Raw genomic sequence first — 72,089 nt, 5'->3', positions numbered from 1 at the left:
TAAACTCTTACTGGTTTTCTTATATCAGAAATACCTAAACTTTACTTCGTTCCAAAATCATAACATGGGTAAATCAAAAGAGGTTTCCTATTTTGTATCTTATGATCACAAATTCCTTGCTGGAAAGAACTACTTATTAATAATCCAAGAGCAGTCTGTAACCACATCAGAACTTAAGAAAAGGAATAATTAAACACTATTTTAATGATGCTAGTATCTCCTTAGAATTTTTAATATGATGGAAAACTCGGTGCCCTGAGTTTATCATGACAGCTTAGATTAAAAGCCCAGCCATCTTTACAGTGTAGACCCACTGTAAAATAAGAAACATATATAAATATTATATATATATATATGTATATATATATATTGGTTTCTGTCACCAGTGCCTGACACAGAGCTCCTGAAATGCTTGTAGATAAGGATGCTATCATTACTCTTTGACCCCAGTTCCTAACACAGAGCTCCTAAGACCTTTGAAATTTACTGAGTGATAGGACCATCTGACACAGAGCTCCTAACTCCTTTGCAATTTCCTGGGTGACAGGAACATCTTTTTGTTCTAATGAGATTACTCTTGGTGGGCTCCTGGATGGGGGCTGGTCATCAGAAAGACCAAGCTGTGAGTAGAAGTTTGGAACTTTTAGTCCCATCTCCCATTCTCCAGAGTATACCAAGCTCAGGGGTTAGCACAAGAGTCAGGTTTTTTTTTTTATTTTTAGTTTCCAAAGCACGTTAACATCCCTTATGCTGTTTGAATTACCCTAAGAGCGTTTTCTAGTGGCTGTGTAAGGGAAGGGACATTATGAACACCCTGTTTTATTTGTGAATGTACACATACAGGCATACCTCATTTTACTGTGCTTAGTTTATCATGCTTCACAGATAATGTGGTTTTTACAAATTGAAGGTTTGTGGCAACCCTGTGTTGTCAAATAATGTTTAGCATTTTTTTAGCAATAAAGTATTTTAAATTAAGGTATGTACACTGTTTTTTAAGTCATAATGCTATTGCACACTAAATAGACTGTAGTGTAAACATAACTTTTATATGCACTCAAAAACCAAAAAGTTCATGTGACTCACTTTATCATATTTGCTTTACTGCAGTGGTCTGGAACTGAACCCACAATATCTCTGAGGTATGACTGCATATGAATACACTGAAACCCTAAAAGTCTAAGTCTAAGGGAAGAGGACTCCTCTTTGAGAATTATTAGTATATCATATTGGTGTTTTTGAAACATGTGAGCAATGCCTTGTAATATTTTTTCCAGCCTAATCATTTAATTTGTAAATGCTTTAGAGTGTGCCCAAATGTCTAAGGTCAGTAAATAAACAAACAATATATTCTAAAAAGAAATGGCACTGAGACAACTGCTTGCCAATTTGTTTTCTATCATTGATATTTATTTGACACGCATTATGCCAATGATCTATTGACACATAATATGCTAATAGTTAAGTTAGCGATATAATGTCATTTTAAGTCTGTATTCTTATACTCTCAAACATGGATATAAGTAGACATTTTATTCACACAAATGGAATCTTTTTAACTTTCAAACTTGAAGTAATCGTACCTGTAATAGTGAGAAATCTACAATTTAATTAATTACAACACAATTCATTTAAAACCTTTTTTTGAGAAAACCCAACTTTTGAAATGTTAGTGTGAAAGTGATATAAACTAGGTACGCCTCTCTTGTAGAATTGTGGCCTGGAGTTTTTAAATAATTATTTCAGGAAATATGGTAAACGGAAGAAATTATAACCATATTTCACAGAACTCCATATATATATATATACATATGACATTACAGTATATCAAATTACAAAACTATTCTGCAGCAATAAGCAATAGTCTTATGATTCAAGATATGCTTACTGGTCATTTCTGATAAACTATGTAATATTAGTATTTTGATCACATGAACGGTATAGGACCATCTCTGTCTCTCTCTTACAATGGAAAATAAAACAAGCTATTATGCATGCCTCTTTCCTATTTCTGTATAATGCTTCCTCTGCATGTATTGTGGAGCCAAAACCTGACATGAAAGTTTATGACAGAGTGAGATTGTAAAAATGTATTTTTTATTTGAGACAATTTTGTTATAAAAGCACATTTTGGTCCTTTAAAGTAACAGTGGATGAGATTTACTGTATAACATGTAAGTTTCACACCTCAATCAGTGGTAGATTTCAAACAAATCCCAGCAGCTGAGCTGAAATTGGCTTTGAAAATTTTTAAGTTAGTTTGCTCCCAGATGAACGTCATTTTTTTAACTTGAAAAATCACACATCATGCAGCCTGCAAATTCTTTGGTTTCCATTTATCCATTTTATTATCTTTTTATTATTGACTGAGACAGGAGTCAAGTCAGTGCTACATTAATCCAGAAGCCAAAAATAAGTAGACAATATTGTGAATATTAATGCAAGGTGGCAGCTCTCATTTTTCCTCATCCCAACCTATTTTTCATTTGAACCAATTTGTATAAAATGTATTTAAAAATCAGAAACTTAAAGACAACCAATTTCCACCTCATTGACCTACAAATTTGTCTTTGATTGCAGTGCACTTCTGCTGTAGCAGGGAGATTAGGAGTGGGTGCTTGAAATTGCAGATTCCTTGGGGAGGGTGCAATCACATGCTGACAATGCACCCGAGCCATTTAATGTCCTGGATAGAAACTGGAGGACATCTAGCCGGTTTATGAGTCCCAAGAGAGGGGGGAAATGGATGTCAATAACCGTAACACCTCACTCTGTAGGGAGCCTGTCTCCTTCTTGGCAAGAATTTCAAGCTTAATGTTTCCTGGATAGCTTTCTCTTCTTTCTCTTTCACTCTCTTGTTGTAAAATAACAGTAGACTTAAGAGTGCGTTCACACACACAAAAAAGAGATAGAAAAAAGAAAATTAAATGAGGAAAATCTCAACAGATTTGACATTAGATTTGTTTTAGCTCTCATGAATACTTGGCCTTAAAATCCACTTGCTTTGCAAATTTATCCCTAATAAGGACCAATATTTGTGTATTGTTTTTCAGATTACCAAGCGCCTTTACATATACAGCATTCACATAACAGAAAATTTTTGAAGCAGGAATATAACTCCATCATATATATTGCAAAGGTGAGTCTTGAAGATGTTGTTTAAACAAAGTCCCCAAGACAGAAATTAAAATCCAGTTTTCCAGAATTCTAAGTCCAATGCTCTTTTGTCTATAGTAAGTTGATGTTTTCATCTTTGAAATGTTTATTAGTTTTCGTATGTTTTATGTAAAAAAGAAATTTAAAATTAGGCTTCTTACATTTAGCATATTCAAAAAGGTAAACCTATACAGAGTATCCAAGTAATAAAGATAGTAAAACAGACACTTTAGGATCAGATAGAAGATAGATACCAAATGTCCACTGGTAGCTTCCTTTCCTTTAAGAATAGGTCTACTGAAATGTGAAGGGACATTAAAAGGATCATACACCATGATCAAGTGGGATTTAACCCAGGGATGCAAGGATTCTTCAATATATGCAAATCAATCAATGTAATACACCATATTAACAAATTGGAAGAATAAAAACCATATGATCATCTCAATAGATGCAGAAAAAGATTCTGACAAAATTCAACACCCATTTATGATAAAAACTGTCCAGAAAGTGGGCATAGAGGGAACCTGCCTCAAGATAATAAAGGCCATATACAACAAACCCACAGCAAACATCATTCTCAATGGTGAAAAACTGAAAACATTTCCTCTATGATCAGGAACAAGACAAGGGTGTCCACTCTCACCACTACTATTCAACATAGCTTTGGAAGTTTTAGCTACAGCAATCAGAGAAGAAAAAGAAATAAAAGGAATCCAAATCAGAAAAGGAGTAAAGCTCTCACTGTTTGCAGAAGACATGACGCTATACATAGAGAATCCAAAGATGCTACCAGAAAACTACTAGAGCTAATCAATGAATTTGGTAAAGTAGCAGGATACAAAATTCATGCACAGAAATCTCTTGCATTCCTATACAATAATGATGAAAAAACTGAAAGTGAAATTAAGAAAACACTCCCATTTACCACTGCAAGAAAAAGAATAAAATACCTAGGAATAAACCTACTTAAGGAGACAAAAGACCTGTATGCAGAAAAACTATAAGACACTGATGAAAGAAATTAAAGATGATACAAACAGATGGAGAGATATACCATGTTCTTGGATTGGAAGAATCAACACTGTGAAAATGACTCTACTACCCAAAGCAATCTACAGATTCAATGCAATCCCTATCAATCTACCACTGGCATTTTTCACAGAACTACAACAAAAAATTTCACAATTTGTATGGGAACACAAAAGACCTCAAACAGCCAAAGAAATCTTGAGAAAGAAAAATGGAGCTGGAGGAATCAGGCTCCCTGACTTCGGACTATACTACAAAGCTACAGTAACCAAGACAGTATAGTAGTGGCACAAAATCAGAAATATACATCATGGAACAGGATAGAAAGCCCAGAGATAAACCCACGCACATTTGGTCACCTTATTTTTGATAAAGGAGGCAAGAATATACAATGGAGAAAAAGACAGCCTCTTCAGTAAGTTGTGCTGGGAAAACTGGACAGCTACCTGTAAAAGAATGAAATTAGAACACTCCCTAACACCGTACACAAAAATACATTCAAAATGGATTAAAGACCTAAATGTAAGGCCAGACACTATAAAACTCTTAGAGGAAAACATAGGTAGAACACTGTATGACATAAATCACAACCAGATCCCTTTTGACCTACCTCCTAGAGAAATGGAAATAAAATAAAAAATAAACAAATGGGACCTAATGAAACTTAAAAACTTTTGCACAGCAAAGGAAACCATAAACAAGATGAAAAGACAACCCTCAGACTGGGACAAAATATTTTCAAATAAAGCAACTGACAAAGGATTAATCTCCAAAATTTACAAGCAGCTCATGCAGCTCAATATCAAAAAAACAAACAACCCAATCCAAAAATGGACAGAAGACCTAAATAGACATTTCTCCAAAGAAGATATACAGATTGCCAACAAACACATGAAAGAATGCTCAACATCACTAATTAGAGAAATTCAAAGCAAATCTACAATGAGGTATCACCTCACACCAGTCAGAATGGCCATCATCAAAAAATCTACAAACAACAAATGCTGGAGAGGGTGTGGAGAAAAGGGAACCCTCTTGTACTGTTGGTGAGAATGTAAATTGATACAGTCACTATGGAGAACAGTATGGAGGTTCCTTAAAAAACTAAAAATTAAACTACCATATGACTCAGCAATCTGACTACTGGGCATATACCCCGAGAAAACCATAATTCAAAAACAGTGATGTACCGCAATGTTCATTGCAGCACTATTTACAATAGCCAGGACATGGAAGCAACCTAAGTATCCACTGACAGCTGAATGGATAAAGAAGATATGGCACATATATACTGGAATATTAGTCAGCCATAAAAAGAAACAAAATTGAGTTATTTGTAGTGAGGTGGATGGACCTAGAGTCTGTCATACAGAGTGAAATAAGTCAGAAAGAGAAAAACAAATACTGCATGCTAACACATATATATATATATATAGAATCTAAAAAAAATGGTTCTGAAGAACCATCTTTATTGGTTCTTTATTGGTTCTTTATTCCAATAAAGAACAGACATAGAATAAAGATGCAGACATAGAGAATGGGCTTGAGGACACGGGGAAGGGTAAGCTGGGATGAAGTGAGAGAGTGGCGTGGACATATATATACTACAAATGTAAAATAGATAGCTAGTGGGAAGCAGCCACATGGCACAGGGAGATCAGCTGGTTGCTTTGTGACCACCTAGAGAGGTGGGATAGGGAGGGTGGGAGGGAGATGCAAGAAGTAGGAGATATGGGGATATATGTATATGTATAGCTGATTCACTTTGTTATAAAGCAGAAACTAATACACCATTGTAAAGCAATTATACTCCAATAAAGATGTTTTAAAAAAGAAAGAAAAATGTGGGACTCAAAACTGCCTCTCGGGCTTCCCTGGTGGCGCAGTGGTTGAGAGTCCGCCTGCCGATGCAGGGGACACGGGTTCGTGCCCCGGTCTGGGAGGATCCCACATGCCGCGGAGCGGCTGGGCCCGTGGGCCGTGGCTGCTGGGCCTGCGCATCCGGAGCCTGTGCTCTGCAAGGGGAGAGGCCACAACAGTGAGAGGCCCACCTACCGCAAAAAAAAAAAAAAAAAAAAAAAACTGCCTCTGATTATTTTTAAGAGTCCCAAAGTGAAAACTACCACATGCCCATGAGCAGCAGAATGGATTAATAGATTGTGATTTTTACAAACAAGAAGATAACACACAGCAATGAAAAAGTATCATCTTCAACTACACACAACAATGTGAATGAATTTCTTAAATATAATATGTAGCAAAAAAGCCAGACACAAAAGAATGCATACTATATCGTCAAATTTATATAAAATGGAATGCAGTCAAACTAGTCTTTAGGTTAAAAGTCAGAGGCTGGAAATGGTCACACTCGAAGGGAATTAGTAGCTGGGAGTATAGACGACTATGTCTTTATCTGCATGCTGGGTACCTAGTTGTGCTTAATTTGTGATAATCTTTGAAGTGAAACATTTATATTTGTACTTCCCTGTACATATAATATACTTCAATAAAACCTTTGAAGGGAGAATGCAGCTGGACCTTAAGATTGCATCTGTATCCATCATGGATACCTTGGAGCAACTAACTCTAGGCTTTTTCAGGCAGAAGAGCATTGGAAAAGTGTGGGCTTTTGATCCATTTGCCTGAGTTGGAAGTCTTCACTGCACTGTGACATTCATTCGCACTGAGTCCTAAGGGAAGTTTCCTAAGCCTGTTTCTCCAGTAAATTTTTTATGGATTTGTGTCCCTCAACTACTTGATAGGGTTTTGTAAAGCACAAATGCAAACCCTGTAAACTGAGAGACCACAAACAAATTTATGGCATTATTCTTCAACAGCTCTTAAATATCTTTAGTACTATCATTGGCAAAAAAAAGTCAAATTCTGTATTAGGAAGGTTAAGTAATATTTCAGTACGGCCAGCAATTCTCCATAATTCAGTGGCTTCACACAATAAATAATATTTCTGAATCCTGTAAAGTCCAGTTGGGGTTTCCTGGTTTAATGGCCTTCAGGAATCCTGTCCTTGGCTAGGTCTTTGAGATCCTCTCATTTTTTATTTGGAAAAAGAGACCACAGGAAAGGTACATCTATTTCCTAACTGCTTTGTCCCTGAAGATATATGCATTATTCTCACTTCACATTCATTTGCGGGGGAAGTGGCCACATGGTCCCAACTCGTCGCAAACAACCTCAGGAAAGTATGAAACTTTATTAGGCCATTAGTCGCCACGTTGCCCTTATGTTCTCCTGCACAAACCACAGATAATTTTTGAGGCTCTATCAGGTAAGCATTTCACACCAAATTCATAAAAATATGAAGATCATTTGATCTACAAACTTATGTAACTCTCTGGAATATATCCTCCAAGTGGTTGACTGTAAACTCAATCTGAATACCATGGATTTGCTCACACTTCTGTGAGAGAGCTTACATTCATGAACAAACATTAGTTATGCCTAAGTCGCAATTCCTAGGTGTCAGTTCGTATAAATCTGAATTTAACACACTTTACTCTTTTGATCTTTAAGGTGAGAGATATCTTGGTGTAGGAGAAAGCACCCAGCACTGATAACTGGGGTCACGGTCCACCTTCTAAATTTGTCATCAAATGTCAATACTTCAAACTAGAGAAAATTCTTATATAGGACTTATTTAACCTTCATAAACTTAATTTACCAAAACCCATTGTTAAATATTGTTCTCTAAAACTTTGGAAATGAAAGCTTTACTTTTACAATAGAAGGCTTACATAAGATATGGGACTTATTCCAAATCACAAATTGGAACCAAACTTGAGGCTCTGTATTACCAGTCTGATACATCATTTACTTCTCAGTATAGCAGGAAAATGTCAAAAATAAAAATGTAATAATGTTTGCATGTAGGATACTCTAATGAGCAAGTTTAAGAAAAGATTTGATAAATCTGGTAGACTGTTTTACTGGTAAAATTCTCTCTGCTCCTTGATAAATGACCTAAGTAGTACCAGGAACTTTAATTATATCAATAATCACCATAAATAGTATTTATTCCTCATTTTTCGATCTTTTTTGTACTTGCAGACTTAGGATCACAAAACATAAGGCAAAAAGTATCACTCTGGAGAGTTTTCATCATACAGACTTTTGCTCCCAGGAAGTGGTTATTTCATTTTAATAGTCCTGTATCTATCTATCTATATATATATATATGTAGGTCTCTCATGCCTGAAATGAATTTTTCAAGACTCAATGTCTTTATGCTAAGTATTCAGCACTCCAAAAACTACTGCTTCTGAAAATATGTATAGGCCAGGAATGAAGTGTTCTATTTTTACAATGAGATGCAGATTTCCTATTAAAAAGCAAAGCTTTCATTTTTAAGGTTATAAAGGACAGTATTTGAGTTTTGGTGAATTAATTTAGGAGGCTAAAGAAGTCCTACACAAGAATTTTCTCTAGTCTAAGTATTTACCTTGATTATAAATTTGAACATTATTATTAGTGTCCAGCCCTTGACTCTGAATATTTGGGTCAAATAAATATCGGTAGCTGGCACTTATTCACTTTCTGTTGCACTATTTTCAGTTAAATTTCATCTCAAAGCTATTTACACAGTCTCAGGCATCAATTATCAAAATGTATTGATATTATTTTTTCATTTGTCTCTATGTCTCAGAAATACTTTTTTTAGTTCCCCTTCTTCCTTAAAGCAAAAAGCAGGAGGGACACGTAAGAAAATGAGGAGATATTTCAGGGTTGAGGTAAGATGTAAAAGAATTGTTCCTCTCTTTCCTCCAGTTTTAAAGTGTTTCAAACTCTATTTATCAAGTAAGAATAGATGACTGTTATGCAATGTAGGGCATTATGGGCCTGGAGTCTTCAAGATTTCTCTGATCAGTCTGTAGATTCCATGGTCACAAGTAAGTACAGGTAGATAGTAAGCTCCATGCACCATCTTCACTAACCCTACACACCTATCAACCAGCACAACGCCTAGCACATAATACTTGATTAAATATTAATGACATATGGTTGGTAGCAGTTCCCCTACCTCTTGGCCAGTTCTGACCTGTAACATCGTACACACTTCTCTCAATGTTATAGGTAAGCCAAGTAGACTATCACCCTGAAAGTTCTTTAAATGGTCAAGAAAACTCCTAATGTCCCAAACTATACTCTGTCACCTGAAATTCCACTTTTGAGTTTCATTCATTTAGCTAAAAATGTCATTCTTGTTATAATGCAAAACAAAGAAATATAAAACTGGAGAGTTAATAACATTTGAATCCATTTTAAATTATTTACACATGACAAATGAGTATCAGATTTTTTCCCCAGTGCCATTTGGTTGGAGGAGGGAGTCATTCTGTGGTCTTAGAAGTAGGTTGAGAAAAACCCAAGTCAGTAAGATGAGTTTAGAAGATGAGTTAGAATCAAGAAAACCTCTCCTTATCTCACACTCTTGTCTATGGATGACATAATGCTAAAAGCATAGAGATCATCTGGTTATCACCAGTACTTGTATTATACATAATGAAAATGAGATACACAGATGTGAACTGGTTAAATAGCTAATCACTGGTAGAGCCAAGCTTAGTTTTTAAGAGAACTGACTTTTAGTTTGGTGCTCCTCCTTTCAGAACTTTGATTTCTTATTTACAAAAGCTAATCCTACTTCAAAGTAAACTAAATCTTATAAAATATTTTAGAAATTCAGAAGAACCTTAAAGGAATATCAACTAATTTCCTATCTCTGTAATTTTGTACAGTATACATAAATAACTACTTATGCTCCTTTAGAGTCATTTAATTTTCCAAACATGTAAACTGATTAAGTGTGAAGATTTATGTAGTTAGAAAAGCTGAGTTTAAAAAACTATTCTCCATCATTTTCATCAATACTAAATCAGCTCATTGAAATAATCATTGGGATCTATGGCTATGGTGAAAAAACTTGTATTGCTGTACATATAAAGAAACTATCTTTGGGATTTCCCTGGCAGTCTAGTGGTTAAGACTTCACCTTAGAACCAAAGAACCAAAACAGAAAACAGAAGCAATACTGTAACAAATTCAATAAAGACTAAAAATGGTCCACATCAAAAAAAATCTTAAAAAAAAAGAAAATATCTTTCCTATTTCAAAAATGTATTCAATAAAGAAATTATGGTTATGCAAAAAATATGTATACCATGTGCAGTAGTGGAGTGTTGAGGTTAATAGTCAAAACTAAGTATATCAGGCAGTATATTAGAGTTCTCCAGAGAAGTAGGACCGATAGGATATGTATATATGTGTGTATATACAGATATATGTATATATTTATATATAAAGATATTCATTACAGGGAATTAGCTCACACGATTATAGAGGTGCAGAAGTCCCAATATCTACAGGATGAGTAAGCAAGCTGAAGACTCAAGACTCAAGTCTGAGCCCCAAATCCTGAGAATCAGGAAAGCCAATGATGTTCCATTATAAAAACCAGCAGGCTTGAGATCCAGGACGAGCAAATGTTTTAGTTTGAGTCCAAAGGCAGGAGAAAAGTCAATGTCCCAGTTCAAAGGACATCAGGTGGCAGAATTCCCTCTTATTCAGGGGAAGGTCAGCTTTTCTGTTCTATTCAGACCTTCAGCTGATTAGATGAGGCCTACCCACATTACAGGGGGCTGATTTACTCAATATACAGATTTAAATTTTAATCTCATCCAAAAACACCCTTAAGAGAAATAGTGTCTTAATCCATTTGGGCTGCTATAAGAAAATACTATACATTGGGCAACTTAACAAACAACAGAAATTTCTCACAGTTCTGGAGGCTGTACATCAAAAGGTCAGAGTGCCAACATGTTCGGATGCAGACTTTTCTGGACTGCAGACTTCTTGTTTTATCTTCAAGTAGCATAAGGGACAAGGGATCTCTGTGGGGTCTCTCTTATAAGAACACTAATCTCATTCATAAGGGTTCTAGTCTCATGACGCTTTGGTCACCTTCCAAGGCCCCTAACTCCTAATACTATCACTCTTGGGGCATTAGAATTTCAACATATGAACTTTGGGGAGACACAAGCATTCAGACTGTAGAACCCAGAATAATGTTTAACCAAACATCTGGGCACTCCATGGCCCAGTCAAGTTAACACATAAGATTAACCTTCACAGGCAGGCAGGTCTCATTAACTCATCTCAGGCAGGCTACTCTTTCCAAATATCTTTCTGTATCACATTCTTTAATAAAACACAAGAATTTCTTGGAAGAAAGGTTGAAACAATTCTACAATTGGGATTAAGACATATGTAGGCATATATGGCAACTGAATATTCTGGGACAGATGATAGAATCAGACTTTAAAGGTGTTAGAGCTGCTAAGAAAGACATATCCTAAATGTAGACCAAGTCAAGCAACAACATTATTATCAGAGAGAAGTGGCTTACCAGATACAGATTAGAGACTATTTTACAAAATGGCCTGGGCCCAGCCACCCTAGCATCTAGTCCCACAGAACAGAAGAACTATATGTGAAACTAAAGCAGTTGTTCCGTTCAATCTATGCTATTCCAGAGCTAGGCAACTTGGCTCTAGGACATCTTTTACAGAGCACAATAGAGAGAAAAGAGCTAACTCTGAAGATGATCCCCAAGGCCCATAGAATTGAAAAAGCTTTGGATAGCAGCAGAATTGGAGGGTACCAGAGGATGGTGGGAGCGAAGCTTGCTATGTCACAGAAAGGGCAGCTGTGTCAATGGTAGCTGCCATCTACATTAACTAGAGAGCACTGTAAGTGAGCCCTCTGTGATATCCTGAAACAGTTGGGTGGGAAGGGAACATTTTTCATAGTGGGGTGACTTACTGAAAATTTTATGTAGCCAAATACTCTACCGATAAATTTTCATTTTGTGTTTTACTGCTCTAGACTCATAAAAACATATAAAAATGAGCTTCCCAACAATCCTCCATCCCCAACTCTCTTCCCTCCAGAAACATAGTCAGTCTCAAAAGTGTAGTTCTCAGCTCTACATATATCAAGGGGCATAGTAAACAGGCTTCTTTTTGCATTTCTTTGAAAGAAGACATACCCTGGACTGTGGGCCATGATGACGCCAACCCTAAATGGCTCTTTGTGTTTGGAGGTTGAGGCAACTCAGAGAATCTAAGAAGAGAAGGACAAAAATAGTGTGCTACATATAGCTCATACTCTCTTGCAAGAACGAGGTTTTTTTTTTTCCTCAGGAATTTTGTGTTGTTAAACATAGCCATTTTTAAAATTTAGTTTATATAAACTTACTGTGAAATCAATTTTATTAAAAACAATGTGAATGAATACTCAAAACTCATCACTTCCTAATTATTTTACATTTTGTTATTATCTATGCTCTTTCTTGAGGTTGTTTACCTGTTTTGAATTTGTATGGTGGAAATGACAAAAAATCTCTTCCCAACTCTGCCTTCAGTGACATCATGTTGGTAACCTGAAATTGGCCATGGTGGGAGCATTCACACCACAGAAATTGGCCAACACTACAATTGTGACTTCAGTTTTACAGTGAGCCAGTTAGGAAACATTCACTGGCACATCAGTGGGTTGACAATGTGAGTGTCAAGGTCCAATAATGCTGATCTGATCCTCAGTTATTGTGAGGTCACTGAGGATGAAGAGGAGGAATGTGGTTACAACTTCAGTATGGCACACATGCATAGCAGGATTTCTAAATGTGCTGTGTCTGTGGAGAGTGGATTCTAAATCATGATATTCTGGAATGCCTCCTACCTTTGAAAGGATCATTCCTTTCTGATCAAAGAATATTGGCAGAGATGACCTTTGCCAATGAGGACCAAGTCTCTCTCCACTTTTTCTGCTGTAGTAGAAGCCTCAGATTTCTTCTACAAAATAATGGAAGGGTTTTCCACTATTGGATGGTATTGTACATCTGCCAAATTTGGTGGTTTGTGTCTGGATCCAAAATACATTTTATTTATATGAAAAAAAAATCTTGAAATCTATGATATTACTGGTACCCCTAGTATTGTGTAATGATTCATCCTTGTTATATCATGGGGAAAAATGCCTTTTTAGTAAAAACTGAATGTGGTAGTAGCATATCTCATAGGGATGATGATTATGAACTGTGTTACCAGGTTCCATATAGACCATACATTTGAAATATTTATATTGTCATAGAACAAACAGTAGTGTGATTGATGGTTTAAATGTATGCATCTAATTCCAGAAACTATGTCCCATAGTTACAATCCCTCTCCATGTCTCAGATTTTGTGAGGTTAAAAAATGATTTTACATGTGACATTGGGAGGAGAATTTATGGAGTTGGTAGAGAGGTCATATGACCCCTCTCAAGATCCCCCAAATCATGCTACCTTAGAGTTACTCTAAGGATGGCTGAGATATTACAGTCAATGCAGCTAATAATCTAGTAAAATTAGGGTATTAATGTTACTGGGGAGAGGACTGGGGCTGGCAGCAGGAAGAGAGCCTGAAGGGGTTAGTGCACCACGGCTAGCCCGGAGGGAGTCCGGGGAAAGGGTCTGGAGCTGCCGAAGAGGCAAGAGACTTTTTCTTCCCTTTTGTTTCCTGGTGCGCGAGGAGAGGGCATTAAGAGGGCTGCTTGGGGAAGCGCCGGAGACAGGCGCGAGCCGCGGGTAAGGCGGGACCTCGGAGACGGGCGTGGGACGCTGGGGCTGCTGCCGCCGCCGCCGCGGGGCCTGTGAGCGAGCGCGGGTCACTGTCCGCCCCGCCTTCCGGGGGGCCTGTGCACCCCGCCACTGCCGGGGTCCCGGGACCCGGGGACGGCTTTCCCGGGAAAGCGCACGGAGCGTCTCGGTCTGGTGCAACGCCACGCCGGCCTCTGCCGCCGCAGGCCCGCCCCACACTGCGCGCCCCTCCCTCCCCTCTGCCTGAGTGAGCCAGAGCCCCCGAATCAGCGGCTCCTTTAAACCCGTCCTGTCTGAGCGAAGAACGGACGCCCTCCGGCGACCTATGCGCAGAGGCGGGGCCAGGTCCAAGGCTGAGACCCGGGAGCTGTGAGAGCAGAGAAGAGACAGGGAAATCTCTCTGTGCAGCCTCGGAGGCAGCGGATTAAAGCTCCACGGTCCACTTGATGTGCCCTGCGTCTGTGGAGTGCATGAATGGACAGCGAATCATCCTAAATTGAGGAAGTGGACTCTGAGGACAAGATTTAAGACTTTCCCCCCTTTTCCTCTTTTTACAACGAACTATCCCAAATTAAGGAGGTGGACTTAGAGAGCAAGATTTCAGACTTCTCGCCCTTTTCCTCTTTTTACAACGAATTATCCCAAATTGAGGAGGTGGACTTGGAGAGCAAGATTTTTGATTTTTTCCCCCTGCTCTCTTTTTGTGAATGTGTATGTGTATTCTTCTGTGTAAGATTCTCTCTGTATAGCTTTGCTTCCACCATACGTCCCAGGGTTCTACCTGTCCGTTTTTTTTTCAATAATTACTTTTTAATTTTAATAATGCTACTATATTTCATACTTTATTCTATTTTACTTTACCTACTCTTTCTTTTTTTCCTACCTTCCCTTCCTCCCTCCCTCCCTCCGCCCCTCCTTTCCTTCTTTCTCTTTCTTTCCTTCCTCCCTCCCTCCTGTCTTTCTTTCCTTCCTCCCTCCCTCCCACCCTTCTTCCTTTCACTTTCTTTTTCTTTCCTTCCTCCCTCCCTCCCTCCTGTCTTTCTTTCCTTCCTCCCTCCCTCCCTCCCTTCTTCCATTCACTCTTCCTTTTTCTTTCATTCCTCCCTCCCTCCTTTCTTTCTTTCTTTCCATCCTTCCTCACTCCCTCCCTCCTTTCTTCCTTCCTTTCTTTCTTTCCTTCTTCCTTTCTTTCTCTCTCTCTTTCTTTCTTCTACTAATTCTATCTTTCTACTTTTTCCTCCCTTTTATTCTGAGCCGGGTAGATGAAAGGCTCTTGGTGCTGCAGCCAGGAGTCAGTGCTGTGCCTCTGAAGTGGGAGAGCCAACTTCAGGACACTGGTCCACAAGAGACCTCCCAGCTCCACATAATATCAAGCAGCGAAAATCTCCCAGAGATCTCCATCTCAACACCAGCACCCAGCTGCAGTCAACGACCAGCAAGCTACAGTGCTGGTCACCCTATGCCAAGCAACTGGCAAGGCAGGAACACAACCCCACCCATTAGCAGAGAGGCTGCCTAAAAACATAATAAGGCCACAGGCACCCCAAAACACACCACCAGACATGGACCTGTCCACCAGAAAGACAAGATCGAGCCTCAACCACCAGAACACAGGCACTAGTCCCCCCCACCAGGAAGCCTACACAACCTACTGAAACAACCTTAGCCACTGGGGACAGACACCAAAAACAACGGGAACTACGAATCTGCAGCCTGCAAAAAGGAGACCCCAAACACAGTAACATAAGCAAAATGAGAAGACAGAAAAACACACAGCAGGTGAAGGAGCAAGATAAAAACCTACCAGACCTAACAAATGAAGAGGTAATAGGCAGTCTACCTGAAAAAGAATTCAGAATAATGATACTAAAGCTGATCCAAGATTCTATTTCCAAGATCCAAAATCTTGGAAACAGAATAGACAAAATGCAAGAAACAGTTAACAAGGACCTAGAAGAACTAAAGATGAATCAAGCATCGATTAAAAACACAATAAATGAAATGAAAAATACTCTAGATGGGATCAATAGCAGAATAACTGAGGCAGAAGAACGGATAAGTGAGGTGGAAGATAAAATAGTGGAAATAACTGCTGCAGAGCAAAATAAAGAAAAAAGAATGAAAAGAACAGAGGACAGTCTCAGAGACCTCTGGGACAACATTAAACACACCAACATTCGAATTATAGGGGTTCCAGAAGAAGAAGAGAAAAAGAAAGGGACTGAGAAAATATTTGAAGAGATTATATTTGAAAACTTCCCTAATATAGGAAAGGAAATAGTTAATCAAGTCCAGCAGGCACAGAGAGTCCCATACAGAATAAATCCAAGGAGAAATACACCAAGACACATATTAATCAAACTGTCAAAAATTAAACACAAAGAAATCATATTAAAAGCAGCAAGGGAAAAACAACAAATAACACACAAGGGAATCCCCATCAGGTTAACAGCTGATCTCTCAGCAGAAACTCTACAAGCCAGAAGGGAGTGGCAGGACATAATTAAAGTGATGAAGGAGAGAAACCTGCAACCAAGATTACTCTACCCAGCAAGGATCTCATTCAGATTTGATGGAGAAATTAAAACCTTTACAGACAAGCAAAAGCTGAGAGTTCAGCACCACCAAACCAGCTTTACAACAAATGCTAAAGGAACTTCTCTAGGCAAGAAACACAAAAGAAGGAATATACCTACAATAACGAACCCAAAGCAATTAAGGAAATGGGAATAGGAACATACATATCAATAATTACCTTAAATGTAAATGGACTAAATGCTCCCACCAAAAGACACAGAGTGGCTGAATGGATACAAAAACAAGACCCATATATATGCTGTCTACAAGAGACCCATTTCAGACCTAGAGACACATACAGATTGAAAGTAAGGGGATGGAAAAAGATATTCCATGCAAATGGAAATCAAAAGAAAGCTGGAGTAGCAATTTTATATCAGACAAAATAGACTTTAAAATAAAGACTATTAGAGGGCTTCCCTGGTGGCGCAGCGGTTTGGGGTCCGCCTGCCGGTGCGGGGCGCGCGGGTTCGTGCCCCGGTCTGGGAGGATCCCGCGTGCCGTGGGGCGGCTGGGCCTGTGGGCCGTGGCCGCTGAGCCTGCGCGTCCGGAGCCTATGCGTCCAGAGACTGTGCTCCGCGAGGGGAGAGGCCGCGGCGGTGAGAGGCCCGCGTACCACAAAAAAAAAATAAAAATAAAAAAAAAAAATAAAGACTATTAGAAAAGACAAAGAAGGACACTACATAATGATAAAGGGATCGATCCAAGAAGAAGATATAACAATTGTAAATATTTATGCACCCAACATAGGAGCACCTCAATACATAAGGCAAATACTAACAGCCATAAAAGGGGAAATCGACAGTAACACAATCATAGTAGGGGACTTTAACACCCCACCTTCACCAATGGACAGATCATCCAAAATGAAAATAAATAAGGAAACACAAGCTTTAAATGATACATTAAACAAGATGGACTTCGTTGATATTTATAGGACATTCCATCCAAAAACAACAGAATACACATTTTTCTCAAGTGCTCGTGGAACATTCTCCAGGATAGATCATATCTTGGGTCACAAATCAAGCCTTGGTAAATTTAAGAAAATTGAAATTGTATCAAGTATCTTTTCCGACCACAATGCTATGAGACTAGACATCAATTACAGGAAAAGAACTGTAAAAAAATACAAACACATGGAGGCTAAACAATACACTACTTAATAACGAAATGATCACTGAAGAAATCAAAGAGGAAATTAAAAAATACCTAGAAACAAATGACAATGGAGACACGACGACCCAAAACCTATGGGACGCAGCAAAAGCAGTTCTAAGGGGGAAGTTTATAGCAATACAATCCCACCTTAAGAAACAGGAAACATCTCGAGCAAACAACCTGACCCTGCACCTAAAGCAATTAGAGAAAGAAGAACAAAAAACCCCCAAAGTTAGCAGAAGGAAAAAAATCATAAAGATCAGAGCAGAAATAAATGAAAAAGAAATGAAGGAAACGATAGCAAAGATCAACCAAACTAAAAGCTGGTTCTCTGAGAAGATAAACAAAATTGACAAACCATTAGCCAGACTCATCAAGAAAAGAAGGGAGAAGACTCAAATCAATAGAATTAGAAATGAAAAAGGAGAAGTAACAACTGACACTGCAGAAATACAAAAGATCATGAGAGATTACTACAAGCAACTCTATGCCAATAAAATGGACAACCTGGAAGAAATGGACAAATTCTTAGAAATGCACAACCTGCCAAGACTGAATCAGGAAGAAATAGAAAATATGAATAGACCAATCACAAGCACTGAAATTGAAACTGTGATTAAAAATCTTCCAACAAACAAAAGCGCAGGACCAGATGGCTTCACAGGCGAATTCTATCAAACATTTAGAGAAGAGCTAACACCCATCCTTCTCAAACTCTTCCAAACAATTTCAGAGGAAGGAACACTCCCAAACTCATTCTATGAGGCCACCATCACCTTGATACCAAAACCAGGCAAGGATGTCACAAAGAAAGAAAACTACAGGCCAATATCACTGATGAACATAGATGCAAAAATCCTCAACAAAATACTAGCAAACAGAATCCAACAGCACATTAAAAGGATCATACACCATGATCAAGTGGGATTTATCCCAGGGATGCAAGGATTCTTCAATATACGCAAATCAATCAATGTGATACACCATATTAACAAGTTGAAGGAGAAAAACCATATGATCATCTCAATAGATGCAGAGAAAGCTTTCGACAAAATTCAACACCCATTTATGATAAAAACCCTGCAGAAAGTAGGCATAGAGGGAACTTTCCTCAACATAATAAAGGCCATATATGACAAACCCACAGCCAACATTGTCCTCAATGGTGAAAAACTGAAACCATTTCCACTAAGATCAGGAACAAGACAAGGCTGCCCACTCTCACCACTCTTATTCAACCTAGTTTTGGAAGTTTTAGCCACAGCAATCAGAGAAGAAAAGGAAATAAAAGGAATCCAAATTGGAAAAGAAGAAGTAAAGCTGTCACTGTTTGCAGATGACATGATACTATACATAGAGAATCCTAAAGATGCTACCAGAAAACTACTAGAGCTAATCAATGAATTTGGTAAAGTAGCAGGATACAAAATTAATGCACAGAAATCTCTGGCATTCCTGTACATTAATGATGAAAAATCTGAAAATGAAATCAAGAAAACACTCCCATTTACCAGTGCAACAAAAAGAATAAAATATCTAGGAATAAACCTACCTAAGGAGACAAAAGACCTGTATGCAGAAAATTATAAGACACTGATGAAAGAAATTAAAGATGATACAAATAGATGGAGAGATATACCATGCTCCTGGATTGGAAGAATCAATATTGTGAAAATGACTCTACTACCCAAAGCAATCTACAGATTCAATGCAATCCCTATCAAACTACCACTGGCATTTTTCACAGAACTAGAACAAAATATTTCAAAATTTGTTTGGAAAAACAAAAGACCCCGAATAGCCAAAGCAATCTTGAGAACGAAAAATGGAGCTGGAGGAATCAGGCTCCCTGACTTCAGACTATACTACAAAGCTACAGTAATCAAGACAGTGTGGTACTGGCACAAAAACAGAAAGATAGATCAATGGAACAGGATAGAAAGCCCAGAGATAAACCCACGCACATATGGTCACCTTATCTTTGATAAAGGAGTCAGGAATGTACAGTGGAGAAAGGACAGCCTCTTCAATAAGTGGTGCTGGGAAAACTGGACAGGGACATGCAAAAGTATGAGATTAGATCATTCCCTAACACCATACACAAAAATAAGCTCAAAATGGATTAAAGACCTAAATGTAAGGCCAGAAACTATCAAACTCTTAGAGGAAAACATAGGCAGAACACTCTATGACATAAATCACAGCAAGATCCTTTTGGACCCACCTTCTAGAGAAATGGAAATAAAAACAAAGATAAACAAATGGGACCTAATGAAACTTCAAAGCTTTTGCACAGCAAAGGAAACCATAAACAAGACCAAAAGACAACCCTCAGAATGGGAGAAAATATTTGCAAATGAAGCAACTGACAAAGGATTAATCTCCAAAATTTATAAACAGCTCATGCAGCTCAATAGCAAAAAAACAAACAACCCAATCCAAAAATGGGCAGAAGACTTAAATAGACATTTCTCCAAAGAAGATATACAGACTGCCAACAAACACATGAAAGAATGCTCAACATCATTAATCATTAGAGAAATGCAAATCAAAACTACAATGAGATATCATCTCACACCAGTCAGAATGGCCATCATCAAGAAATCTAGAAACAATAAATGCTAGAGAGGGTGTGGAGAAAAGGGAACACTCTTGCACTGCTGGTGGGAATGTGAATTGGTACAGCCACTATGGAGAATAGTATGGAGGTTCCTTAAAAAACTAAAAATAGAACTACCATATGACCCAGCAATCCCACTACTAGGCATATACCCTGAGAAAACCATTACTCAAAAAGAGACATGCACCAAAATGTTCATTGCAGCTCTATTCACAATAGCCCGGAGCTGGAAACAACCTAAGTGTCCATCATCGGATGAATGGATAAAGAAGATGTGGCACATATATACAATGGAATATTACTCAGCCATAAAAAGAAATGAAACTGAGCTATTTGTAATGAGGTGGATAGACCTAGAGTCTGTCATACAGAGTGAAGTAAGTCAGAAAGAGAAAGACAAATACCGTATGCTAACACATATATATGGAATTAAAAAAAAAAAGTCATGAAGAACCTAGGGGTAAAACGGGAATAAAGACACAGACCTACTTGAGAATGGACTTGAGGATATGGGGAGGGGGAAGGGTAAGCTGTGACAAAGCAAAAGAGAGGCATGGACATATATACACTACCAAACGTAAGGTAGATAGATAGTGGGAAGCAGCCGCAGAGGACAGGGAGATCAGCTCGGTGCTTGGTGACTGCCTGGAGGGGTGGGATGGGGAGGGTGGGAGGGAGGGAGATGCATGAGGGAAGGGATGTGGGAACAGATGTATATGTATGACTGACTCACTTTGTTATAAAGCAGAAAGTAATAAAAAAAAATGTTACTGGGCATTTGTTGATATTCACTGATTAGTGAGTTAGTCATGAGAAAAACTGCCCTATCCATTGTATCCCAGGATCTAACCAGGGAAACAAAACCATTGTACAAGCAAGAATAAAGGGAATTTAGTACAGGGGATTGGTTACACAGGTCATGGGAGAGCCATGAGACCAAACAAGGGATGTGAGACAATCCAGAGATTATCACCAACAGAAGACTGCTACTCTCGTAGGCTGGAGGGCCAAAGGAAGCAGGCGATATCACAAAAGTCCAGACAACATCCAGGTTCACCTGTCTGACAGGCTTGTTAGGACCTGGAGCCCCGTAGTTGAAGACACTGCTGCCAGAGATGCCATCAAGATAGAGAGGTAGACAGAAAAATACTCTGGTTTCTCCCTTCCTCCTGCTCTGCAATCTCACACCAGGGACTCTCATTAAACCTAACCATGTTAACAGTGGGCCATTGTATATGTAGCTTATAGGGGTCAGCAGAGAAAGAAAAGGACAAGGAATAGATTTGAGGGAAAACAGGTAGAGGACTAATAAATCTACAAAATCCAAAATATGTATCTATATCTGGATGGATAGATAGATAAAGACAAATTCCCCCCAATGTCCATTAATGTTATGACAAGGGAAAAAAAAGAATTTTTTTCTTGCCCGGGTATATTATCTGAATGAGCATTTAATTAATTACTGAATTAGAAGTTTACACACTTCTAATTATTTACACTATTCAACTGTCATTTAGCTTCCTAAATGAGCACAAGATTGCCCAAATATCAAGAGCCTATTACTGATCCAAGAGACTCTTCCATTATTCTAAAGCTCTCTATCTATACTCATACTGTGAGAGATATCACAAAATGGAAAACTAGATTGACTTGACAGTTAACCCACTCTTTTTCACCTTGCCTTCTTCTCAGATATGCTGAGAAACATAAAATGGACAAAAGGCAACAAGAAGGAGGAGGAAAAGTACAAGAATACTCCGCAAACTGAGTGATGGATGATTGAGAGCTGACTCCCTTTGCCAAGTGCTTTTATTATCCCACATGTTATCCCTGCATCCCAGGAAACAACTTGAAGTAACATGTCAATATTATTATGGCTACTTCTTTGCCATATCCTCTTTCCACCACCAAAAAAAATAAGCCCATCAGAAAATACATAATATTAGCCAAGACTTGGTTTTTCCTTCCTAGAGTTACTTCTGTTTTATGCAGATCCTCTCTACAAAGCTATTCTTAAAGTCCTTTTTGGTATCATAAACTGAAACTAAGGAAAACTACCTGTCCTTCCTTCCTGACACATTATTTCATGAGGAGTGTGTGCTGTTACTTACATAGACAGGCAGAGTTTTTTCAAAGCAGAAAAGCCATCTATTTTGCTTGCTTTCCATGTGCTATCTATATACTACAATTAAGCACTTTAAGCACACAAATTTGTTCTAGAAAACAGGCAACTCAAAAATGCAAACAAGCCTTATAAGAGTATTCAAGTAACCCTTAAACTATTTGAAAAATAATCTTGCTTTAAAAGTTAAAGTGTGGAAAAGAAGAAGTAAAGCTGTCACTGTTTGCAGATGCCATGATACTATACACAGAGAATCCTAAAGATGCTACTAGAAAATTACTAGAGCTAATCAATGAATTTGGTAAAGTAGCAGGATACAAAATTCATGCACAGAAATCTCTTGCATTCCTATACAATAATGATGAAAAATGTGAAAGAGAAATTAAGGAAACACTCCCATTTACATTGCAACAAAAAGAATAAATACCTAGGAATAAACCTATCTAAGGAGACAAAAGACCTGTATGCAGAAAACTATAAGACACTGATGAAAGAAATTAAAGATGATACAAATAGATGGAGAGATATACCATGTTCTTGGATGGGAAGAATCAACATTGTGAAAATGACTATACTACCCAAAGCAATCTACAGATTCAATGCAATCCATAACAAACTACCAATGGCATTTTTCACAGAACTAGAATAAAAAATTTCACAATTTGTATGGAAACACAAAAGACCTCAAACAGCCAAAGCAATCTTGAGAAAGAAAAACAGAGCTGGAGGAATCAGGCTCCCGGACTTCAGACTATACCAGAAAGTTACAGTAATCAAGACAGTATGGTACTGGTACAAAAACAGAAATAGAGATCAATGGAACAAGATAGAAAGCCCAGAGATAAACCCACGCACATATGGTCACCTTATCTTTGATAAAGGAGGCAAGAATATACAATGTAGAAAAGACAGCCTCTTCAATAACTGGTGCTGGGAAAACTGGATAGCTACCTGTAAAAGAATGAAATTAGAACACTCCCTAACACCGTACACAAAAATACACTCAAAATGGATTAAAGACATAATGTAAGGCCAGACACTATAAAACTCTTAGAGGAAAACAGGCAGAACAATCTATGACATAAATCACAGCAAGATCCCTTTTGACCCACCTCCTAGAGTAATGGAAATAAAAACAAAAATAAACAAATGGGACCTAATGAAACTTCAAAACTTTTGCACAGCAAAGGAAACCATAAAAAAGATGAAAAGACAACCCTCAGAATGGAAGAAAATATTTACAAATAAAGCAACTGACAAAGGATTAATCTCCAAAATTTACAAGCAGCTCATGCAGCTCAATATCAAAAAGACAAACAACCCAATCCAAAAATGGGCAGAAGACCTAAATAGACATTTCTCCAAAGAAGATATACAGATTGCCAACAAACACATGAAAGAATGCTCAACATCATTAATCATTAGAGAAATGCAAGTCAAAACTACAATGAGATATCATCTCACACTAGTCAGAATGGCCATCATCAAAGTATCTACAAACAATAAATTCTGGAGAGGGTGTGGAGAAAAGGGAACCCTCTTGAACTGTTAGTGGGAATATAAATTGATACAGCCACTATGGAGAACAGTATGGAGGTTCCTTAAAAAAGTAAAAACAGAACTACCATACGACCCAGAAATCCCACTACTGGGCATACACCCTGAGAAAACCATAATTCAAAAAGAGTCATGTACCACAGTGTTCACTGCAGCTTTATTTACAATAGCCAGGCCATGGAAGCAATCTAAGTGTCCTTCGACAGATAAATGGATAAAGAAGATGTGGCACATATATACAATGGAATATTACTCAGCCATAAAAAGAAATGAAATTGAGTTATTTGTAGTGAGGTGGGTGGACCTAGAGCCTGTCATACAGAGTGAAGTAAGTCAGAAAGAGAAAAACAAATATCGTATGCTAGCACATATATATGGAATCTAAAAAAAAAAAGGTCAAGAAGAACTTAGGGGCAAGATGGGAATAAAGATGCAGACCTACTAGAGAATGGACTTGAGGACACGGGGAGAGGGAAGGGTAAGCTGGGACAAAGTGAGAGAGTGGCATGGACATACATACACTACCAAATGTAAAACTGATGGCTAGTGGGAAGCAGCCACATAGCACAGGGATATCAGCTCGGTGCTTTGTGACCACCTAGAGGGCTGGGATAGGGAGGGTGGGAGGGAAACGCAAGAGGGAAGAGATATGGGGACATATGTATATGTATAACTGATTCACTTTGTTATAAAGCAGAAACTAACACACCATTGTAAAGCAATTATACTCCAATAAAGATGTTTGAAAAAACCCAAAAAACAAAAGGAGACATGTACCACAGTGTTCACTGCAGCACTATTTACAATCACCAGGACATGGAAGCAACCTAAGTGTCCATCAACAGATGAATGGATAAAGAAGATATGACACATATATACAATGGAATATTAGTCAGCCATAAAAAGAAACGAAATTGAGTTATTATTAGTGAGGTGGATGGAACTAGAGTCTGTCATACAGAGTGAAGTAAGTCAGAAAGAGAAAAACAAATACCATATGCTAACACATATATATGGAATCTAAAAAAAAAACAAAACAAAAAAGCTTCTGAAGAACCTAGGGGCAGGACAGGAATAAAGACACAGACATAGAGAATGGACTTGAGGACACGAGGGGGAAGGGTAAGCTGGGATGAAGTGAGAGAGTGGCATGGACATGTATACACTCCCAAATGTAAAACAGATAGCTAGTTGGAAGCAGCCACATAGCACAGGGGAGATCAGCTAGGGGCTTTGTGACCACCTAGAGGGGTGGGATAGGGAGGGTGGGAGGGACGTGCAAGAGGGAGGAGATATGGGGATACATGTATATGTATAGCTGATTCACTTTGTTACAAAGCAGAAACTAACACACCATTGTAAAGCAATTATACTCCAATAAAGATGTTAAAAAAAAAAAGTTAGAGAGTAAAAAAATTCAAAAGAATTGGCCACACTCCTCCAACAGATTCTCTAACATTTAGCAGAACAGAATTCACACTGATTCTGGTTTATGAGTAAAAGACAAGTCAACTTTAAAGTGTATCATAGATGACAATGTTTCTTTTCCACATGTCTGCTTTGGAGCCATATTTCTGCTGACCACTCAAAAATTTCCTCGAGTATTTTGTGATATATTAGAACCAGGAATAAGGGATGTTAGTGCTGGAAGGGCCAGCCAATGGTCTGCGATTTAATTCACATATCCTTTCTGCACCAGACTCTTTAAGATCATTGAGTTAGCCTAAGAATTTTGAAGCTGTATAATTCAGGACAGTACATTACAGTATGCCAATATTACTATTCTCCTGCTCTGACATTCTCCACTGATTGACAGATGAAGGAGAAGAAAGGGCAGTCACCATCTACTGAGAGTAAATGAAACTGGAATATTATAATTCAGTATCATTTGAGTGACTGAATTGGCTGGCAGAGTGTTCTCCAGTTAAGGGTGAGGAAAGATTAATTCTGCACATGACAACACTACTGTATTTATACAAGTCTGCTGGGACAATTGTTTGCCTTGAATTGTTGTCTTCATTCATTTCAGTCAGACAGTTGTGTTGACTGATTTTTCTTTTTGATGTATGAAATGAATGTTTGACTGAATTTACCATTTAATTTCCACTAATGCACTGTAAAAACAATACATTAGTCAAATCAGATTGGCAGGTATGAACAAGTTTACCCCAGAACTAGACAGAAATATAATATTGCCTTCTACAGAAATGTAGGTCATATGCCCTGGATTTGGGAAATGTTCCAATTTTAACTATTTTGCCACGTTTCAAAAATGTAGGGTGACTGATCCCATAGTAAATATAAGAAGATCTGTGAAGTCCAGATAAAAATAATTTTGTGTGAATCTGAGAATCACATAACAGAAAAGAAAAAAACTATTATGAGATAAATTTTACTGAGTTTCATACTTATCAAGAGGTGTTTCTATGTTAAACTTTTGAGTTTTATTCTAGAAGTTCATTAGGAACAAATACTTCAGACATATTCATAGAAAACTATTTACAATTTCATTCTTCCAATATTTATAATTACTATGACAGGCCATTTCTCCATAACCCATCCCACAATTCTCTGCTCTGAACATGTGGAAATTGGTGGCAATGAGCAGGAAAGTGCAGCAGTTTTTGAGATTGTTATTGGATAATGCTGATTTTATAAAGACTGCTTTCTTCCATAGTTGACAAACTTATTATGGTACAGATGGTTGCATACTACTCTTAGAGATGAAAAAGTTCTAAGGAATTTTCCATATTCCATTCACCAATCTGTGTTCTTGTTCAAAGCAAAATTAATTCCTTTCAAAATTAACATATTAGCTTAATAACAATTTTTTATCTTAAAATAATCTATCTGTGAGAATGGGAATTTTTGGTAGGAAAAAGTGACAGAAGATGGGACAAAACAAAGAATTCACAGAAAGACAAAACAGAATTTTTTAAATGGTGGGTAAGAACTTCTGTTTCCAACTATATCAGTTTACCTTAGGAAAACATACTAGAAAGGCCAGATAAATCATAAGCAACATTTGACTGTGAATGTTAGAAAGCTACTGAGGTAGCCATGACCTAGAAAAGTAAAATAGAGAAAGAAACTCACTGAAGTGAGAACAATATTCTGCACATGCTTTTCTAGCCCAGTCATTTAGAAACTACTAATGAAGAACAAAAGTCTGAGAAACCAAAGTGGTTCCTAAGAGGCAGAAATGCCAGTAGATCTTAGGACAATGTCATAGGACTAAGGAAACCAGAGTTGGAATTTAGAATAACAAGGCAGATAGAATTTTAAGGACCAAAATCCCAGAGAGAGTAAAGATTCATAGAATTGAGCTGGATTCAGCAACAGTGTTCCCTTGCAGTATTTTCCATGTATAATAGGTAGACAAGGCAAGATGCTAAGAAGTCAAACAAAAGCTAACTGAAGTAAAAGCAGAAGTCAAAAGCTAACTAAGTCAAAGATTTAGTTGGCTTATGACGATGAGGAGACAAAACAGGGGTTCAGAACCTATCAAAGAATTGTGGCCCAATGGAAAACTAATGATATGAATTAGGACACTGGAAGTCTGTGTGTGTGTGTGTGTGTGTGTGTGTGTATGTGTGTTAGGAAGGTTGATGCAACATCCACACTGAACCTTATAAAGAAGGAAAATGAGTATGAAGTTTGTCCAGTGACTGAGGTGATCTTCCCCTCTGCTCCCTACCTAAGAATAGGAAATTCTCTCCTGAAGAAAATACAGTTGACCCTTGAACAATGTAGGGGTTAGAGACGCTGACTCCCTGTGCAGTCAAAAATCCACATATAAGGGCTTCCCTGGTGGCACAGTGGTTGAGAGTCCGCCTGCCAATGCAGGGGACACGGGTTCGTGCCCCGGTCCGGGAGGATCCCACATGCCGCAGAGCGGCTGGGCCTGTGAGCCATGGCCGCTGAGCCTGCGTGTCTGGAGCCTGTGCTCCACAATGGGAGAGGCTACAACAGTGAGAGGCCAGCGTACCGCAAGAAAAAAAAAATCCACATGTAACTTTATGGTCGGCCCTTCCTATCTGTGGTTCTGAATCTGAGGATTCAACCAATCACAGATCATGTAGTACTGTATTACTTATTGAAAAAAAAAAAACATGTATAAGTGGATCTGTACAGTTCAAACCCAGGTTGTTCAAAGGGCAACTGTAATGTCATTCAGATTCTCTACAACTTGTCATATCCCAAGTCTGGTATTCATTGAAGAACCACCAAGACTACCAAGAAAAGGAGAATTAGAATAAAAATCAAAACAGAATCAGAATCACAGATGACCTAAACATTAAAGTTCATACATATTTTGGTAAATATTATCAAGTTCAAGAAAATAGAAGACAAGGTGGAGAATTTAACAGATAACTGGAAGCTATAAACTGATTGAACTGATAGAATTAAAAATTATACTAAATTTAAAACTCAGTGGTGCATTGGACACAGGTAAAGAGAGGTAAGTGAACTGGAAGACAGAATAGTAAAAATATTAAGACTAAAGCATGGAAAACAAAAAGTATATAAAGTACACAAAAGCGCATTTGAGACATATGGGCCACAGTGAACATTTTTATCATGTATTTAAACTGGAGTCCAAAGAAAAAAGGAGAGAGATTGGGATGAAGACAATATTTCAGAAATAACAGCTGAGAGTTCTCTAAAACTAAAAAGAATATATCGAGCAATAAATTCAATAAGCACTAAAAAAATGCAACAAGAATAAGTACAAAGAAAACCACACCTAAGATAACCACAGTACAATTCATGAATAGCAAAGAAAAACAGAACATCTTAAAACTAGCCAGAGGAAAAAGAGAGATATTACTTTCAAAGGAACAATAGGATTAAGATTACAGCTTACTTCTCAACGAAAATGATTGGATACTAGAAAATAATGGAATAACATTTTTTTTTTTTTTTTTTTGCGGTACGTGGGCTTCTCACCATCGCGGCCCCTCCGGTCGCGGAGCACAGGCTCCGGACGCGCAGGCCCAGCGGCCACGGCTCACGGGCCCAGCCGCTCCACGGCATGTGGGATCCTCCCGGTCTGGGGCACGAACCTGCGTGCCCTGCATCGGCAGGTGGACTCTCAACCACTGCGCCACCAGGGAAGCCCTGGAATAACATTTTTAAGTGCTAAAGAAAATAACTGCCCATCGAGAATTCTAGAGGCAGAGAAAACGTTGTTTGGAAGGAAAGATGAAATAAGGAAATTTGCTGACAAACAAAATTTAGAGAATATGTTCTCATCAGAACTGACTGAAATAAATTATAAAGGGAGACCCGCAGGCAGAAGGAAAATTATCACAGATGAAAATAAGGACTTTATAAAGGAATTATGTATAACAGAAAGGCTAAATAAGTGGATAAATCTAAATAAAATCTAACTGCACAAAAGAGTAATAATAAAATATATCAAAAATCAGAATGCATTAAAACAAATGGAAGAGGAAAAAGTAGTAAAAGAAATTTAAGATCTCAGCATTGCTTGAGAAGCAGTAAAAGAGATAAGTCATGGTACATGTGCAACTGCTACTTACGTAAAAATAACAAGCTAATACAAGGGAAAATGGAATTTGAAGAATCTAAAAGGAAGAAAGGAGCAAAAAGAACATAACAAGGTGGGACAAATAGTAAACGAGGAGTAAACGGTCTATAAGAAAATACATTAACTGTAAATACTCAAATTAAAGGACAAAGATTATTGAAACAAACAAAAAACCCTAATTCTATATCACTTACAAGAGACAAGAGTCAGACTGAAAATTAAAGGATGAAAAAATTATGTCATAACAACAATAAATAAAATTAAAGAAGTTTTTTTTTTAATGTTAACATAGATTTGAAAGCAAAAAGTATCACTGGCGATAAGGCAGGATAATAAAACCAACTGTTACTTTACACGGAATATAGTATAAATCTAAACTTCAGTGCAATATATGAAAGGAAATTCCAAAAAACTAAGTAGAAATAGAAAAATCTAAATTACCTAGATCAGTAACATAGAACCACAACAACAAATCAGCAAATTATAGATCTGAATACCACCATTAAAAACCCTGGCCTAAATTTACGTAAAACACTGCACCAACAATGATGGAATATAGGGCTTCCCTGGTGGCACAGTGGTTGAGAGTCCGCCTGCTGATGCATGGGACACGGGTTCGTGCCCCGGTCCGGAAAGATCCCACGTGCCGCGGAGCGGCTGGACCTGTGAGCCATGGCCGCTGAGCCTGCACGTCCGGAGCCTGGGCTCCGCAAAGGGAGAGGCCACAGCAGTGAGAGGCCTGCATACCGCAACAACAAAAAAAAAAAAACAAAAAAAAACAATGATGGAATATATATATTACACGCAAATTTTTAGGTGCACATGGCACATTTATAAAATTGACTATATGCTGGTTATAAAACAAGACTCAAAATAAGCAAGAAATTTAAAAATATATAACCAATATTTTACCAAATCAGTTGGATACTGAAAACATACTTCTGATCATTATGTAGGTCAAAGATAAAGTCGCAATGGGAATTAGAATTTTATTAATTGAATGATAATGAAAATATGCCATAACAAAACCTGTGGGTTGCAAATAAAGCTCTGGTCACAGAGAAGTTTATGTATTCAAATGATATTCTCTAAATGTAAAAGGGAAAGGAGTAAAGCAACTAGAAGATCACCTATCACCCTGAGGTAGGCAGCTCCTGAACTGTACCTGGTGGGGAAGGCAGAGCAGAACTTCAGGAGGCCAGCTGAGAGCACGGTGAATGCCATGTCAGGAGCAGTCTCCAAGAAAGAGCATTTAATGCACAAAGGGATGACTAAAATATATTTAAGAGCTAGCACCTGTCTCCTCTTAAGGATGACTTAACGTTGCTGGGGAAAAAATAAGAAGTGCTCGATGTAGAAGGTGAATAGCTTTACAATTCCCAGGAGAATCTTGGTACCAGGACCACACAATGAAGAACTTGGAGTCCCCGTGGCTAATCCAGCCGAGAGAAAAGGAGAAACAGAGATGCGAGAGAAAATAAAGGGAACTCGTGGTGCAATTTGGCGCTCCTGCAGACCCAAGTCCAGGTATACGCTCTCTATCTCCACATCTTAAATAGAAGCCACCACGTTCCTAGGTCTTTCAGGTACTTAGAATTTCTCTTTAGAACCTGAAAATGGGGTCAGGTTTCCTGTCTGGATTGCTACAGTACAAAATAGAAGCAGGATGTTTGAAATAGTTCTCCATCTGGCAGAGGAGGCCTTGAAGCTGTGAGCCACTCACTGCAAACCAGCAGGACATGAAGGATTCTCGAGCAGATCTGAAGCTTACTGGGAGGCCTTTCAGGAGTTAAATCCCATAGTAAATACTGTACCTTCAATGGCCCTTTTGCCCTCTCTGTCCAGTCTTCCTCCACTCCCGTGGGGGCCCAACGGGGTTAAATGAGCACTCTTTGACTTGTGCTTGGTGTTCCCAGAACTTGGGCTTGGAGACGTCCATGAAAAGTCTGCCTTCCTTCTACTGGCTTGGGTTTCTTGGTCTCTCTGCTCCAGGCTAATCCCTTCAACCTGCTTTTTCCATTTCTGCCAATAATCCCCCTCTCCAGACCTTCCTAATGCTCTTCTGGGGCGGGAGGAGACTTCCTGAGGGCAATGTTTATTTCTAGAGGGAGAGGTGACCACATGACTTCACTGTGGTCGTCCGCTTGATTATTCAGTTTCTGTCTGGATTAGTCGTGGGGGTTTGTGCACCCCACCCCCAGCCCCAGGAGGCTTTAGAACACTGTCCTTATCTCAGCCCTGAGCCCCTCTCTATCCTCCTTCCCTCTCTCTCCTTACCCATCTTGACCCACAGGACCTCTGAGGAAGATAAGCACTTCACAGAACCTCTGCTACAGAACCAAACATATTGAAATGACTCTTTACGAAGATGCTGAAACAACAGAGAAAGAATACATGAGGGTTGTTTCTCCTGAGGGTTCAATTACGTAGGGGGCCTTCAGCAAACTTTGATGATAAATCTAACCTTTCCTTCCTTGGCAATAGTTGATCACACTGTGATGAAAACAAGTTAGAGAATGGAAAAATAATATTTGGATTTCAACGAAATAATAAAAATGCAGGGACCATCTTTGACTTGCAAGGTGAGAAGAGAGTTCACATTTTGATTATGTGATGGCAGGAATCCCTTTTAAAACAGGGCCAGTCTGCATGATGCATTTAAAAATCAATCTTTGCAAATAAAGCCACAACTCCCACAAGATTTCTTGATTTCTCTGGGGTCAGATAAGCCATCACATTTCAGAGTGGTGCCTTGTATATCAAAGTGATAAACATAATCTGGAAGCACAGCAGTGGCTAAAAATATGGAGCTGGCAGCCATTCGTTGAAATGATTTTTTGCTTTTAATTCATTGCATAAAATTCTAAACGTCCAAATTCAGGCAGGTAGATCTTACCAACCATGAAGAGCTTCAGCCCTGCTAACAGCTAAGTATGCACTTTTAAACCCTATTTTGACTGTTCCAGAAACTTACTGGGTTTCTTTAATGCCTCTGTTACTATTTCCTTTGTGTCGTTCTGTGTTTCTTTAAAAACACAGCTGTGTGACCTTGGAGAAGTTATATGATTTTCTTGAGACTTGGTTGCCTTCTCTGTGAATATCTAGGCATAATTTTAGTATTGCTCAATAGAATTTTCTGTGATAATGAAAACATTCTATATCTGTACTATCCTATGCAGTATTCAATAGCCACATGGAGCTAATAAACATCTTTAAAGTATGGCAAATGTTACTGATGAACTGAATTTTTAATCTTATTTTTAAATTTGTTTAAATACAAATAATGCTACATGGCTAGCATCTGTTGACAGTACAGATCTACATAATATGTTAAGGACGCTCTCCACTCAAAAACTCTACCATTCATTAACTCAACCTAAATACTTTTGCCCTTTGACAAACAGAAAATAATTTATGCTTCCCTTGAAATTATTTTTCAAGACCTTTGTCAGTTTGGGGACATTATATTCTTAAAATTGACTTTGCTTTATGAAACTTTAATAATGTTAGAGTTTCCTGCCCTTGGTACCACCTTTGTGATGATGGTAAATACTGTGGATGATCAAGGACCATTTCAAGAGATCATGGAGAGAAACCTCCTTCTGGATTTAATTTCATTATGAGGATGTCAAAATGCTAAATTGCTTAAAATAAAACCCATACCATTTTTATACTAAGTTATATTCTACATGTAGCTGGAAAAATGTTTAAAATATTTTTAAAGAACTGAACATCTATTTTTGAAGCTGATTTGGCTGTTCAAGGCTTGCTAGCACTTTATCCATCTCAGTACTACTTCACTTAGTAAACAAATGCAGTTGCCATAATTGCTGCATATGTGTCTGTGTTCCCTTCTAGGTTATATGTTTTTGAAGTTAGAAACTATATTTATATCACAGCCCCTATGTATAGCACAATATCCATTGCTAATTCAGATTGTGTTTTAAGATATGAGACAAAATTTAAGACATTTGTTTGAGTCATAAACATCTAGCAAACCAACCAGAAAATAAAAGCTAATTTTCTTTTGGTAGGCCAAGAACAAAAAAGAGAGGAATACCTAGTGCAAAACCATATCTCCAATAACTACTGTTGGATTTAGAGCACACACATGCTAAATTTATTTTAAAATATCTTATCAAAGACTTTGAGGTTGTACCTGAAAAAATTATATCAGAAGTAAAAATAATCATGTGGTCTGACCAGGCTGGATCACACAAAGTAAGTGTATACTATATATAAAATAGATAAACAATAAGGTCCTACTGTATAGCACAGGCAACTGTATTCAAACCTTGTAATAACCTATAATGGAAAAGGATCTGAAAAAGAAATACATATATCTGAATCACTTGGCTGTACACCTGAAACACAACACTGTAAATCAACTATACTTCAAGTAAATTTAAAAAAAAAAAAGCAAAGTAAGTGTAAAGGGAAGTATAATTTTATAAATTCACCTCTGATATCCAATGGACCAACTGAAAGACAACAGAAACTACAACTTTCTAGGAGACAGGACATGGCCAGCAAACCAGGCCGTTACCCTCAGTAACGGTCATACCTGCCAAAAAATATACAGACTAGCCTGCATTCATGAATACACAGGAATTCTTCATTTATCTGACATTATTAGGCAGTGAGGCACTGTATGCTAGGAGAATTTTTTTATATGACAAATTTAAGAGGAGTTATTTTAACCTTCACTCAGTAATTTTTTTCTAAAATTAAGAAATGTATCCACTGGTGTATCTAATGTTTCCTTGATAACTCGGGGTCATCAGTTCAGTCAACGTTTGCATAAATAATGTGAATGGAAACAAGACAGGCATGCTTACTGAAACTGAAAATGACATAATATTGGCTGGAATAATTGATGAGAGAGCAAGAAAAAAACAAAAATGAAAATAAACCGTGATCAAGAAACAATCAGTCAAGTTCTGACTTTCTGTACTTAGTTTCAAAAAGAGATACCACAAATCCCAGCGAGAGACTCCAGCAGCATTAGCTGTCTTTCTCCTTTGTTTCCACCTTCCTTTCCTTTTCCTTCTACCCTAGATTGTTCCAGGAAATGTTTATAGCTGCTTCCAAGACAAATTCTAATACTTGCTTTCTCTCACACAAACTTCACAATATGTCCATGTGATAAATAGTGTGGAGGTAAAAGACAATTCATCACAGGGAGATCTCCTACGAAAATAAAATTAGAAACTACCTTCTAAACTCGCAGAGAGTAGGGCGTGGTGTCAGGCACTAATTTCCTTGCGAATTCCTCTCCATTTCTAATAGATGTTCTTATTTATTTACCAAGATCCCTTTTTATTGGTGTCCTATTCCAGACTGCTCCACTCCGCCCATCCTCATCCTGTAAAATACATTCACACTCTTTTGTGACCCTACTTATTCGCCCATTAAATAATCAGTCATAGAACTGTCGGAATTAAATATAGAGTGAAATTAAAATACTGGAGTCACTTGGGGGGTTTAAGCAGCTCCACCAGAAAATACTGGGCATGGATTTAAAGAGGCTGTGCTGGACTTGCTCTTGTCCAAGTTCTTTCTCAAGAAGTATCTGAAATAAGCCTAAATTCAGAGTTAATCAGATTGGCCTGCTTTCTCAGGTGGACTGGAATTCATTGTTCTTTCCCCCCAACACCCTGAGGTCAGTGTCACTTTCCAGAGACGAGGTGGACTTCTCTGCCTACTACAGAAGCTCAGTTCCCCCGGGCCCAATCTCTGTCTGAAATCCCACACTCAATGCCAGATGCCAGCCTTCCCAGAACATCAGTGGTCTCCTTTCAGTTTCTGAACTGCTCAGATTGAGTCCCTGTAGACTCTTTCTCAGCTTGAAACCTGATCTTCAACCCCTTTCCCTGACCTCGATGGTTACCTTCCTACTTTAGGCCTCAGTTGCTTTAGCTATAAAATGATATATTTGTCCTTAATTCTAAAGTCTTCTTTCTAAAGCTCTACAATGTGGTGGCTCCTTGAAAATGTTTCTCTTTGCTGGCTTTAATTTTGTAGAGAATTAAAACCGCAGTTACTCTAAAAGACAGTAAGTTACATTGGATAAGGAAAATGTGTTTTAGTAGTTAGATTAACAGGGATGGAAGACGACTTAGTATGTTTTAAGATACTCATGATCCATTCCCGTGAGAGTCAGGGGAAGAAGTGGAAGACAGTTAATACCAAATGATTCTGACAAATTATGTCAACCAAGGTGTAGCTGATTAGTTACTACTTGAATAAGCCACACATATCCAATTCAAGTTTTCCTTTGTTATTCTAAGAAGGGATCCCAGTGAACTGAGTTCCATGTTCAGTAACTCCACATTCAATGGCTTATTCTTTAAAAACTGTTATGTTGCTGGAAGAAGAAATGTTGCCCATCAGTCTGAATTGATGTTTAGCTATCAAGCACATTTGAAATAAATTTATTATTTTGCCTGATCTCAGTGTAATACATTCCAAAGGGGGAAAGAGCACACAAAAATTTATGAAGTCTCCATCTTCTACACTAAAGTGTGTAATAAATTTCATATTATTTGGCCGTGGAATTCACAAGCCATAGAAACCACACCATTAGCAATGTATACAGTGGTAAACAGCAGGTAATGATAATGATATAAAACAAAATAGACTGTGTATGTTGGCACTGCTGCCAATAAAGCAATCATTAAATGCATTCATATGCATCTGCGGTAGGTAAGCTCTTTGAGGGCAATTGCTATGAATTCTACATACCTTTCAGGATATTATAGCCCAGTTTCTATGGCCTTTATTCAAAGACGCTGAGAAAGGGTTACCATGGGTAAATTCAGACCTTTTCTCAATATAGAATTTGGTCAACATGCATTCTGAACAGCAAAATTTCACACTGCTTTCAATTTTCCTACACTAATTGCCACCTCAACAAATGCAGGATTAAGTAAAATGGATTAGAAGTTAGAAAAGAAAGATGGAAGAAAAGAAGGAAGGTAGAAAAAAGGTGGGTATGGAGTACTTCAACATTTATGCAAAGAGTGGACCTAAAGCTAACCTGAGGTTACCCTAAACTATGAGCATAGGCTATAGAAACTTAAATGAAAAAGAAAAAAAAAAAAAGCAAGGGAAACTCAAAGATTCTTTGTTTTTTCACTTTACTGCATACACACGTCCATCTTAAATAATCTATGTGCTTATAGCACTGTTTTGCAAGGCTATTTGGGTTCTATCGGCATGTAAAGGTCGGACAACTCAACTTTAGCAGAGTTAGCCTTCAGGTGAATAATTGCTTCTTTCAGGTTATAAGCATTTTAATTTTCCAGAAATGTTTCCCAAAAAATGAAAACTAAAAGAGTCCTAGGACAGCATCCTTTAGAAGTTTTATACTATCAAGGTTTTTTGTAGGAAGAGTATCCTTGTTGATTATCACACAATGATTCCAAGCAGGTCAATTTATGCTGAGAATATTATGTAACAGAACCCACTTCACCTCCATTATACTGACAATGATCTTCCTTACTTCAACCTTGTGCTTCTTAGTAAAGTTGAAAATACTGAGCCAAGAACAGACAGTGACAATGCCAGAGACTCAGATGTACCTATAGGTGCCTTCAGACAACATCAGCCACCCAGGCTAAAGTCCTGGTTTAAAACATCCCAAAATGAATGAATCTCAAAAACCATATGCTGAGCAAGTGAAGCCAGATCAAAAGGGCACCTACTGTATTATTCAACTTACATGAAATTCTAAAATGGGCAAAATTCATCTCTAAAGATAAAAAACAGATCAGTGGTTGCCTTGGGGTGGAAGGTGGGGATACTTTTGCAAAAGGCTAGGAGGAAACTTTCTAGGGTTTTAGAATTGTTATCGATCTTTATGGGGGTGGTAGTTATACAAATGTATACATAAATTAAAAGTCACTGAACCGCTGACTAAAAATATCTGCATTTTATTGTATGTAAATGATACCTTAATAAGGTTGATTACAAAATGAACCAAAAACAAAACAAAGCAAAAGAAAAACCTCTCAAGACCTCAAAGGAAATACACTGTTTTCTTCCAGGGTACCAGATTGGAATGAGGCATTGGTCTGTTCTACCCTCAGATTATCCCTAGGATTATCTAGTCTATTTTAAAGCACTGGAGTCCCCTATCAGAAAAACTCACCCCATGTTTGGTTACCTTGATTTCTTCTCTGCCTCTTCTCCCAAACACAGTGAAGTCATTTATGGAAGAAAAACCAGCTTTTTCCAACTTTGCATCATCACATATTCTTTCCAAAGCTATTATTTATGGAATAAAATTTGGCTACAGTTTGTAAAAATCTAGCTTTTTGAGGTTTACAGTTAAACTATTGCCTCCACTGGAATTTGGAAAAAAAGTTATTTTGAAAATGAATAACTGAGATTTGACATTTTTGTTTTTTGTGATTTTCTCTTCCCCTGAGAGAGAAAGGGTAACTGTGAAAGTGAGTAGGAATGAGAAACACATACATAAAGAAAAAAAATTATCTTGCTGCCTTTGCATGGTTATAATTTATAGGAGGCCCTTTTCAACAATAATCTATTATCAGAATCAATAAAATATAATCTCCATGAAGTCCAGGCCAGGATATTTTTCTCTTTTTCAGCAGATTGCAATACAAACTGCATTCACGGATATGCTTCTTGATGATCTTTCTAATACTATAACAGTTGACCATTTCCTCATGCCTTTTCACCTTAACTTAAACCTGGTTTTTCACTAATGACCTCACATTTCCTTCTCTATCACTTGGTTTTTGGCCTCTTTTCCAACTCCAACTTGCACTTCACTCTGGAACCAAAGGAAGACTCACACCTTCCTGCTTTTTAGTGATACCTCAAGGTCATTACCATATTGTGATCACCCCTAAAGATAGCCAGACAATTGTTATTTCAGAGCCATCTGACAGTTTGTAGCTCTAAAATTAACCAAGGATCGCATGTGTCAAGAATATCCTAGTTGAAGATTTTGGTAATACAGCAACAGTAATTCCAAAGTCATTTATGACAATCAGTGTGGGAAGCACCCTCCTTCGGGAAGACCCTTTGCCATACAATACTCTTTCCCTGTCAGGTAATAAGGAAGCATGGTGTGGAAAGTAACCTTTTGTGGAAAGAAATACTTGGCTTCAAGAAGGCGTGAAGTTCATACATTTTTCTTGAATTAGATTCTCCATTAATTATTTTATCCACAAAGAGGTAATTATTAGAATTATGTAAGCAATTAAGGAGATGCTACTCCACATTCTTTCAGCTTGTTGACCTTTCCCACTTTATTTCATGTGGCTATCTGAAACATCAGTGATTTACATGTCTTTCTTTTTTTAACAGATTTGTGTGTGTGTCCCCATGATGAAAACATCATTAAAATAAAATATCATGAATAGACTCTTAAGAAGCAGAGTCTACTTAAAGTCCTGGAAAATGTGAAAGCACTAATATTCATGGACAACTTTACACTCTGAAATTTACTCCAAATTTTATTGATCTCTATTTTGTCTAGGAGTTTTTCAAATTTTCTACCATCATCATTTGTTAGTTTTATAATTACGTAATAAAGGCATTAAACCACACAATCTTTTGTTATCTGTTGCAGTTTTAAAACTATTCTTTTCTTTGTCATCAACAGATATGTCATAGATTAGTACACAAGCAAAGACTTTCAACATAACAGTACTTTACAGTGACAAGAACTATACTGAGCTATCTCTATCCTAAGACAATGCACTAGAAAAGCCCTAGGAATTCTTAAGCATTAGGAATATAGAGACAATCAAGGGGCAAGCTCCTTGCCTTCAGGTATACATAATCATTATAGCAAATGCTTAAATAGCACTTAGTATATGCCAGGTATTATTGTAACTCATCACAGCAGTCTTACTATACTCCTTTTTAATAGATAAGGAGAGGAAGCCACAGGGAAGCCATAGGGTAAAGCCAGAATTTGAACCTAGATAGACTAGTACACTCTCCACGGCTTTAACTACTACGTTTATATATATTATATATATATATAATATATATATATATATATATAAAAGTTATATATACTTAACTCCAAGTATTCCAAAGTTACAAAACACTTATCTACCAAAACTCAAAAAAGAGCACACAAACTTGCATAGAAAATAAACATGTAAAAGTTCATAAATAAACCACAATATAAACTGCTCCACATAATATACTGACTGCAGTGTCCTGGGCCTCTCCCATCCTTAGGTAGCCAGAAATTACAACAAAATGATACTTTCCACCTTTGGAAGCCACACCATCTCTCATACCAGCCAACTCATTACTTCCTTAGAGAGAACAGGAAATTAACCTGAATATCATGAAAAACTATATATATATAGCATTACTGATGTAGAATCTTTGTTTAAAGACAATAACTTCAATAGCAGAAGGAAGAGGGAACTTTACCGTTGCAGGCTTCAGATAACCTCTATTATTTCTCAGATTTCACGCTAAATCATAAAATGCCATATTGTGTCTGAAGCTATTTTTTCAATAGTCCATTTTCTAAAATGGACTAGCAAAGCAGTAAATACTGAGGAACATTTTGGCTCCCAAATCCTAAAGCCATTCTGATTATGCCTGGGTGATCATGGGACCATCACTGGAACCAGCAGAGGACTGGCTGAAATACCAGTGTTCTGGCCAGCTTATAAATTAGAAATTATACAGAATCCAATTTTATTTTTTTGTTAAGTAATTCCTATGAGGCTTTTGGGATGTCAATATAAAGTCCTATGATGTGTAATCTTTATCCATAAGATGGGGAACAATGCCAATCCCCATCATAAATACTTTCACAATCTGACACTGAAAATCCACTGTAGGGCATAGGACCTGCAAATAGGATATGAATCACACACATCCACTCATTCAGACAATCTGCAAATATTCATTTTTAAGTCTAATATGCCAATAATGTACCGGGCTCTAAGATGCTAAACCATGCTAAATGCTGAAACAGACATACTCAGTTCTGGTCCTCCTGGAACTTATTACCTACAGAAGTGCCTTCATTGTAAATGGTCAGGTCTCAGCCAATGCTATTATCATCAGCAGGTGACCAAATGACAGAGCTTGCTTTCTAAACAAGCTCCACACTCTTTGCTTTCAACATGTTTGCTTTCCTTCAAGGCACATAATCCAGTGGTCAGTTTCTCCCAGTTAGTGAGGTTTGAGGAAAATGTACCCAGTGAACGATTCCTTGTGGCCTCACTCTTTCCTCACACTCCCCTCTGTGCTCTTGAGCTAAAGAGACCTGGATTCAAGTCACTTGCTCTAACCTTATTATTTTAAAATAGGGTTGCTCCTGCTTTGAGGATTTCTACTGGACCAACACGGTGGCAAAGCAGCACTGAAGCAGAAGCAGGTAAATTTCAAAATGACGGCTCTAAAAATATCCACTCTCCTTTTGTTCTCCTCCTATCCCTTTGCTCTGAACACCTCTGCCCTGAGGCTTTGCCTTTACCCTTCTCTGATTACTGCTCCAAAAGGGTTTCCAAGAGCGGGGAGTATTTATGGTTTCATTTGCTCCCAAGTCCTTGGTGGAAAAGGATGCTTGCTTCCTGATTCTTACTACTTCCACACTCACATCGTTAACACAAAAATCATTATTTTTTTAAAAATATTTTCCTCAGCTTCCTATTTCTTCTGGGCCAACACTGAAAGAATATTTTCAAAGAAACAATATCTTCTCCCCATTGCCCTTCTGAGTTTCACGTTTTTACCTCTAGTCTCATTTTCAACCCTTATTACGGGATGCATCACAAAAATAGAAGAAAGTTCTTTGTGCTTTCCCTGTACCAGCCAATTATTCTAATTTGTTCTGTCTCTAAAGAACAGAATGCGAAGTCAACACAAAGCCTGATTATGCGATCTCTTCCAAGGGAAAGGTCTGAGAGTTGTCTATTTACTAATGAAGCTCAGTGTGTATTAAGGGTTGACTGAAGCAATCATCAGGAATTTTCATGCCTTAAATTAGTGTTTTCCACCAGATGCACATCTTTCATTTTGGATAACATATCTCTTAAGTTCAGGATACAGCTGGACAACAGAAAAGAAAAAGAGGTAACCAACACAACATTTTAAGTAATAACATAATAACAGCTATCATCCTTCCCTGAGGAATTCAGGCTACTTTATGGACACAATTTAGTACAAACTCGTAAGAAAGCTAACAAAGCCCAAAATCACTTCACAATAGCCTAGAGAGGTAAAGGTCAAAACTTATTACTGCCAGGCCCAGCAGACAATATCACCTACCGGAAAGAGCACAGGACAGGAAAACCTGGAAGCCTGTGTTCCAGTTTCGGTTATTCCTGTAAGCATTAGTATGATCTGAGTGAACTCAGCCTGCCCTGCTTTTTCTGTTTATAAAAACCTACATCACCCTCTCAGTAGAGTGAAATGCCACATCTGAAAAGTTGCAGATCTCTTTAGGAAAGAAACAAAACTCACGCTTTCCAACCAAAATGGAATAATTCAGTCAATGGAGACTTAATAAAAATCTGCCATAAAGCAACTGTTTACTTGAAATCTATCTTTTGTGGTATATTTATTGGGGGTAAGGAATGTTAGGAAATCATAATTAGAGTTACCGATTATTCCAGAAATCAGGGTCATTAAGTTCAGATTCCAACTTTGACCTTGACCCAGGCTTACAGAGATGTAAGATGTCCCAGTACCTCATATCCACCACACATGTGAGAAACAAGGTATGCAGACAGATCCTCTTATAAATACCCCATAGGTAGTGGTTTTATTGCAGGGTCTCAAATTCGTTGCCATTCTTCCCATCCAGATGCGGGCATATTCCCTTGAATTTGGGCAGACTTTCCACGGCTTCAAACAGTAGAGCAGGGGTCAATAAATTATGGCAGGTGGGCCAAATCTAGGCCTCTACCTGCCTTTATAAACAAAGCTTTATTGGAACACAGCCATGTTCATTAGCATATGTATTGTTTGTGTCTGTTTTCACATCACAGCAGCAGAGTGGAATAGTTGCAAAAGAGACTGTATGGCTTGTAAAGCCTAAAATATTGACCGTCTGACACTTTATGGAAAAAGATCTCCAACTCCTGCAATAGAATATACTGAAAGTGATGCTATGTAATATCTAAGACTAGGTCATAAAAGATCATGCAGCTTTTGCATGACTCTCTTGGAATGCTTGAACTCTGGACACTCATTCTTGGGATACTCTATCTTGAATCCTAACTACCACGTTATGTCCAAGCCACACGGGCAGCCATCTGTAGGCACTCCAGTCAACAGTCCTTGTTGGGCCCAGTCTTCAAGTCATCCCATGTCAAGTGCCAGACATGTGAATTAAAATTATCTAGGGGCTTCCCTGGTGGCGCAGTGGTTGAGAGTCAGCCTGCCGATGCAGGGGACACAGGTTCGTGTCCCGGTCCGGGAGGATCCCACATGCCGCGGAGCAGCTGGGCCCGTGAGCCATGGTCGCTGAGCCTGCGCGTCCGGAGCCTGTGCTCCACAACGGGAGAGGCCACAACAGTGAGAGGCCCACGTACCGCAAAAAATAAAAATAAAAAATAAAAAAAATTATCTAGATGATTCCAGCCCCAGCCATTTGAATCCTCATGAGCTGAGGTTTCAGACATCAGTCATGGAGTAGGGACAAGCCATCTCCTCTGTGTACTGTTTGAATTGCTGACCCACAGAATCTGTGCACATATTAAAATTTGTTTATTTCACCACTAAGTTTGGACTTCCTTATTATGTAGCAATAGATAACTACAGCACTGTGTCTGTACACAGGAGATCTATATTTCACAGAGCACATATTTAGATGTGAATGTTGACTTCTCAATTTCTGTTATGAGAAGAATGTATACACACATATAGATATAAAACGTTTATGTATATGTAAATATTATACCTATATAAGCTAATCTATATTATCCATAAAATGAGGGGCCTTTGATAATGGCTAACATTTTTTTTTGGTATTTATTGTGTTCCAAGAACTGATAAATTCTTGCATTGTATGAATTTTCTCTTTTAACCCTCATAGCAACTCGCTGAGAGAAATAATGTTATCTCTATTTTATAGATGAGAAAACTGAGGCAAAAACAGATAACATGCTCAAGAGTACTCAACAAGTAAATTTTAGAGTCAAGATTTCAACCCAAGTTCTCAAGTTTTAGTTCCCTTACTCTTAAGTCACCAAGCTATAGACTGAGGAAGGGAATGAAAGCTGAAGCCATTACCTCATGTTCAAGAAGTTAGACAGAAATGTAGCAGGTATGGTTGAAAGAAGACAGGACTTGGAGTCGTAAGTCCAGAGCCTCAGTTATGCAATAAATTCTCCTCTCATCTAGATATAGGTTTGTTTTTAGAAAATGAAAAAGAGCACTGCATATTTTGATTGTTAATTTCTGTACTTAATGATTACCAAAGAATGGAATTTTACCAGGGAGTTATTTTGCAATGGCATACATTATTGATACAAAATCAAATCTTTATTAAGTCTCCATTGCATCAGAAGTCTTTCCCACTCTTCATTTCTTTTTAATCCCTTTTTTGTCTACTCTTGGCCAAAGCTTGAAGCCTAATTTGACATTTGGAAATAAAATAATGAAACAGTCATACCACAGCAATTCCAATGCCTACTGAAATGGAAGCTCTAAATAATTTTTCAGATAATTTAGGCAATTAAAAATGTTTACATCATAGATGCAAAGACAGAAGTTACTTGTGTAATAAAATAACTGGTGAGACAAAAGTTTCTGGTCAAGTAGATTTGTTTAAATATGAACACTAATCTGAGTTCTACCCCTGTGCTAAAACCCAGTGACAGGCTGCATACAGCTTCTAAAGGGATATTTCAGTGCAATGGGTCAAATTCATCTCATAAAATGTGGTATTATTAGTAATACTAGAAGACAGAGTGTGACTGTTTTCTTCAGGACATAGATGAAGACCCCAAGATAGACAATATTAAGGACAAATTATGTGGAATAAGATATTATCTCAGTCCTTGGAACATGTCATCCAGGACAGAACAAGAAATAGATTTATTATCAAGTACATGAAGCCGGAGCCAGTAAGCAATGAGTGGTAGACGGTTAAAACAGACAGGTTTTAGGAGTAGAGGTACAGGTGTAGAAAACAAACGGTTACCAGGGGATGGGGGAGAGGGATAAACTGGGAGATTGGGACTGAAATATACACACTACTGTATATAAAATAGATAACTAATAAGAACCTGCTGTTCTTATTAGCACAGGGAACTCCACTCAATACTCTGTAATGGCCTATTTGGAAAAGACTCTAAAAAAAAAAGTGGATATATGTATATGTATAACTGATTCACTTTGCTGTACACCTGAAACTAACACAACATTGTAAATCAACTATACACCAATAAAATTTTTTTTAAAAATAGGTTTTAAGAACCACAGTCAGGGAGCAGTGTGGATTGGAAAGACCTGGCAAGAAATATTTCTGCATCCTCAGATAATCCTCCCCAAATTGGCTATTGCAAGGGTGAGCATTTAAGAGATCTTTGACCTAAGGAGGACATGAGATTAACAATCTAACCCAATGTGCACCAATTATTCTCCTCGGTGCTATCAGAAATCAGATGGCATCCTAGAGCAAGGGTCAGCAGATCTTTTCTGTAAAGGGTCAGATAGTAAATATTTTGGATTTTGTGTACCATACATCTCTGTTGCAACTGCCCATCTGCTGCTGTAGCACAGAAACAGCCATACACAGTACATTAATGAATGGGTGCAGCTGTGTTCAAGCAAAACGTTATTTATAAAACCAGGAGTCAAGAGAGATTTGATCAGTGGGCCAGAGTTTGCTGACCCCGGTTCTGGGTTAGTGTTCACAGCTGAATGAGTCATGAGGCCTTAAGTTCCAGTTCTCATTGTACTACTTTCTACCTGGGTGAACCTGGGTTCATCCTTTTATTTATATGGGCCACTATATTAGTCAAGGTTCTCCAGAAAAACAGAACTAATAGTATGTGCATATAATGTGACCATATATATTGACAGATATAGATCTAGATATCAATATTGATATCTAGATCTATATCTGGATCTATATATAGATAGAGAAAGAGAGAGAGATTTTAAACAACTGGTTCACACAATTATAGAGGCTTGGTAAATTCAAAATCTGCAGGTTAGGTGCTCTAGAGACTCTAGGAAGAGTTGCAGTTCAATTTCTGTTAAGTGTTCTGGTAGAATTCCTTTTTGCAACAGGGAGGTCAGTCTTTGTTTTATTAAGAGCTTCAACTGATTGGTTGAGGCCCACCCATATTATGGAGGATAATCTGCTTTACTCAAAGTCCACCAATTTAAATATGAATTTCATCCAAAAACACCATCACAGGGACTTTCCTGGTGGCACAGTGGTTAAGAATCTGTCTGCCAATGCAGGGGACACGGGTTTGAGCCCTGGTCCAGGAAGATCCCACATGCCGTGGAGCAACTAAGCCCGTGCACCACAACTATTGAGCCCACGTGCCTAGAGCCCATGCTCCGCAACAAGAGAAGCCACGGCAATGAGAAGCCCGTGCACCGTAACAAAGAGTAGCCCCAGCTTGCTGCAAATAGAGAAAGCCCACGTGCAGCAACGAAGACCCAATGCAGCCACAAATATAAATAAATAACATATAAAAATTTTTTTAAAAACCCAAAACACCATCACAGAAATATCCAGAATACTATTTGACCAAATAACTGGGCATGGTGGCCCAAACAAATTGACATGTAAAATCAACCACCTAAGCCATAGTTTTGTCATCTTTTAGTGAGAAATTTGATTTATCTGAACTATTCTGATACCTTCTAGAGATAACACCCTCAGTTTTTCACATGGTAGGCAGCAGAGGCAAAGAGGCCATTTGCCCAGTCAGATGACACCTAAAAGGATAAAATTCTGTCTTCTCTCTCCAACCCACAAGGATGAATGCCAAAAATACATCACTTATATCTGCTTTAGCTAACATATGATAGGTCTGGAACTGACCTATGCTCCCAGTAAACCCCATGAAATGCTTTCATTAAGGGGAGACTTTACTTGCTAAGATTAGAAGCAAAAGAGGGCGGTGGATGAAAAACTGCCCAGGGATATAAGTTCATGCAAGGAAGCAGGAGAGAGAATGGGTATCCGAAGATGTGCGCTCTGAGCCAACACTAATTCCACAGCATCACCTTGTAATTCAGGGAGCCCAACTGCTGGGGGGGGGTTTCCATCCTTTTTTTCCCCCAAAGAGGGACAAATCAAGGATATTGGCAAAGGAAGAGCATTAGTTATAACAGATAAATTCCTTTTTAGAGGTGATCTCACAAATGATTTGGCTCAGTGTAGACTATAATTTGGCTCCAAAAACCATAAACTAGAGCCTTTCATTCCAGGTCCCTCCTCAAATATCCATGATAGGTAGAAATCTGGCATCAGTAGTTTTTGAAATCTCCCCAGGTGATTATAATATGCAACCAGGGCTGAGAACCGGGAGATGTAGAGAGAATTTAAATTGAACTTTAGTTAAACAGTAAAACAAGTTCTGACTCTACTGGCTGGAGCTAGACAAGGGCTATGGATTTAGTTGGATGAGAAGATAAAGAACACCAGGGAGTAAATCAAATGCTTTACACCTGTGCTTAGCTAATTGTTACTGAGATAATTCAATCCTTGTAAGAAGAGGGGACGTTTCTACAAATATCTCTTAACAATAAGTCCTTTCACCCAGTCAGATTTACCTCCCAGCAAAGGGGTAAAGAAGGCTAGAGTTCTCCATACATGCTTAGTTTTAATTAGCACTTGTGACTTGCCCAAAACCTGGATCATATTTCCCCTAAATTTCATGTTATTCCCTAAGTTTTTCAAACCCAGGGCTAAGGGGTTTCCCAGGATGAGATTTTAAGTGCTCACACAGGGGAAGTCCCTGGCAAACCAGGACAGCGGTCACTCTACAGTGAAATGTAAAGCATCCTAAATAACCCTGCCACTGCTCCCAGATACTAGTCTATGCCAACCAGTGGAGAAAAGGCATTCTCCATTACTACCATAGCAAATGCTGCTGTACTTGCCTTAGCTAGTCCGTATCTTTTCCAGGCACCACTCCTGTTCACCTGCTGGTGGAGGCTTTGGCCAGCTGACAATGCAGGTATTTTCAAACTTTAAGGTGAATAAAAATCATCTGGAGGGCCTGTTATAACAGAGATCACTGAGCCCCACCAGAGTTGCTGATTCCATAGGGCTGGGACAGGGCCCTAAAACTTGAATATCTAACACATTATCAGGGGATGCTGGTAAAGCTGGTCAGGTTGTTACTGAATGCAGGTTTGTGTGTCTGAAGCACAGTGAGGCCAAACAAACCTAAAGGTTGGAGTTTGGAGCAGAGAAAGGCTTACTGCAGGATCGAGCAAGGAGAGGGGTGGCCCGTGTTCCAAAAAACCCTGAAATCTCCAAAGGGTTTCAGCAAAGCATTTTTAAAGGCCAGGTGAGGGAGGGGCATTCCTAGGGAATGTGATCAGCTCGTGCACAATTCTCTGATTGGTTGATGTTGAGGCCACAGGGCAGGTAACATTATCCATCCTCAGGTGCTAGAAGGTCTGGGGGCTACGTGCTCATGATCATCAAGGAGTTAATTTCTTCCATTTGGTGGTGGTTTTTAGCATCTGAAAACTCAAGAAGTATGCCTGAAATACTATTATCTGAGTACTTCAGAGAGGAACTACAGCAGAGGCTATGGGGGATGGGTCTGTCCTAGGAAGGCCCCATAGGGTACTGCTTGGTTACAAGGTGACCATACTTTGAGAATTACTGTTCTAGTGGCTTGGAATGTTAAGAAAGTAATGGAAGAATCCCTTCCCAGATCTAGATTCCAGTATCAACAGCTATTTTGGTGGGAGGAAGGGTAAGTTTTGTCCTTGCTTGGACTTCTTGTTCATTTATATCAAAGCCTATTTGAGGCAGTGCACTCGGCAGTCCTGCAGATCTGGCTTTTGCTTCAACAGTGTTTGGAATGAACTGACCCAGGGACGCTCCTTGCTCCAGCCCCCGACCACCCTCCAACCTTTCTTCCAGTCGCAACCTTTAGAATCAGCCACTCAGCTATCCTCAGCCTCCAGGACAGGCCACCACCGTTTTTTGAGCTTAGCTCCTTATCACTGATCAACCACGAGTTCCCAGATTCGTCAGAATTATTCCACCGAGGTGGAGGCCACCGTCCACCGCCTGTTCAACATGCATCTGTGGACACTTACCTCTCTCTGAGCTTCTATTTCGACAGCAACGATGGGACTCTGGACGGTGTGGGCCACTTTTTTCGCCAATTGGCCGAGGAGAAGTGTGAGGGCGCCCAGCGTCTCTTGAAAATGCAAAAACAGTGCTGTAGCCGCGCCCTCTACCAGGATGCGCGGAAGCCTTCTCAAGATGAGTGGGGTAAAACCCAGGATGCTGTGGAAGCCGCCATTCTCAGGGAGAAGAACCTGAACCACGCACTATCGGATCTGCGCGCCCTTGGTTCTGACTGCGCAGACTCCTACCTCTACGACTTCCGGGAGAGCCGCTTCCCGGCGGAGCAGGTGAAACTCATCAAGCAGATGGGCGACCACCTGACCAACCTCCGCAGGCTGGTTGGTCCGCAGGCTGGGCTGGGCGAGTATCTCTTTGAAAGGCTCACCCTCGAGCACGAACAGGAGTTTCTGAAGTCCAGCGGCCTTTGAGGAGCCCTTCTGGCATCAGAACTTTTCCTGAAGCCCCGCTCTGCAGCCACTAGGCAGCTTTTTAACCACCCTGGATCCCTCTCCCAAGCCTTGGGCCAAATGGAAACAATAACGCTTTTTGCAGGTAAAAAAAAAAGCCTATTTGAAACACAAACAGAATAAAAAGGAAAAAAATAGATAGATAGATACACGTTCTTTTAACATACGAATTGCCCCACTTTATCTGTGTGAAATAAGTTTGTTCCTGTTTTTGGGCTGGTTCTCAAGCTTTGCTGCTCGTTTGAATTACCTAAAGAGCTTTTAAGGAAAACATTGGTGTCTGGGTCCCAGCCCCAGAGATTTTCATTTAGTAGGTCTAGGGAGGAGCCTAGGCACAGGGAGGCCTCAGAGATCCCCCAGGTGATTCTAATGTGCAGCAAATTTGTGAACCACCTCTTGGCTTCAATCCAGCTAGTGATCAGATATTAAATCTAAGACACATGGGCTAGTGTGTGAGCTCTGTTGCTAGGTGTATTCCATTTTCTTCCTCCTGGAAGATTCGTGCCAGGGAAAATGATTGATAGTTGTGTTACTTCTCTGAAATGGATTGAAATTTCCAATTAGCTTGAACAGGGGAGGGTGAACGGGTGAATGCAATAAGGTGTATCATTTACGTATTTCCCTATGTGTATGGCTAGAAGCTTTTGCAACTGAGGTCTGCTCTACTCTTCATGCTAATGGTAATGCTTGTCCTCCTAATGCAGCTGTAAACTTTATAAGCCCATAGGTAGACAGCGTCACAAAATATTTACCCCTCCCCACTGGCCAACTCTCAAGCTTCACTCCCCTTCCCCAATACACAAATGTACATCAATGCGCTTGAGAGCAATATCAACATATTGACCTTCAATTCTTCTACTTTGCAGCTTCCCTCTTATCAGGAGATGTCAGCATTTAGTGCAAGGACAAATGCTTGCCTCTTGGTGAGTAATGTAGACAATGCCTCCAAGAGACAAATAGCCATTAGGGAGGGGGAAAAAGTCTTTCAAAAAGGTTGATGCCCAGAGGAGGCATTTCCAGTCATCTCAGCTTAGAGATCAAATATCCAAAATTAAAAGGTTAAAAAAAAGAAGAAGAAGAAAGGAAGGAAGAAAAGAAGGAAACAATTTTCTTATCTCATTGTAATAAGGCAGTTTTCCTTAAAAAAAAAAAGACTTAAACCTTAAATTCTCTTTCCTAATCAAAATGTGCTTTTCCATCTTTAGCTTATTCCTCCTAGATCCTGTATTATTCATGATGTTTGATTCTTGAAATAGCACATGGCTGAAAACAGAAGCTAACCTATTGTCCACTGTGAATTAAATCTTCTTTTCGTAGGACCCATCTACAATGTACAATTTGGGGTTTGCCAACATAATTATTTTCTCTGAAATAAGTTACAGCGTTTTGCCTTTTCAATATATAGTTATACAACCTATTGTTAACACAATATAGTTAATATAGTCAATATAGTAAATACAACTATAACACACATGATATGATGCCACTTTGGTGATTTTCTTCATCCACGTAATTCTGAAATTTGACAGCATATTTTTCATATTCTAATGAGCTGAGTATTACCTTTGCAAGGATAGAAAAATAAAATAAATTCATAATATTCTTGTGTGGTTTGTCCCTGGGGTGGATTACCATAATGGGGGGATATTTGAGCCTTTCCCCAAGTCATTAAAAAATCTCCAGCAAGCAGCCCCTCGTCCTCTCCAGGGAGAGGGGGAAAGGATCTTTAATCATAATAATCCTGGGGGGAGAAATCTCGGAAATAAGACATCTGCTTCTGTGCCTTGTTGTTTTGCAGAATAGCAATGATTGCTTTAGCAGCTTCTATTGCCATATGTGTACAATAAGTAAATGAACATAAAATTGAATGAACACATAAAAGAAGGATAAACCCACCCAGCTTAACAAATCCACTCTCTCACCTGCTGTGCCCTGAAACATGAAAAAAAGAATCACTGGATCATAAGGATTAATAAAATAACAGTCTCTGTTAACAATATTGACAGGAGGTATAAGGATAATTTGTCTGATGTGGGACCAACAGCTTAACTGCTTAATTCTTAACCCTGCCCTCTTCCACCACTTTTCTCCTAATCAGGGAATAAAAATTACCTATACATTTGCATTAGAAGAAATCAAAAGTCAGTAGTCCGAACATTTTTAAAATTTTTGTTTTCTGTCCAGTTGGAAATGAAATACATGATTGAATTTTCTTCATCATTCATATAGTCAATGTGGAAAACATCAGGGCCATGAATTTCAATATAGTAAGAGAAAGTTTTTTAATTGGTCTTCCCAAACCACTAATAAGTAACCGATATTGTATATAATGCTAAAATCTTAGAGACTGAGTTTGATATTTTAAAAGTTCTGAAAACATTAGCTAATTTCTCCTCATCATATTTCTCATGGCTCAAAGCTGGGTATTACTTTTTTTTAAATAAATTTATTTATTTTTATTTATTTATTTTTATTTTGGCTGCGTTGGGTCTTCGTTGCTGCTCACGGGCTTTCTCTAGTTGCATTGAGCAGGGGCTACTCTTTGTTGCGGTGCACAGGCTTCTCATTACAGTAGCTTTTATTATTGTTCCACAACTCTATGGGTTCCTTTTTAGGTACTAGGAAGAACCCTAGAAATCAGTTCATGTAATTATATGTTTTTTCAAAATTGTCAAAAGAGATATTTTAACTTCAATCAGGTAAGACCAGCGTCTCTTTCTCTGCCAATTATCCCTCTATCATATTCCGCTATGTTGGATCATACTGGAATGGCCACAGGCTTTTTTGAAATCTGGCTAAGGAGATGTTTTAGGTGAGGCTATTATGTGATTTTCAGACACCACCATATGTAATTGACTATATACTATCCCATTACAGGAATAACTTCCAGTACTCCTACTGACTACTCTACTGACTTAACTAGCACAAGATACAGAAGCATAAGGACAAAAACCACCTTACAATATAGCCATGTCCTGCACTTCACAGCTCTCAAAGCATGTGCGTTTGAAGAAGAAAAAAAGAACTGAAAAGTATAAAGCCAGAAGCTATTCTGTGGAAAATTATTTCAATCATCAGGCATGTGAACAGTAAGTCAGAGATTCAGTTCTCATCAATGATTAGTCAAAACAGAAATTTTCTGCTGTCAAGGATATACTCCATCAATAACAGTGTGTGTGTGTGTGTGTGTGTAATGGAATGGTGTGAAAGAGTATTTTATCAGGATTCCTGTAATGCACAAACCTATAGCAGTACTGAAATCAGTAATGCATTTATAATAGTAAATATTTAGGAAGAGATTTTCTCAAATTTAACAATGAAAATTAATGTGACATTTTCAATAATAAATTGTGAAGCTGAAATAAACTTTTCTAAACTATTAATAACTAAAAGCAAATTCTAATCAACCATGTTAAAGAAATCTATGTCTATAAACTACAAAGTTTATTTCTTAAAATTTTATTTCTAAAATACATAAACTGTCATATGAGGAGGCAATTGAAGAATATATAGCTAAAAGAGTGGGGAAAAAGTTTTATAGAGATACATCTGGCAGTAGTTAATTTTTAAATGTCATTTTTCTAGATTTTGTGATACCTATAGTATTGATATTTGACAGCATTTAAAAAATTGTAATTTGAAGATTTGCTACTTCCAGGTAGAATAAAATATTTTGAAGCCAAACAACATTTCCACTGAGAAAAACAAAAACAGCCAAATAAAATAGCCAGCATTCAATCAAAAAGTTCTAGACATACCAAGAGATAGAATCATATGACTAAAATTCTAAGAAAAGAACAGATAATACAGAAATATATAAGATATTGTGTATCTTTATCAGGAAAAGTCCTTATCAAGAAAAGACTTTTAAATCATTAGAATTAATATTATATTTTATTTATTTGTATATTTTATTTATATATAGATATTTATATTTTTATATATAGAACTTAAAGCCCTAGTTAAGGCAGTGACAATAGCAGTAGCAATGGGAGTGAAAAGAAATGGTTATATTCAAGCATATTTTGTCAATAAAAGTCCAAGATCAGATGTCTGACTGCATACATGGGACGGATAGAAAGAGTGGGAAAAATCAAAGTTAACTTTAGAGGTTCTAGTGAAGATGGGCTGCCCAACCCAAGGGGTTGGGATCATCCCCAAGGTCTAGGAGACTCAAAGGGAAGGTCATGGTCAGAGGAAAAGATAATTGGTGGGAAAATAAAACTCCCAGTATCTCCATCTCCTTATACCAGCTTTGTTCTTCTGCTCATATACATAGCAGCATTTCATTCAAGGGGAAAGTCATTGATCTGATTGGTCAAATTAAACAACATAGTTCAAGGTACATTTACAGTGAGTAGTTCCTCCATAATTTAGAAAGTCATGTTCACAATTTCCCTCTTCATACACCCTGGAACACACTGCCCATTCCTCCAAAGTTTCCACTCCATACAGCGGACCAGAGATGATGTCAGCCCAGAACTGAGAGCTTGGCAGGAGATGGTGTCAGCCCCACTTAGAGCTCTGGCATAAGTTATAACCCAACCCAGCTTTAGAGAGAGCTCTGCATGGAATCTTGGGAGTAAACTCATCCATAATAATGTGATTCTATTTTTCATTTGGTTTTCTTCCTTGCTTAACTTTCCCTGGCAACTCTGACAAACAAACGTTCAGGCATTCCTGGGCCACTCACTAACTTTATTCCATTTAATGTCATCCAGATTCCCAAGAAAATTACTAACAATAAGGAGGGAAATTTGGAACATGGTGAGTTTTAGATGCCTGAAATATACAGGTAATTGAATCCAGTAAGTAGCAAATTATTTGGATCTCAAATATGCCAGTAGAATAGGAGACTAAGCTCAATTTAATGTACTCTTACTGGAGACACACGTAAATTCTGGGTGAATTTTGAAAAACTTAAAAGCACAGGGCTGATATTAAAAGAAAGAAAGGAACACCTGCATGTTTCAGAAAGTAACAAAGAAATTAAATCCAGAGAAATAAGAGCGGACTGATGTCTATGGGTTCTGTTCCTTAGTATAGGCCTTATGTAAATAGGGGCTGGAGCTAGAGATCTAACATTACCTTGAGGCCAGGAATTTAGACTCAGGATGGAACAATATTGAGAAGTTGGTACAGATATCCTACAGAAATTTCATGAGGAACTGCTTAGTCCATTAAAAGGGCCAAGGGAGGTGGTGAGGAAGATTGATATCTCTTTAAAACCTTCAGGTAGAGAAAACATCAACACCTATGAAAAGTAAGCCTGTCCTTCCCAGAGTTGTGATGGCCAGGTTGTCACTAACCTGTAAGGCCCTGTATGAATCAGAAACTGCAAGGTGAGTAATTCAAAGAAAAACAGGTGCAGGATGGGTATGGCAATAAATCCTAGGACCCCATCAGAGACAAAATTAAAACCACTCTAAAGGGAAATTTTAACAAACCAGAGCAGACAGTATCCTAACCAGAATAGGATAATAATTCTGAGGAAGTTACTTTAGTTATTTAAATAATATTCAACACATTTCCATGGCCAGGCCATTTTGAAGAATTCTAAAACTGGGCAGCACTATGGAGAAAATAGAAAGATGTTTACCATAAAAAAAGTGAAGGTAAGGGGCTTCCCTGGTGGCACAGTGGTTGAGAGTCCGCCTGCCGATGCAGGGGACACAGGTTCGTGCCCTGGTCTGGGAAGGTCCCACATGCCGCGGAGCGGCTGGGCCCATGAGCCATGGCCTCTGAGCCTGCTCATCCGGAGCCTGTGCTCCGCAACGGGAGAGGCCACAACAGTGAGAGGCCCGCGTACTGCAAAAAAAAAAAAAAAAAAGTGAAGGTAAGAAAGATAATGTCTAATTTTTAATTATCCTGTAGTTTATTTAAAACTTTTGGAACCCCAAAATAGAGAAAACCTATGAGGAAATGAAGATTTAAATATTTAGAGATTTATCAACTCATCTATAAAAGCTTTATTAATCTCTTCTTTTAATAACATTCCTGAGAGGTATAAATGTGTCTAGTGATGGGGTTGAATAAGCCTGAGAGAATTTCAATTGTTTACTATTCTTGGTCAGCTATTAAGACCTTTCAAGAGTATCTCGATTTTCATGGCATCATCCAACAAAAAGCAGGATATTTTAGGGCTTCCCTGGTGGCGCAGTGGTTGAGAGTCCGCCTGCCGATGCAGGGGATACAGGTTCGTGCCCCGGTCTGGGAAGGTCCCACATGCCGCGGAGCGGCTGGGCCCATGAGCCATGGCCTCTGAGCCTGCTCATCCGGAGCCTGTGCTCCGCAACGGGAGAGGCCACAACAGTGAGAGGCCCGCGTACCGCAAAAAAAAAAAAAAAGCAGGATATTTTACAGAAAGTCCTGGTCTACTTTTTGGCTTGCTTTTGTGTTTATGTTTTTCCTTTCTTCACATTGGGTGGTACATTAGGCTACCTATTGCATACTCCCTCATTCATGCATGCATTCATTCAAACAATATTTATTGAGTTGAGATATTTAATTAACACTCAATAAATGATGCTTAGATGAATGAATGCGCATTTTATCAAAGTAAGTGTAAGTACTGAGAAAAATTACAGAATGTATGATCCCAGCCCCACAAAAGCTTATAATTGTGTTGAAGATATAACATATGCTGATGAAATAACTAATATATCATATTGGACAGTTTCTAAGTTCAAAAATGAGTTTTTATAAATAATCAGAGCCTAAGGAGGACAAAGAAGGGACAGTTCATTAGGGGTTGAATATGTCAATAAATGTACATTTGAGATGAGATTTGAGATTGACCTCAAAGAAAGAAGAGGACTTAGATATATGAATAGGGAACGAAAAAGGCATGGTGATAGCATGTGCATAGATAGTGTGGCCAATATTTATGTTCTTCATTAAAGACATTCATAGATAACCCAAATGTAACTGTTTCCATGGGTCCATTCTCAGTAACCAAACAAAATGGCAAATCCTATCTTAGTAACACCAATGAAAAACACAGTCTTTAACAAAGAGATTATGAAGGAAAGGGGGAGAGAAAGGCTTGCATCCCACACCACACAACAAAACTTATTTAATTATTTGTTTAAGTTTCTCCCTCTGCAAATTTCCTCTCCCTCTATCTGCACATCTCTCGTCTCCCACATCCGGCCACACTCTACCAGCCATCTTTCCAGATCTTTCCAGATCTCTCCACCCTACTTTCATTATGCCACAATTTAAACATCTCACAGGTCTCCAGGATGCATCCCCATCACTTATTCCACAAAGACAAACAAAGGACACTTCTCAGGATCACGTTGCTTTGAGGGAAGAGGTGATGAGGAGTGATTATAAATAATATAAGGTGGAGAGCAGTGACTTAAAATACCATTTTTCCTCTTAGAATGTGAATACAGGGAACGTTGGGAAACTAGAAAATCTAGAAAGGATTCATTGATAATTATTTATTTTCAATGAATAAAATAAAATATAATAATAAGGCTAAACTCTGACAGATTAACTTTTTCAAAAGTTGCTTTCACACACCTTCACTATTGGGATGTTTGATAAACACATCTTTCCTTCTTTACTTTTTCCTTTCTTTGCAGATACTGGCACCAAACTTTCAAACAATAAGAACCTGCCCATAAGTCCCTTGCCAGGCAAGATTAAGGTATAACAATCCAATCAGATTTTTGAATAAGATAACTGGTTGAAAGCACAGGAAAAGAGCTGGGTTGCTCTTTTTCAACAGTCATATAATGAGTAATATGGGAATTGGTTTAAAAAGTCTCTCTCCATGAGGGACTAAGGTTTAGATTAGACCTTTTGAGGCCAGAAGAGCAAAATAACTACAACAATCCACATATTTTCAAGAGCAGCCCCTTGGACCAGAGGGATTGATTTTTCCCACTATTTTTTCAGCAACCCAACTGGTGTCTTTATTAAATGACATAAGAGAATACAGTGTGGCCAAGAAGGCTTAGATTTCCTTAGCCCCAAATCAGATATTCTCAATTTACTATCCACTCAAATTAAAAAGAGAGTTTTACAAGAGGAAACTGGATACAACTGAGTGTACTTTTATTTCAACCCTTTACCTGAATTTTTTGTTTTGTTTTCAATTCTCCACTGAAGTGCCTACATTAATATATTTTTAAGAACATTTCATTAAGTTGAAGTATTCATTCAGTATATTCATTTACTATAATTTGGAAAAGCCAAATTATTTAGCCAAATTCATTTCTATATTGCCACAGCAGTGTACTGTGAACTAAATGATACTTGGCAGTTTTTTACTCAGATACTAACTCAATTAGAAGGCAGAACAAGGATACCTACCCAGTCAGGGAAGGAAAGGTCACTTAGCCTCTGTAGCTGTCTTAGGTCTCTTATCATCACAGTAACAAATTGAAGACTAAAAACCATATGATCATCTCAATAGATGCAGAAAAAGCTTTTGAAAAAACTTCAATATCCATTCATGGTAAAAATTCGCCAGAAAGTGGGCATAGAGGGAACATATCTCAACATAATAGAGACCATATATGACAAGCCCATAGCTAACATACTTAATGGTGAAAAGCTGAAAGCATTTCCCCTAAGATCAGGAACAAGACAAGGATGCCCACTCTCACCACTTTTATTCAACGTAGTTTTGGAAGTCCTAGCCACAGCAATAAAACAAGAAAATATAAATAAATAAAAGGAATCCAAATTGGAAAGGAAAAAGTAAAACTGTCACTGTTTGCAGATACATGATACACAGAAAATCCTAAAGACAACATCAAAAAACTATTAGAGCTCAAAAATGAATTTGGTAAATTTGCAGCATACAAAATTAATATATAGAAATCTATTGTATTTCTATACACTAACAATGAACTATCAGAAAGAGAAATTAAGGAAACAATCCCATTTACAATCGCATAAAAAAGAATAAAATACATAAGAATAAACCTGCCTAAGGAGGTAAAAGACCTGTACCCAGGAAACTATATGACACTGATAAAAGAAATTAAAAATGACACAAACAGCTGGAAAGTTATACCATGGTCACGGATTGGAAGAATTAATATTGTTAAAATGACCATCATACCCAAGGAAATCTATGGATTCAATGCAGTCTGTATCAAAATATCAAGGGCATTTTCCACAGACCTAGGACAAATAATTTAAAAATTTGTATGGAAACACAAAAGATCCTGAATAGCTAAAACAGTCTTGAGAAAGAAGAACAGAACTGGAGGAATCATGCTCCCTGGCTACAGACTGTGCTACAAACCTACAGTAATCAAAACAGTATGCTACTGGCACAAAAATGTGTATCACTAGAACAGAATAGAGAGCCCAGAAATAAACCCATGCACTTATAGGCAATTAATCTCAGACAAAGGAGGCAAGAATATGCAATGGAGAAAAGTCTGGGCTTCCTTAGGGATGGTTTCATCAATTAATTTGTTTTCTTAAATGGGCCATACTTTTCCATGTCTTTGTATGCCTTGTGATTTTTTTTGGTTGAAAATTTGGCATTCAAATACTATAATGTGGAGTCTATTGGAAATCAGATTCTCTCACTTTCCCAGGGTTTTCTGTGCTTTTGATTGTTGAAGGCTGTAGTAGTCTGTTTGTTTAGGGACCTTTCCAAAATAGTTTTGCAATGACTGTATTCCTTATTGTATGTAGGCACTGAAGTCTCTGTTACTTTAGTTCATGTTTAGCTAATGTTTTGAAAGAGATTTCCTTGAATTACTGGACCTAAAACAAACAAAAACAAATATACACACACACATCCACATGCACACTCAAAACCACACACCTCTCCCCATTTTGCAGATTGCTGGATAACTCCTTCAACATTTAGCTGACCTGCACTGAGTTCAGGGTTCAGCCCAAGGTAAATGCTTAGAGGCTTCTCTGGTGTTTTCAGAGCATGCATCTTATCTTGAGTATGCATGTGGCTTTCTTAATTTCTCTGTACACATGTGTACTTTCTGTAAGTTCTAATTTCCCAAAGAATCTCCCCCAACTTTTGCTCCTGGATATTATGTGGTCTACAATATTTCAATTAACAGTCTTTTGCCCCAGCCATCTGTGCTTTGTTAGTTCACCTTGAACTTTTTTTGAGCAACGACCGCTGCTTTTCCAGATTGTGTTCCAAGTTAGGTAAAACAGGGATAAGCATCTTGTGTCAGTCCTTCAGGTAGTTCCCAGACAGGTTAGAACAGATACACATGATAATCTGAGAGTAGGGACTCTTCTTCTCCCTCCTGAACCAGGATTGAGGGTCCCATACTAGGAACATGGTCTGCTGCTATTTTAAGACTGTCATTGCATTAAGACTCCACCACTTTAAGACCATCACTACACTAAGAGTGGATGTGGCAAGGGCAAGTAAAAATGCCACAAAGCTTTCCTGCCATTTTCAAGTTGCCTCTTCCCTGGTTCAGTATGGGTTTGGTTGCTGTAAATCTTTGGCTGATTTCAGGACTAATATAAACTCAAAGAACCGCACAACAAGAAACAGTATAATCAAACTCTCAGAAGCCAAAAGACAAAGAAAGAATCTTTTCTCCAAAAGGAGAAAGAAAAAAGAAATTTGTTACAAAGAAGTGATCCTCAAAAAGATTAATAGCTAATTTCCTATCTGAAACCATGGAAGCCAGAGGCCAGACATATTTAAAGTGCTGAAAGAAAAAAATTGTCCACCAAGAATTCTATATTTGGCCAAACTGTTTTCAAAACTTAGGGAGAAATTAACACATTCCCAGATGAACAAAGGCTGAGGGAGTTTGTTACAACTTCCTACCACTGCCCTATAAGAAATGCCAAATTGAACCTTCAGGTAGAAATGAAAGGACACTAGACAGCAACTCGAAGCTGTATAAACAAATAGAAATCTCCAGTAAAGATAAATACATGGGCAAATATTAAAGCCAGTATTGTGTTATTGGCTTGTAACTCCACTTTTTATTTCTTACATTATTGAAAAAACAAATGCATAAAGTAATCATAAATCAATGTTACTGGGCTCACAATGTATAAAGGTGTAATTTGTGACAACAGTAATGTAAAGAGGAGGAATGGAACTGTAGAGGAACAGAGTTTCTGTATGCTACTGAAGTTGGTTTCAATTGAAATTATATTGTTTTAACTTTAGAATGGTAAATGTAATCTTCTTGATAACCACAAAGAAAATATCAATAGACTATATTCAAAAAGAAATGAAACGAGAATCAAAAGAGTTCACTACAAAAAAATCGACTAAGCACAGAAGAAGTCAGTAATGGAGTAAATGAGGGGCAAAAAAAATGCATAAGACATACAGAAAACAAGCAGGAAACTGACGGAATTAAGTTCTTCCTCATCAGTAATTTTTGAAAAAGTAAGTGGATGAAGCTCTCCAATAAAAACATAAACATTGGCAGAATAGAGTTTAAAAAAACCCAAAATCCAATTATATGCTGCCTGCAAAAAACTCACTTGATATCAAAAGACAAAAGTTGGTTGAAAGTTAAAGCACAGAATAAAATATCCCATACAAATAGTAACAAAAAAGAAAGAAAGAGAGAGAGAGAGAGAGAGAAAGAAAGAACGGACGGATGGGAGGAAGAAAGAAAGAAAAAGCAAGAAAGGAAGAAAGAAAGATAGATCTGGGATGGCTATGCTAATATCACACAAAATAACTTTAAATCAAAAACTGTCACAAGAGGAAAAGGAGGGCACTATATATTGATAACAAGTTCAATCTATCAAAAAGATATAACAACTATAAACATATATGTACCAAACAACCCCCAAATATGTGAAGCAAACATTGACAGAATTGAAGGAAGAAATAGATAGTTCTAAAATAATAGTTGGAGATCAATACCTTGCTTTCAATAATGGATAACACATCTAGACAGAAGATCAGTAAAGAGGTAGGGGGATTGAATAACACAGTTAAACAACTAAACCTAACAGCCACATATAGATCACTCCACTCAACAACAGCAGAATATACATTTTTCTCAAGTACACGTGGAACTCCAGGATAGACCATATGTTAGGCCACAATATAAATACCAATACATTTTTAAGAAATTGAATCATACAAAGTATCTTTTTTTTTTTTTTTTTTTTTTTTTTGTGGTACACGGGCCTCTCACTGTTGTGGTCTCTCCCGTTGCGGAGCACAGGCTCCGGACGCGCAGGCTCAGCGGCCATGGCTCACGGCCCCAGCTGCTCCGCGGCATGTGGGATCTTCCCGGACCGGGGCACAAACCCATGACCCCTGCATTGGCAGGCGGACTCTCAACCACTGTGCCACCAGGGAAGCCCCAAAGTACCTTCTTTAGCTACAGTGAAATGAAGGTAAAAATCAATAACAGAACCATTGGTAGCCATTTCCCATCAGGCCTGCCACACATGATATAAAGCAATGAAGGGAAAAACCTGATTTGCTATTTAGAAAAGTGGGAAAGAGGACATACCATTACCACGGAGTGTGTGCTGTTGCCCACTCTCAGGGATAGAAATAAATTAGCATCATTTATTCATTAGTGTGTTAATTTCTTGTCAATCATTGGGCAGCCAGTATTGCTGCCTGATGGGAAGATATCCTATACTAAGTATTGAGTGGAGCCAACCTTGAGAGGGACATTTAAGAGGATTTCACTGTGATGGGCTTCACAGTACCCTTCCTCCTGTTCCAGTATTTAGGCTAGGGTATTTCCATGGAGTGTGTACAATCATAGGCCCCAGGTCACCAGAATTTAATGTGATTAGTTTTGTTAATACATTCCCTGAGTGCTTTGTCTTTTGTATCCTTTTGCACTTACTTCATTCTTTATTATCACTGTGAAACAACTTTGTTTTCCTGTTCAGATGCTAAAAAGTGGCTATCAATACCTCCTGAGTTTTACACATAACAGATCAGTTTTATATATCAGGGTCAGAGACAGCAACTATTTCCAATGACTTTGAGACATACTTTGAATATGTGATTAACATATTCAATGTTGAAATGTGTGTCAAGCTCATTATACTTGCTCTAAAAGGTTTCAAACTGCAAAGATTTTAAAATCTTTATCTTTGAATAGTTTTCCTGTGCTGTCCCTTGGTGTCAGACTGTTAATGTGCAGTCTGGCACCTTCAAATAATATGGCTTTGTAACCAATTATTTACATGTTGTTTTATCCACAGAGAATCCTAAAGTCAAAACATACAACTCAATTAACTACACTTCCTCCTGTTCACATTTCCCTCATCTTTTCTTCATCTTCCGTCTATGTTTCCTTGGCCCTGTTTATATTAAGTGCTTTTGCCATTATATTTGATTGTGTATATTCTGGTGAGTTACCACAATGCTTTATGAGACACGGTAGGATATAAATGCATGTAAGTTATATATATATATATATATATATATATATATATATATATATATATATATACATACACACATATATATATGTATATATATATATATGTGTGTATATATATATATGTATATATAGTTTGCTTGAGTGCGGAGCTTTTTGTTTTCTGTACTGAATTCATTAGCATGGGTCAGTATAAAATTTAGCATAGGTCGATATGTAATTTGTAAACTAATAATATAAAGTCTTAAAAGTGGAAATTAAGTCTTTTAAATTTAATTATTTATTGTAAAGAGCAGAATAGCATACATAAACAGGTGCCTAATGAAAACCTGTATTCTAATTTGGAACTCTCATGCACACCTATTTTTTTTCTTCTAATGGTATGATAGTAGGCCATTTGATTATTTTTCTTTTTATTGCTTTAACTTTAGAACAATGAAGTATTCGTACATTTTAAAAAGTACTTTTCTTTATTTGATATGGGTGGGATACTGGAGAAATGAAAAGTCAAACACCTATTGAGGAATCCATACGTGTCTATATATTGTGCACTTTTATTTCAATAACTGATTTAAAATTCCTAAAAGGATGCTATAATAAGTTATTATGCCATTTTACAGACTGAATTAAGTGAATTTCAGGGAGGTATGAAACTTGCCTAAGGCTATCCAGTTGCCAAGTGGTAGAAGTGAGAATTAAATCCAGGTATATCTATTGCCAAAGCTTCTGCTCATCTCTTTACATCATCCACTTTTAATAGCCAATGTTTTCCTGCTTACAAATATGACTGAGATTTCCAGACAGTCAACATTGCTTTTTAATCAGATAGAAAAATTACTGTTGATTCTCTAAAGACATATTCTTTTTCCATTAAGTGACTTTAGTTGTTCAAATAATACTTCCAGACAGTAGTAATCATACAGTTGGAGACTAAGAACAGAACTCAGGGATGTGCCTAGCAGTCAGTAAAGTCCAACTGGGCTCACTGATGATATTTACAGTCATTTCCTCTAGACTAACCTAATCTTATTAATAAGACCCTAATAATTCACAATACTGCCCTTGCCTGACTGTTTGTTCTTCTCCCTCTATGACTCTCTCTTTCCCCATATTATTATTATTATTGACAATTTTTGGTGAATTAAACTCAGGGATTAGTATTCAAGAGTACTAGTCACAAAAGCAGAGAATCCTAGATCTCACAAAAGCAGAGAATGCTAGATCACACCAAAGGAAGAAACTAGAGAAAAAGTATAAATTATATGCATACACACACACATACACACATGTACCAACTATATGTTGCACTTCTCCAAAATCTATTCAGTATCTGCACATTTTTTTTTTTTTGTTACGCGGGCCTCTCACTGTTGTGGCCTCTCCCATTGTGGAGCACAGGCTCCAGGCACGCAAGCTCAGCGGCCATGGCTCACGGGCCCAGCCGCTCCGCAGCATGCGGGATCCTCCCGGATCGGGGCACGAACCCGTGTCCCCTGCATCGGCAGGTGGACTCTCAACCACTGCGCCACCAGGGAAGCCCCAGTATCTGCACATTTATTGTGTATTAGCAGTAAGGCTAGAAATGAGCATAACACTCTGTTTACAAGATATAGAAAACAGACCCAAATATGGAAATTACTAGCAATGAGAATGGGGAAGAAAGACTATAACAAGGAATGTAGATGTTATTTTTGTTTCCTAGCTATGATGCCAAATATTGAACTTTCAACCTGAGACAAGGAGGCCATAAAAAGTTGTATTAGTTCCCTAGAGCTGCCATGACAAAGTACCAGAGACTGAGTAGGTTAGACAACAGAAATTTACTCACTCACAGGTGTAGAGGCTAGAAATCTGAGATCAGGTGTCAACAGGATTGATTTCTTCTGAGGTCTCTCTTCTTGGTTTGTAGATGCCATCTTTTCCTTTTGTGTTCACATGGTCTTCTCTCTGTACATGTCTGTGTCCTAATATTTTCTTTTTATAAGGACACCAGTCCTTATAATATGACACCAGTCATATTGGATTAGAGCCCACCCATTTGACCTCATTTTACCTCAGTTACCTATTTAAGGGCCTTATCTCCAAATACAGTCATATTACGAGGTACTGGGGGTTAAGACTTCCACATATTAACTTGAGCAGGACACAATTCAGCTGATAATAGAAGATAAGAGTAATTTAAGCAAGTAAGTAACTATTTTTTACAGCGAGTTGCTTAAGGATATGAATTTACTCAAGAAAAACAGCAAGAAGAAATTACCTAACACTGTACGTTATACCAAGATATTAAATTAATCATCATAATATCCTGTGAGATGGGCATTAAACTAGACTAAGCAAGATTAAGCAACTTATCCAGAATTGTATAGTTAGTACTTTCCAGAATTTAAACCAGGTATTCTCCCAGTTCCATTCTACGTTATACATTCATTTCATTATTCAAAATGAATTTTGAGTCTTCATTTTGCTTAGTTTCAGAAGTTATATGGGGATAGAATGGAGTTGGATATTTTCATTCACACACGAGGAAGGAAATTGAGTCCAGAAGCTTCAGCAATGTTTCCATGTAGAAGGTTAACAACAGAACCAGAAACACTGTTATCCTTTTGGTTCAGTGATCTTTCCCAAAGCACTACAAGAATCAATTTTAAGAAGCCCAATGTTTTCCAAACTTTCACCAATGGACTCTGTAGGGTCCTCTAATAATATCTAAGAGACTTCTTAGTTTCACATTCCAAGCCACTTAAGACCAGAAGTTCTGATTGTTCTTTGTGAGGAAATCAAGTGACAATCATAGCTGGTAATTTAGGATAGTTTCTTCAGGGCTCAGGCAAAACCTAATACACAGTAATAATCATTGTTAATTGCATCTTTGACATTGATTAATCAGGTGTCAAAGAGCTGTATATATTGGGAGAGATTATGGTCAAAGAGAAACATAGACCACAGATATTTAATTAATGTTCAATTATTTATGAGTTTAACTTTGGTTAAGCTAATTTTCCTTCTTCTAGACAATTTCCAATTCATCTCCACAAAGAGACCAGAATAATCACCTTCCAATACAAGATTTATTGTGTTCATTTAATTAAAAGCCTACAGTGACTTCTACATTCACTCCACCAAGTTTTGCTATGAGAGAAAAGTAGCCATTATATTTTGTCTTGAATTAGATATGCCACCATACTTTACTTAGCTCATCCTACTGAAAGCACTTTGAGGGCAGATCCTACAGTCTTGTCTTACATCCTCTACAGAATCAAGCCAAGGGAATCACACATAATTATAGCTGGAAAGACATTTGTTCTGGGTTGATACTTCTAGCCTTTAACACCAAGACTTTATCACCAAGACCTATCTTTATAGTCTCTAAGCAGAAGACCTCCTTGCCTTCCATTTTCATATTGACTAGGAATGTAAAGGGAAGAACTGAGAAGTAGCCATAGTCCGTCCGCTAGCAGCCAGCACAGATAAATCATCTATGGAGATATTGTTTCCTTCAAAAGATAAAAACATAAGAAGAGGTCCTAGAGTTTGAAACAATTGTGCATAAATAAAATTCCATAAAAACCTAGAAATCCAGATGCAGATCAGTAACATATCGGTTAAATAAGTTGTTATGGGGCTTCCCTGGTGGAGCAGTGGTTGAGAGTCCGCCTGCCAATGCAGGGGACACGGGCTCGTGCCCCAGTCCGGGAGGATCCCACATGCCACAGAGCGGCTGGGCCCGTGAGCCATGGCTGCTGAGCCTGCGTGTCCGGAGCCTGTGCTCCACAACGGGAGAGACTACAACAGTGAGAGGCCCGCGTACCGCAAAAAAATAAAATAAAATAATAAGCTGTTATGTTCATGCAATGGAAAAAGGTACAGGCATTAAGAAGAATGAGATACTCTTTTCTGTGAGATTCTTTTCACTGAACTCATCAGTACTGCAAAAACAATGTTAAATAATAGTTTTTTTTTAACATTATATCAGGCATCTTCATCTTGTCCTGCATTTATTGCCAGTGTTACTAAAGTTTATCAGTTACCTCTTTCTCTTTTAGATATATAATTTCTTCTTATTGCGGAAGCATTCATCAATCCTTATTTTACTAATTCTTTTAAATTAGAAATGAATATTGAATTTTATAAAATATCTTTGGGGGATATTGCAAATGACTGTATAGTCTTGTTCTCCTTTGACCTTGTTATATGGTAAATTATATTTTGTTATTTTATATTATGCTATTTATTATATATTGTATTATGTTTACTAATTACATTTATTATATTATAATTACATTATAATTAAGGTAGCATTTTGTTTCAGATAGATAAAACAACCAGTGGAATAGGAAGCATCTTTTTTTTTTTTTTCTTTTTGCGGTATGCGGGCCTCTCACTGTTGTGGCCTCTCCCGTTGCGGAGCACAGGCTCCGGATGCGCAGGCCCAGCGGCCATGGCTCACGGGCCCAGCCGCTCCGCGGCATATGGGATCCTCCCAGACCGGGGCACGAACCCGTATCCCCTGCATCGGCAGGCGGACTCTCAACCACTGCGCCACCAGGGAGGCCCGAGGAAGCATCTTAAGATTAGATTCAAGAGCATAAGGGAATTGAGATTAAAATAAAATTGACATTTTGGATCTGTAGCGAAAATTATTCAACAAAAGTGGGAAAATATGGCTATCATTAATAAATTCTAGATATAGCAACTAGTTAAAAGTAAAAAAATAATGAAACTAAAAGTATCAGAAACCTGGGAGACTTGAAATAAATTATTCATGAGGAATACCTTTCTAAGATACAAAGAAAAAAGGATACATTTAATTATGTAAGAATTAAAATTTTCCTCATGGCAAAATGCACTACAAGGGTCAGAAAACAAGCAAAAGAAATTGGGAAATATACTTAGAAATAGATACGCTTTCTTTACAACTTTTGAGAGAAGCACATGTTTCTTTTTCCTTTAACCTGTTATGTGGGTATTAATCTATAATGTAAATGCATGGTTCCTTTCCTTTAACCTGTAATGTTAGATTTAATCTACACTGTAAGTGCGTGGTTCTTCTCCTTTCATCTGTAATATGAGTGTCAATATGGGGCACTGTTTCCAAGCACAGACTTTGGATGTTCCTGTACGGGTCCCATCACTGACCATCCACAAAAACTTGCAAATGTTACTTTACTTTCCTGGGTGTTAGAGTCTTACCTAAGAAATGGAAGCAAAATAGAACCTTCCCCCAGGGATGATAGAAGGTTTAAAGAAGTAAATATGTAAATGACTTAGGACACTGCCTAGTACAAGAGAGATCAATATAAGTACTTATCAATTTTTTAAAGAGACAAATGAAAGAAATAAAATGTAGTGATTTAAATCTATTGATATATATTCTCGACATTAAACTACCTTTTCATTCACTGGATGACCTAACTTGGTCATGCTTTTTCTTACTCTAGTGAACTTGGGTAGCTAATATAATAGTTTAAAATTTTTGCTTTTATATTTACAAGTAAATTTGACCTGTAAATTTCTTTTTCCTTACAGTCCTAATCTCTTTTCAGTATTAGAATTATATAGACTTCATAAGATGAATAAAAGAGCATTCTTCCTTTGCTACTCTCTAGAAGTTTTCTTTATAAATATTGATGTTATCTGTTTAATAGAAGTTTGATAGAATTCACCTCGCATATAATCTGGGTGGGTCTGGTATTTTCTTGGTGAAAGATTGTAAACTATTGACTTAATTCCTTTACTGGTTAAAGAACTCCAGCTATATATTTCTTCTTGTGTCAGTTTTGGTAAACTTTAGGAGCTAGGAAATTGTCCACCTTATATAAATGTTCAAACTTACTGGCATTTCATATATTCTCTGTTTGTACTCTCTGTTATAACATTGTCCTGATCCTTTCTGTATATTATTTACTTACGTGGGTTTTTTTCTTAATCAAAGTGTGTTTTTTAAATCTTTTCAAAGAATATTATTTTGACTTACTAAATCACCTCAATTTTATACTTTTTTCTGTTTTATTAAGTTCTGCTCATATTTTATTATCTATTTTTTCTATGTTCTCAGGGTTTATTGTTTTGTTCTTCTGAGGTCAATTAAAACACTTGGTTATTAATTTTAATAAATCTTTTTAGTTATAAATATTTGAAACTTTTTGAGGATTCCACCTTAGTTGTAAGTATCTAAGGGTCAGCTCCTCCACACTGTTGCTGGCCTAAGGCTTAGTTCACCCTATAGCAATGTATATATTGACATTCTTTCCCCTAGACTTTGTGTTTTGCTACTTCTCACTTTTCTTTGGAGAGAAGCCCTTTGAAATATCCTTTACTTATTTTACAACCAATAAGTCTTTAAAATAATGTGTATTTTTTAAGATAAATCTACTTATATAATTAGGCAGAAAATCTGATGTGCCATATTTTTAAAAACAGCATAATTTCACTCTTCTCCATGGTTAATCTGCTGTTTTACACAACCTTTGAGTTTTTAGCTTTATCAATGACATGTACTTTAAAAAACTTTTAAAGATCCTACCCAGTCTTTTAAAACATCCTTGTTCCTTGTTTCAGTTCTAGTTTTATGTATATTTTCTGCCTTGTACCTGATAATTCCAACATCTGATGGATGGCCTTGGGAATCTAATTCTGGTATTGATTGTTTTTGCTGATTCTCTCTAATTGTAGCTGATTTCTTCATTATTGTGTAAATTTAGATCATGAGCTCATGTTTAGCTAAACTTTATCTGTGGGAATGCTATAGGCCTGGACTGAAGGTCTACCTCTCCAGAAAGGGTTTAGCTTTGTGTTTGGAATACCACCTATTTGGGAGCATTTTAAGTTAATTTCTTACCTTCTGTTTGCAAGACCACAAATAAATTTGCAACCCAAACACTGTGAACACAGATCTGGGGTTCAAAATTCTCAAGATTTCCTATTTGTTTCCTACCCAGAGCAGAGGCCAAGAGAATTTGATCTTAGTCTCCCTTTGCCAGCAGGTATTTTTTCTACTGGCACACCCTTTCATCAAAGGTGAAGCTAGGGATAGATTTTGTTCTAACTTCCCATCTAGTAGGGATGGAGTCTTATCTCCTGCCTCCCACGTGGTCATGGTCATTTAAAAACAAGTCTCTATGTCAGGTGTGTCATTAAACTATGGCCTGTATTCCAAATCCAGACAGCTGCCTATATTTTATAGCTTATGAGCTATGAATAATTTTCACATTTTAAGTGGTAAAATTTTAAATGGTTACCTAAGTACCTAAATAATATCCTCAGTTTTGCCTCTTTGGTCCACAAAGCCTAAAATATTTGCTCTCTGGCTCCATAAAAATAGGACTGCCAGCTTCTGTTCTAAGCTATCAAGATCTTCAATCCACTCTTAATATAGCCATAACTCTCACACATGTACCACCCTTCTTTCATGGGTCCTGGAAATTGCTATTGCACACTTCAAAAATCAACCACACACTTAAAAATAAGTTGTTTACATTTAACCTAGCATACCTAACTGTTTTCTTTGAGGAGAGTTTTTCAAGTAATCTTGCCCACCGTATTCTTCATAGCTTCATTAATAATGGCAAAAAACTAAAACAGCTTAACATTAACAAATGGGAATTGTTCATAACAATTATAGAAGCAAATACAGTAGAAAACTATAAACTGTTATTGAAACAGTGAGACATAACTATTTTTATTCTTAGAGAACTATGTTTATTTAGGTCCCTTTTGTTTAAATAAGTATATTTCTGTGTATGTATGTGTATAGTCATGTATTTATATATACATACATTATTTGTATGATATATTTATATAAACATGAAATACATACATATACACATACCTTTGATTTATATTTGTATACATACACAGGAATATAATTATATATATCATATATTTATATACATTGAACCAAAAACTGGTAGTATACATATATATTATGTATAAATGTGTGTATATGTGCATGTGTAAAAAAACAGGTTGAGAGATATGTAAGCATGATTTAGACAGGGTTCAAGATTTTAAAAGTAGTTATGTGTAGGTAGTGAGATTATGGCCCATTTGATTTAAAATATTGCATATTTTTACATCAGTTGTTATGATGAACATAGATTCCTATGTAAATAAAATTATATGTAGCTATACATACTTGTATGTGTAATGTATAATTAAAATATAGTTTTATATATGTATTATATTTATATTATATAATTGTCTTATAATAATACATTATATATTGTGTTATATAGAATATATTAAATATAATGTATTATATCAGATAATTATATATTTATATATTGTGATATAATTATTTTATAATCAATATTATATGATATATTAATATTATGAACATATTAAACATATAAATACATTACATTAGCCATATATATTTTGTATATAATATATGCTATGCAAAAATATATATATTAATATAATACATAATTATTATACATTAATATAAATATTAATATATTACATTTATACATCAATATATTTAATATTGGTATATTTATATTATATTTAATATATACATAGCTAATGCTCTTTAAAGCCATCTGCTACAAGAAGTAGAATGATACCAGGAGTATGGCCAAAGCAAATTCTAAAACTATAGGATTATTTATATTCATTTATATGTCATTTTCCTGGAATCTGCAACTAGCTATTAGAGAGCACACACAGCAAAATCACCAAAAAGTGCCCAGGAGGACATGGAATCCTTTATTTATTGGAACCTCAAAGGAAACATAGTCCTATTCGGTCCCCCATCAGAGAGCCAAGAGCAAGTCTTGAAGCACCCAGTAAAAGCCAATTCAAATAAAAAAGCTTTTACACTTAAACTTGAAAAAGTTAAGTTCCCAAGAGACCCCCTACATCAACCACTGAAGCTCATTTGGCAGTAAAAACAGTAACATTCACAGAACAAGAAGAAATTAAAACAACAGTTGTTTTACCAAAAAAAAAAAAAAAAAAAAAAAAAAAGCAGCTAATTAGTGTCTTTCCTGTTTGAAAGAAGGGGATGGGAAGTGGGCAGAAGACCTGAGAGGAAAGATAAAAAGAAAAGGAAAAGGAAAATAAAAGTTTCCAGTTTGACAATCAAGCTGTCTTCTGCATCCATTTCCTCCCAAGACCACAAAGCCAATGTGGAGGCTTTTTCCTCCTTCCCTTTTCTTTTCATGAGACAGATCACAACCAGCACTGCAGAGTCCATCGAATTAAGGAATGCTGTTGCCTACATGTGTGAACGAGCTGTGAGTAAAGTACTGCAGCAGAGGAAACCTAAGTTGAAATGTCCTCATGAATGTCCATGTGGCTGAGCAGGAAGTTAACCTTTCACAGATGTGCTAAAGAAGAAGAGTTGGCTTTTATTTTATTTACTTTTCCCTGGACTGTGTTGAATGACTATCATCTACAAGTTCAGGCTACTTTTTGCTGAGGATTAATGCACTGGGAGAACTGAGAGAAAACTGAATAGTAGAGCTGTCTTTTTCTTGACCAGTTCACCTTACTTTCCCAAACTCAAAGTCTTTCCCTAATTCTTTCTCCTT

The 72,089-nt window shown here is 37.6% G+C and overlaps 1 protein-coding gene across 1 annotated transcript; it reads left to right on the top strand.

Annotated features, from left to right (window-relative positions):
• Positions 1–30,899: 30,899 nt before the first annotated feature.
• LOC308619304 (ferritin light chain-like) lies at positions 30,900–49,226 on the top strand (the record flags this gene model as incomplete). Its single annotated transcript, XM_081237923.1, has 3 exons — positions 30,900–30,961; positions 40,756–40,823; positions 48,630–49,226. 3 exons carry the CDS (start codon positions 30,900–30,902, stop codon positions 49,163–49,165), a joined length of 666 nt encoding a protein of 221 aa, XP_081094049.1. The 3' UTR covers positions 49,166–49,226.
• Positions 49,227–72,089: the final 22,863 nt, after the last annotated feature.

The sequence above is a fragment of the Mesoplodon bidens genome (assembly GCF_964165515.1).
Source record: "Mesoplodon bidens genome assembly, chromosome: 6".
Lineage (NCBI taxonomy): Eukaryota > Metazoa > Chordata > Mammalia > Artiodactyla > Ziphiidae > Mesoplodon > Mesoplodon bidens.
The sequence above is the reverse complement of the archived record's forward strand: the minus strand, read 5'-3'. Positions and strand labels throughout refer to the sequence as shown.